Source organism: Lactuca sativa, chromosome 3 (assembly GCF_002870075.4).
Source record: "Lactuca sativa cultivar Salinas chromosome 3, Lsat_Salinas_v11, whole genome shotgun sequence".
Lineage (NCBI taxonomy): Eukaryota > Viridiplantae > Streptophyta > Magnoliopsida > Asterales > Asteraceae > Lactuca > Lactuca sativa.
Genome location: NC_056625.2, coordinates 26,546,804 through 26,618,892, shown reverse-complemented (window position 1 = coordinate 26,618,892; position 72,089 = coordinate 26,546,804). Strand labels below are relative to the sequence as shown.

Here is a 72,089-nt window from a genome sequence, read left to right as displayed (position 1 = left end):
GAAGTGGGTGACACATAACTAGCTAAAGGACAAGTTCCTGACAGCATTCTCATGATGGGTTTTAGCCATAAGAACTTTCCTATGTGCGCATGCAAAACCCTAATGCTTGGATCTAGGTTTCTCTAATTAAACATGCTTTGAATCCAAGACTTCTAATGACTAATTAGGTATAAGAACAATACAAAATCAGATCTAGAAGTTTACCTTTGAATCTCTTGTTTTGATCTTGTTGTCTTGGAGCTCTAGAGTCACAATTGTCACTCCTCTAATGGCTTACAAACACCAAATAGCAAGGATGATGATTTGAGAGAGAGGAGAGGGATTAGAAATCGGCCAGGGGTTCTTTGCTTTTGAAGATGTACCGATTTCCCTTGCCCTAGGGGTCTATTTATACTTGTAAGGCTCCTAGGGTTTCACCCTTAAACCCTAGTTGGATAATCTTTCCTTAAAGCAATCCAAATCCTTTCCAAAGATAAGCCTTGGACGAATTTGAGGTTGTCCCAAGCCCTAGAATTCGTCCATCCTCTATCCAAGAAGGATTTACAGCCCAAAGTGTAACTATCAAACAATTGACAGTTTATACCCTCTTATTTAATTAATCTCTTTAAGTCACCAAATTAATACTAACTAATTCATGACTTATATTAATCAAATAAAAATATTATTATTCATATTATTCTCATAATATATCAATAATATTTATTCTCTCATAATAAAACATCTTGTCAAGTTGCTATGGTGAAGGCAACCCAAAAGGACCATACACAATCGGGTCAAATACTTGCCTAATATAGTTGCTGCCTTAGACACTATTCCAACATCTCACTGGTTCGGAAATCATCAGAGCAACGAATGAAAAGATTGTTCAGTTCGTGAACGCTTAAAGCCTCTAGAGACAAACAGAAGAGCTACGCAAACAAAAGACGAAAACCCTTGGAATTTCAGGTTGGTGACCTCGTTCTATTGAAGGTCTCACCCTTGAAGGGCATGATACGCTTCAGAAAGCGTGGTAAACTAAATCCAAGGTACATTGGGACTTTTGAGATTCTTGCTAGAATCGGCCCGATAGCTTACAAACTCTGACTACCTTAAGAACTTAGCAACGTACACCCTACCTTCCACGTATCTAACCTAAAGAAGTGTCTGTCTGATGAGACTCTTGTTATCCCACTGGATGAAATCAAGATCAATGAGAGCCACAACTTCATGGAAGAACCAGTAGAATCATGGATAGGGAGGTCAAGCAAACCAAACAAATTCGTATACCCATAGTGAAGGTTCGCTGGAATGCCAAGTAGGGACCTGAATTCACTTGGGAGTAGGAATGTCAAATGAAAAAAAAGTACCCACATCTTTTCCCTTAGTCCATGGGCCTTCACTTTAGATTTAATTTCGTGACGAAATTCCCTCTAACGAGGGAATGTTGTGACAACCCATTATTTTCATTATTGTAAAAGTCAACCAAATTCAAACTTGGGTCAACTAATTTCAACTTATTGTTTTGATCTAACTTATTAAGTTTAGATTTAAAATCTCTATGTGTTTAAGCCTTTTATTAGAAGTATTACAAAAATTGGAAGTGAAATGCTTAAATCCGATAACCCTTGCATAGGCTTCAAGTTTCGGACCGACACTCTTCGGACCGTAAATGCCTAGCAGTCGGAAACCATCTTCGGCCGTAAACCCTTAGGAGCGTAAACCTCGCTTCATTCGCATTCTCGGCCAAAAACACCCAAGTTCTATCCACTTCACACTTCCCAACCAAGGTGTCCCATCTTCGGCCATATACATATGGGGGGACTGAAATCATCACCTCACTTCTACACCTTCTAACCGAAAACACACTCTTTGCTCTCAAGATCTTCAACCGAAAACCCACCATTCTCTCTCAACTATCATCCAAAAATCCTTTGGATCTTCTTAGGATCTTGCCAAGAACATCAAGTGTTTTTCATTTCATCAAGCTATCATCTTCCATTTCGGTGATCTTCAACTAAAAATGCTTGGATCATCTTGGTTTCACCAAGAACACCAAGAACACACCACTTGAATCTTCATGTGGACAAAAACTCATGGTGGCCGGAAACGCATTGCAACCTTCCAAATAGCTTCTAACACTCTTATTTTGTAAGTAAAACTTACAAATTAGGCTATTTCCTTAACATACTTGTCATTATATTCACTAATTGTATACATATATATTACGTGAAATGCTTGTAGGACTCGTTAATTCACGAGATTTAACTTGTGGAAAAACATCCTATATCGAACCTCCAATCGAATCACTCATATGAGGTGAGTTCATACCCCTACAATTTACCTTTTTAATGTTTTTAGGAGGGAATACAAGCAAAACCCAATATAATTGTGTTAAGACTTACATGTGAAATCAAACAAACAAAAGAATTCTTATGCTTATAAATATTGTTAAAATCATTTTCAAACTCTTTTTAAACTATTTAGATTTTTGTTTATATCAAAATCATATTCATTTGTATATTTATGTATAATTAGGCTTTAACGGACTTCGGACTATTGCTATTACCTTAACTCATGTTCCTTATTTGGTTGTGGGCTTAGGGTAGGATCACTAGTCCGACTGTCGGCTAAATCATAATTATACATGCTAAATATATACATGAGTATTAAAACTCATTTCAAAGATATACTTAACTCATTTGTATATGATGAGCAAATGGGTATTTTCTCCGAATCATTTACAATTCAAACAAACATACTAGTAAACTATAATAGGTATGGTTTAGAGAATCAATTCATACTAATTTCTAGATCAGAGAAACATTACATGAATCAATACATGCATAGTATAACTTTTCATTGCAAAGTACACTACTCATTTACAAGAACAAGAAACATATACATACTATAGGTAAACAAGTTAACTAGAATGTGAAATACTACTTCATGGTACTTAGAAACATTCTTGCTAAGCCATGTTTTATAACTAGAGTCTCTTGGAGGGAGATCATGAATTTGTGTATAGATCTATACGGGACTGACAATCCCGCGCCTTGGCTGTTAGCTACAGTTGGGACCGGCAGGTCTACGGGTGACAAATGTCATATCTTTTTTTATGCCTGAATAACGTCGTGTTTTATACTAGTCAATTAAGTATGGTTATAACCTCATTCACATTAAGCATTAACTAAACAATTTGGTTTACAAGAAAAACATTTCTGCAGTGGTTTTATTTTAAACAAAACTACTAAAATATATTATCTTCCATTACATACATATAGTGATGTCCACACATGAACAAGACATACTATTTTTCTAATAAAGATAGTTTACAAATATGGAACACATATATTTATACTATTTAAAGTACAAACATACATTTTACACTATTTCAAGAGAACAAAACATACAAGCAGTTGGGTCTTGGGTAAAATACTACTTTTCATTTTAAGTAGAAAATATAGGAGTTTCTGGGAAGTATACGAACATTTTCATGAAACAAATGCAAACATTAGACACTAAATACTTATGAACTCACCAACTTAAATGTTGATACTATCTTTAAAAAATAACTTGTATTCTCAAGGAACCAGTAGACAGGTACACTAGCACTGGTTTTGAGAAGACTGAGCATGTTCAAGACTCGTATTTTATTTTGTTATACTTTTTGGTGTCATACAACTATACAAAGAACACACATGTATTAACTATATTAGTAATGTAATTGATGTTGTTGCTTGTTTTACTATTGTGCATTGTTATGATATTGTACATGACGTCCTCCACCCATGAATGTTTCTGCCATCTCGATTTGAGGGTGTGACAGTGACTCCATTAGAGGTGCAATAATTGGGGAACTAAGCTTTCAAGAGTTAAGGAATTTGTGGATTGTTCTTGTTGTTGCTACGTAACAAGTAAAGGTAAGGTTTCTAACCCTAATCATATGTCAATTTCGAAATATGTATACTAGACATTTGGGTTTATAGCTTTAGATGATTATTGGATGTACAATTAGAGAAAACCTAGATCCAAAGCTTTAGGGTTGTATATACACCATAGGGTTGATGTAATGCTCAAAACCCATCAAGGACCTACCCTACAATGGTTAGACTCAAACAAGAGTTGTGCAATAGAGCTAGACCCAACCTTCTAAAATTATTTAGTCCTCACATTATGTAACTTAACATATTTGTTTAGTAGTTAGTAAAAGATAACAAGAGCTCCTAAAAGCACAAAACAAACAGCATTCGAGCATCGAGTAAACATAATCAAGCACATTTCAATCAGGCTATCCCTGACTAATCTGTACTAGCATGCAATTCACAAAGCTTATACACATGTAACAAGCACATAAGGCATCCTTCCTAGATCCTTAGCCCTAATATAGCATGCAATTCTCATAAGCATATCATAACATAAACTTCTATGGGTAATTTGGGAGTACTTACTTGATCTCGGCTAATTGCATGCACCGCACCCTTTTCTTTTTTCAAAGTTCTTTTTCTCTTTTCAAATTTCTTTTTATAAAAATGATTTTCTTTTGAAAGTTTTCATACCAAGTCCTCAGTTTGAGTACAGACACACCCGTGAGTGTGTCCGAATCCCTCAAACCAAGGCTCTAGTACCAACTTGAAACATCCGAAAAATACGGTCCCAAAAATTCAGTTTTAAAAAAATTTAATAAACCACAGTTATCAAAACATTTCATCAAAATATAAGTCAAAGTATTTCAAAAAATTATCAGAGTATCATATCAAAACATCAGAGTAAACATCCCAGGCTAAATCATCATGGTGTGAGCAATGCAGTCATCCTGAGCTCTTCCATCTGCTACTAGAAATACCTAAATCCAAAACTAAAAACTATAAGCACGAAGCTTAGAGAGTCTCCCCAAACTACCACATACCATACACATAATCACATAACCACATACATTGGGCCGAGCCCGCTACAATGGCATCGAAAGGATCCTACATCAAGCCCCACCTGGCATCGAGCCCCGCTTGGTATACAAATCTGTTTCTACCTAGCCCGTCTGTCTCTAGGCCCCACACACTATACACATATAAACATATAATCATAATCATAATCATGCTAGTACATAACAAACAAATGCAACACTATAACTGCTAGTCTCAAGGCCCCACCTATCTCGCTACTAGCTGACAGATCCCCGAACTGTTGATCTCTCGACTCCTTAAGCGACCATTACCAAAATAACAATTAGTACAAACCAACAATACTCCTTAGGGTTAAATGACCATTTTATTCCTTATCTAAATTGGTCCAAAACTAAGGCCCAAAAACCATAATATGAAAGGCCCAATACTAGGTAGACTTCCCAAGCCCACTAGTGGCCCACTAATGGCCTAATTTGCTAAATTGAGCCCAATCCCTATAGTGGGCCTTACCCTAAGCCCAAACATATTTTTGGCCCAAATTATATGACTTCTGATGGCCCAATTAAGGCCCAAAGAAACAAAGTCCAAAGCATGGCCCAACCCGAGGCCCAAAACACGCCAAGCCCATATCTATTAAGTACGTGGGGCTTACTCCTCTGTACGTTAAGCGTACTAGCTGAATGGTGCGTACGTTGCGCGTACATGCATTTACGCCCAACATACTTCTCTGTTAAGTCACTCTTCCCATTAAACACTTATTACTCTATTCCAAAGGCTATAATCACATATCTAGGTCCTCTTCAATGTCTTAATCCATAAAGTCACTGACTTGGTGACTTCACATGACCCAACTAAGCCCAAACTCTAAAAATGGTATTCTATTTCCATGAAAGTGATCTTAACCCATGCATGAACCCATTAAGACATCCAAGATGGCAACTTTTTTGCCTTAAGGACTCATTTGGCACTGAGAGTGGCAACTCTAAGCCTAGGAATTAGATTTGAACCATAAAGATCAATTCTTGGGACCAAAATGGTCCAAAACATCACTACCCTAGATCTAAGCATACTCGAGGAAAGTTCAAGGCTTTATACCTCAAATTGATCTGAAATGGAACAACAATCACGGATCTACAGCTTCTCCTTTGAACCACCACCTTGCCTTGCTCTTCAATTGCTTGGAAAATGGCTTCACAACACCAAAATGCTCTATAATGGCCTTCTAAGCTCCAAGAACACTCAAGGAAGGATTAGGGTTTCGTGGTGACAATAAGTTCAATCTTACATAACTATTGTCATTAACACACATTGTCACTAATTAAATCGTCTATAAGGTTATTATACACTTATTATTATTATTCTCATTTCTGTCATAATGTTTTATTGGGTTGTATTCTGTCATAATGAAAATGAGTGAAAACTGATGTGTGAGAACAAAAAAAAATTTAACAAGAATGCATGAAAATGCCAATACTCTTGTAAGGTTGAACGTATTCACATTGCTAAACAACTTATTCTCTTAGTAATTCTCATAACATACGATAGATATACAATAATTAGTTTGAATAGAATAACTTAAGCCTATATATATATATATATATATATATATATATATATATATATATATATATATATATATATATATATAAGATAACATGTTTAGATACTCATAAGCATATATTATACATCCAAACACAAATATATGAACCAATGGTATGATAAAATCAATTTTCTGGTTTTTGCCCTTTTTAAGTCGTAAATGGTAAATATTGAGTTAACACTTTGTAAAGTTTATTTTTACCTTTTTATGGAGGTTAAGTCAAACTAACCTTATATGTTTAAAATAGTATATTTTGGGTCAAATCTCACAAAAATGGTGTCATAACCTAGTTATGACAATTTTTGCTAGAAATCTCATGTAGTGTTCATAAAAACCATAGTTTTTGTAGTTTTGTTTTTATGACTCTTTTTATGTGGCACATTTATACTCATTTTTCATAGTTTTGCATTTTAAACAAACACACCACATATAAATGTTCTTGTAACTAGTTAATAACATTATTTCATGCAAATAATACTTTTACCCAACCTAAAGAAAAAGCATGCATAACAACTTGGGTTATTATATAAGTTTACTTGTATTCTTCCTCCTAAAACTTGGATAAAACGAAAATGATGGGGTATGAACTCACCTTGAGTGGATATATTAGTGGATTAGGATATGAAGATGAAGGTTTTCAAGCTTAGAACACTTGAAGTTGCTTGAAGAAGACTTGAACGTCGAATTACCCTATAGATAATAACACATATAAATGTGTGTAATTATAAAAAAACTAGTATTTTTATGTGCATAATCACTAGATTTATGGAGAAAAGATTACCAAAAATTGAAGAATCAACTTGTGGAGGATTATCCTTGAAGGAAAACATAGTGTTCTTGAGAGGATTATGGAAGAAAGAAGAGGTTGAAGATGATGAATGGGAGATGAGGTGGGTGGCCGTAAATAAGGAGGGAGGGGGAGGGAGGGTAGGGGTATGGGGACAAGGATTTGACTAAGTGTGTTTTGCCTTCGTTAGTGTAATTGTACATAAGATATTATGTTATAAAAAAGTCAAACCTTTATAAAAAAAACTTGGCATTTATAAAAAAAATGGTATTTCTATAAAGGAATGTGGTATAAATGATGCATAAAGATTAAAATTTGAATTAGAAAAATCAAATTATTATAAAAATCATTATTATCAAAAATAATAATACATTATACAACATATAGGTTGATTCCTAAATTCTTTTTGTTAAAAGTTTGGCATTTAGGTCGAGTATAAAATTTGTTGCGTTTGATGACGAATTCACCTAAAATTTTGTATATGTAACATTTGTTATGAATTTGCCATGTAGTGTAAGGTTTGCGAAGTCCTCTACATTGTGTTATGAATATTATTTATACTCAAATAATATATACTTGAATTATCGAGTTCTTACGTTACTAACCCTAATTAGGGTTTATATTCGATAATTGACAGCCATAGAAGTACTTTGTATTATAATTTGTTAATAGTACATTAGAAACATTAGGAAAATTACGTTTCTCCTAAAATTCTAATACAAGTTAAGTTGACCTGGTTGACTTTTGTTGACCTAGTTTGACCCAAAATTGACTGTTGTCACACAACCACACGATAACCTTCTGATTTCCGAACAAAACTAGAACCAGGCATAGCCATGATTCCCCCAAAAAACGTTTTCCTACTTCAATCAAAACCTAACAAAAGAATCCAAGCCAAGAGAAACTTACAATTTGCCATTTGATATAGGAACACATAAGCATAGGCTTCATTCTTCGACATTAATAGGTTGAAATACAATAAGTGACAGATTAACGTCTTCCTTCACTATAAAAGCAGCCGCATCAGTAATTTCAACATGCCCTTGTGAAAATCCGATTATTACAAAATTAAAAACTACCAATCATTTTTACCTTGGAACACAAAGACATATTTGAGCAACAAAATAGTCTTTCACCCCTGTCGCTATCGATCTTCCCTCTGGAACCCTCCAATCCTTTGTTTATAAGAGAATTATCTGGAACAAAGATGGATTTGCTCCATCACATTGTAATCAGTGGTGTAGAAGCGAGGCGCCAGCAAGGTTTCATTTATTCCCTTCTCCATCCGTTCCTTTTTTCATGGTGGGGTTGTGGCGGTGGCTTTTAACATGTAATTTTTTTTGGAAGAAACGACTGTTCCTTAGAATAGATGCGGTAGAGCAGGTGACAAATGGCTATTGGATTGTGATGAACATCAACGGCAATGGTGATGTTGAAGCCTTGTTATTGTTACGGGTAAGAAGCATAATCCTTAAATTAAACCCTAACACCCATCGATACTCAACGTCAACAATAGGACCAGAAGCCAGTGCAAGGTTTTTTCAGTCAAGACAAAATCATTGAGTCAAAACATGGGAAGAGTAGACACGAAAATGGAAGACTAAATGGGCAAAGGGATCAATTTGGTGGAGAATGGGTATTCCAAGCGACTGACGGTGTGCCTTATTCTGATTGGAGTAAGACCTGACGGCGGAAAATAGGTGTCGAGCAGTAGAGGACAGCATATGGCGGAAGGTGAATGGAACAGGCATTGTTCCTAAGCATGTTAGGATTTTAATATGTATATTAACTATATATTAAGAGATATAACCGAACAAACCATAATCAACGAAAATAACTTTTTTTCTTATTTTGCAAAATAACCCTTTTTGGAACACGAAGAATCCGGAACTAAAGTAGGGATAATGACCTAAAAGGCAAATATATTTTTCGATTTGTACACATTTAGTTATTGAGTTTTTTTTGTCCACATTTACCCTTCAACTTGTTAAATTGTACACATTCGGTCCTTATGACCGGTTACTTTAGGTTAATTGGAAAAATGACTTAATAGGGTAATAAATTTCTCATTTTGTACACATTTAGTCCTTAATATTTTTTTACACATTTAGTCCTTAATATTTTTTGTTTTAAAATAAGTCATTTTTGTTTTTGTACTTATTCGGTATTAATGAATGATTTTTTTAGGTTTTCTCACGACGTCTTACATGGGATCATCATTGATGAGGTGTTTGGGTTTGTTGATGCTTATGTCCATCGCGACCTCGACTGCTTAGTTGCGTAGGTCTTGTGTTTCGAACGTCGTAATTTTTTCATACGATATCAAATTTTAACGATCTTTATATCCACGTGTTTGTTTTTTGAGTCTACTACAACTTTCGTTAAGATTACTCCCGTTAAAATGTAATATATTTTTACTTGCGATTTTATATAAAAAAAATCCATACATACATTCATAAAAAACATATGGATATAAAGATCATAAGTAAAATATATTAATTTTTAACGGGAATAATCTAAACGAAAGTTGTAGTAGACTAAAATACGAACGCATGGACATGAAGATCGTTAAAATTCGAGATCGTATGAAAAAGTTATAGCGTTCAGAACACATGACTTAAGCAACCAAGTAGTCGAGATAGCGATGGACATAAACATTAAAAGCCCCAAACAGCTCATTAATGATTGTCCGACGTAAGATGTCGTGAAAAAAACATAAAAAAATCATTAATAAGTACTAAATGAGTACAAAAACAAAAATGACTTATTTTGCAACAAAAAAATATTAAGGACTAAATGTGTATAAAAATATTAAGGACTAAATGTATACAAAGGGATAATATATTACCTTATTAAATCATTTTTACCGGCTAACCTGGATTAGTCGGTCATAAGGACGAAAATGTGTATAGTTTAACAAGTTGAAGGAGTAATTGTGGACGAAAAAAAAACTCAATGACCAAATGTGTATAAATCGAAAAATATATTACCCTTTTAAGTCATTATCCCACCAAAGTAAATAAAATATAATTTTTTATTGTTGTTGGGGGTCAAAAATGGCATCGACCAAGTCCTCGCATGATGACCGTTGTGCCGCAATCGAATGTCTGGTCCTGGAGGGCTGAATGCGATATATGGGTTAGGTTGTGCCCTTTTTCTAACACCAATTGGTTTTAGATCAACCGATAGCGTTGATGTCTAACAAGTGCTATCAGAGCCAGTGGCGAGGGTTCAATTCTCTCAGGGTGCAATTTCTCAGGGGGGATTGTTAGGTGTCAGAAATGGCATCGACCAAGTCCTCGCATGATGACCGTTGTGCCGCAATCGAATGCCTGGTCCTGGACGATTGAATGCATTATATGGGTTAGGTTTCGTTCTTTCTAACACCAATTGGTTTTAGATCAACCGGTAACGTTGATTTCCAACAATCGTTGCTGATTAATTATTGTAAATCCAATTCTACTAGTAAAAAAAAAAGTTTATCTGCTAACATTCACCTATCTGATTGTTGGAGAAAAATATTTTGGAATGATATAGATAGCTAGCTTAAAATATATTTTTAAGTGAAATGCATTGCACTAAATACAAACGATATACAATACGTCTAACAATTTAATAAAATTTTGGGTTCTCTAATATTAAATAAAAAGGGAATAACTATTTGGGTACGTAGGGTCTAGGGAGTCCACATTCTGGTATGACATGGATTGGAGATCATCCGCTTTTTATTTTTTCATAGGTTTTTTTTGTCTGGATCAGCATAATGAGTTTTCGGTAAGGAGTCGTATGAAGTCGGGGTGGGATCCACATCTTCCTAAACGATTTTTGATATTTTATTGTATACGGAAACTAAGGAATTAGGATCAATTAGTATAATCTATTTGAGGATGCATATATTCTCTTTCTTTATATTTAGTTAGCCTCCATTTATATATTGTTGTGTTCGTATGGAATAAAAGATATACACAAATTCTTTGAATTCTTTGTTTCTACATGATATTAGAGCTAGGTTCAAACTTGGATCTGTTTTGATTCTATCGAAATCCCTCATTAAAAACCAGAAATCGACTGCACACCCTAACCCTAAATCAAACCTCTTATATCTGTTGAAACATATAATCAAAAGCGAAGATGATTGGACCTGTAACCAAAGAAAATCATTCAAACCCCCTTGGGTCTGTTATTCACCGCCACTATATTCAACAAGACAACTCTACATTCCTAACTTACTATCTTTTGTGGGATATATAACAACCGTATATTATCAACTCCTAAGATATCTAACGATCCTATCTTACTATCTTTTAGGATATTTATCTAATCCTAACATATTTTATCTAACATTTCAAGGCATCTCTAATGGTAGTCTGAACGTTAATGTGATCTAATGTATTACCAAGAGCCCCAAAATCGACGTTGTTTAACTAATAATTTTTCCCCGCCACGACACTTCATCAAACGTCGAAGAGTGAACAATAAGAAAGTTATCGTGTCGGGATTGTAGCTAACAATCGCAGGTGGGGTTGTCAATCCCCATATAGATCTATACATATATTTCTAGCTCTCGCAAGATTAACGATTATATGTATTTGGGGAATGGTGAATTTAATCAAGGCTTTTGGATGAATTAACAGTTCACTAACACATTGACCTTACGTTTTTATCTTTTATCTTTTATCTTTTATCTTAATGTTTCTTGGGGATTACCTATAATTATCACAATATAAATATTTTATGTTATATTTGATAATTATAATCTTTGATCTCATAATTATTTTGTAGATAAAACTACAAAAATGGTCCCTGTGGCATGCAATTTTTCTGAGGTTTAGTCCAAACCTCGACTTTGTTGGATTCATGGTCCTTTTGGGCTAATTTCATTGTAGAATTGGTCATCGATAAACTTGTAAAGACTACTTTGCCCTTTTAATTTGTTTTTTCCATTTACTTAATTTTTTTTCTTTTATTTAAATATAAATTTTAAATCAAATCAAGAAGGGAAACCACATTCTCTCTCTCTCTCTCTCTCTCTCTCTCTCTCTCTCTCTTTAAGCCCATACTTCCATATCTACTCTTCCATAATGAACTAATGGATAAAGTTTCCAACTTTATCCATTGGGGCTCCATTACAAGGCTAGATCTAACATTTAATGTCTATTAGGTCCTTAATGAGGTTATAACTTGAACATGAGAACAAAACACACTAAGCATGGTCCTTTTTCTTAATCAACAGAAGTCCAAGGACATAGGAAAACATCACACGTTCTGGAGTTCTTCAAACTCCAAGAACATCCAATAAAGGGACAAAAACCACCCAAATATGACCTAGAACTTGAATCCAAAAGGAAAGATGTCAAAGTATGAACTTTATGCCTCCAACAACTCAGAAAACTGAAAAGAATGTTGCATCCAACTTGCTTCTTGTTTCCATTGCTTCCTTGTGAACATCCCTTTTCCATAACTCTACCAAACACCAAAGAACAAGGCTCAAAATTGATGAAATGGACTATCAAGCATGCATGGAGGCTAGGGTTTCGATATGGGGAGGTGGAGGCTAAAGAAGATCACTTAGAATGGGAGTTAAGGTATTTATATATGAGGGAAACCCTAAAAATCTCGGATATGAGTTGCAGCGCCATGTCGTGGCATCTCCAAAAACACGCATTATATTAAACTGCACGCCACGTCGTGGCATAGAATTTTCTCCAAAAACCTTATTTGATTTCTTAAGTCTTGTCCAATCTTCTTTAGAAAACGGGTGTTACACGAGCCACCACCACCGAATATAAATATCGGCCAATTTCCCGGTCGACAAACTCTCACGATTAGCAAAGAAATGAGCGCTCTAAGTCAGCCGATCTACAATATCGCAGATAGCATCAAGTCCATTGGTCATCCTTGGTAACTTGGTGATAAATTCCATGGTGATCTAATCTCATTTCTACACATGAACCTCTAATGGTTACAACTTACCGTGTTGTCTATGATACTCGGCCTTGACCTTTTGACATGTAAGGAACCTCTCGACGAACCATGCTATATTCATCTTCATGCATGGCCACCAAATAAGTGAGTCTCAACTCTCGATACATCTTTGTGGATCCAGGATGAATCGAGAAGTTGAACTTATACACCTCCTCTAACAATGTCTGACAGACTCCATCCAAAAGTGGAACTCAAACTTGCCCATACTGGGTCAATAGCCGCCGACTGGTAGTAACAAATCTATGAATCTGACTCCTGATCTTTTCCTTCTTCCAATTCTCCCTCTTGAATCCCTCAGCCCGAGCCTCTCTAATCCTATCCAAAAGTGGTGAAATGATGACCATCCTCAAACATAGGTCTCGAATATGAGTACCAACCGTCTTATGGCTCAAGGCATCGACCACCACATTGGCCTTCCCCGGGTGGTATAAGATCTTATATTCGTAATCCTTAACTACATCAAGCCACCTACGCTGCCTCATATTTAGATTTGGATGATCTAGGAAGTAACTTAAACTCTTGTGATCTGTGCAGGAAAATCTTCAAGGCGAAAACCACTGCCCCCAACTCAAGATTGTGAGTAAATTATTATTCGCCTCATGAGGCTTCAATGGCCTCGAAGCATATGCTATCATATGTCACATCTGCATCAAAACGACAGTTATGCCTAAAATAGATGCATCACGATATACCACAAAGTCATCAACTCCCCCAGGGAGTGCTATAATCGGCACCTCACATAAACTCTATCGTAGGGTCTTAAAAGCCACCTTCTCTTGTAATACCCATCCAACCTAAGGAAACTCTGTATCTTGGAACATCCCATTGAATTACCACCTCAATTTTGGCCGGATCGACCAAAATACCGTCCTAGTTGACGAGATGCCATAGAAAATAAACATCGCTTAACCAGAACTCATGCTTGGAGAACTTGGAGTACAACCTCTCCACTTGCAGAACCCCAAGAATCTCATGAAGGTGCTCCTCATGTTGCTCCTTGGTCTTATAATAGACCAATATATCATCAATAAAAACGATCACTGATAAATCCTACATTGGTCTGCACACCCGGTTCATGAGATCCATGAATAACGCCGGTGCGTTGGTGAGCCTAAGAGGCATCACCACAAACTCGTAACGACCATAATGCGTAAGGAAATCGTCTTCTGAGTGTCATCCTCCCCCCTCATCTGATGGTAGCCTAACCTCAAATCGATCTTGCAGAACTAAAACGCTCCCTTCAAGTGGTCAAAAATGTCATTAATCCTCGACAATGGGTAACGGTTTTTCACCATCAATTTGTTCAACTCCTAGTAATCAATGTACATCTGATGCGAACCAACTTTCTTTTTGACAAATATGATTGGTTCTTGTTAGGTTCAGTTTTATGCATCATTTTATCATATTTTATTAATCATTTTCGTAACATATTGTGTATATATTTAGCATCCATTTCATATGTTTTATTACATTATTTGTTTGGGACGATTTTACTCGTTTAAGCTTAATTTGTGCAGATCTATGTAAGCGGATAATGAAATTTTTTAGCACCAATAAAAGTCACATGGAAGGCCTTGCAACTGCGATCGAATTCTGGGAACAACATCCACGATAAAGCAATAAAACGAAGCGATTTAAAGATTTTTGGAAATTTGGCAGCAATGTGCATTCTTTGTAAAATGATTGAATCGATGGGTAAACGTGGTCCAATCGAGCTAAAATTTTACCAATGTATAGCTAACTCATAGATCTTTAATATGAACGGTGGAGATCGGATTTGGACTAAGTTTTTTTTACCTTTGGGCCACGTCATCAGCAGCAAAAATTCTGCCCAGCACCCTAAAATGACATCCCATTTTGATTTTAGTTTAGCCCAAAGATCTGATTTGTTTTATGTCCATTTGGGTTCCCAATGTTGGAACTAACACACAATTAAATGGAAGCCCAATATTATAAGTTTAGCCCACCATTAATTAATTGAATTAAAAGAATGTAATGTGAGTACAATGAAAAAAAAGGAATCGTTATATAGAAAGCTGAGATATATTTTTTTGGGGGATTATTCTCACGTACGACGATAAAGAGAGACGAACGGAACGACTGCTTGAAGGTTTATTTTGGTTTTTGGCATCAAAACAAAAATAAGTTTTATTTTTGTTGATTATTTTGTAGTTTCCGGTAGTTTAGCCATATGACCGGCATCGACATACGCTTTATAATCATGTGAATGACTTTGGATTTTCAAGTGAAGTTATTGATTATGTTACTTTGTTTTCTTTTTATCCATATGATTTCTGTTAGAAAAATAAATTTCATTGTCTTAATTCTTTTTGAACTTGATCACCTCAATTAGGGTTTAGATGATTGAATTGCTATGTTGATTGTTTGGTTACTTAATTGACCATTTAATTAACTAAAGTAACAAATAATATTATTGACTTCGTAAAATGTTGAATGACGTTATGAAATCAGTTGGTATAATTGTTGGTTTTTCGAGCTTATGAGAAAATCACTTGTGGTTGGTATATTTGTTTGAACATTAATGCAATTTTCACATAATTATAGAGAGCTTGTTCGGTAATTATGTAGTGAATTAGTTTCAATTAAAGAATTTGTTTTAATTGGATGATTTTGTAACTTGGTTGAAAAGCTTGTAATCAAGTGCTAGACAAATAGGATTTATTATTTAATAATCTCATTAATGAGTCCAATCAACCTAAAAAACATTTAAGAAACTATTGCACAATCACAACTTATGATCATGCTTTTCCAACAATTACATGATTATAATACGAATGTTGATTATGTTATTTTTAGTTTATTATTTTTTAAGTTGAATTAACAAATCCGGTTTTATCCCTTTTTTATCAATTTAATTATATGATTTGATGTTATGTTGTTATTCTTTCTAGCCATTTTAGTTTTGTTATAATCGAATGTTTGATTCTTACCCCGATTCATGTTGGTCGTTTGAATTAGGGTTATTTCATTCTCGTTATTCGATTTGTAAAATCCATAATTGTTTTATGAATTGATGCTAAGTACACCCATCAAATTGGTTCTATGATGGGATTAACTTTGGTGTAAACCAAAATTGCACGTTTTTACGCTTCCGAGCTTGTGAGAAGTATTGAACATTGTTGAGAACATTCACACAAAACTTAATGCGATCTTTCAATCTATTTCTAAGAGCTTGTTTAGAGTATGTTAGTAAGGTTAGGTTTAATTCAAAGAGCATGTTTTGATTAAACAATTTGGTGAATGGAAGATGCTAGAGCTTGTTAGTGTCTTCAAGTACCAACTTACATTAGAATTTAATATGACATCAATTTATCATTAACTTGTATCATTAGGTGAATAGAACTTGAAATCAGGTTGTTTTTACTTTTGTTTCTAGTATTTCTTTAACCGTATTTCATTTTAGTTTTACTCGTTCTCAAAACCCTCCCCGCATATTTACTTTTTATGTAGTTGAATAAAAACATGATTATCTTGGTTTATTTATTGATTAAAATCAAGTCCATGATGATCGACCCTGTTTTCCACTATTATTATTATTCGTAAATCATATAAGTGCAAGTATGACTTATTGTTTGATGGTTTCAACATCCATCAGTGCTCCCTATGGTGAGCTGCTACGTCAAATAAATCCCTTACACAACAACTCTTGTATCTCAGGTGGTGCAAGGTGATATGGCACCTTGGCAATCAGGACAACACTAGGGATCATGTCGATCCTAAACTCCACTTGCTACTCAGGAGGCATACATGGTAGATCACCTGGAAAAAAATCAGGAAAATCTCGCACCATCGGTACATCGGAAACTGACTTCTTTTCCTCTACTAGAGTGTCCATCACATATCCCAGGTAACTTGAACATCTATGTTGGAGATACTTACTAGCCCTGGCGGCCGAACAAAAGGCTGAACCAACTCTAGTGCCCTCCCTATAGATGGTTAGCTCTCCCACACTTGGGGTACAAACTACCACTAACTAAAGCTTACAGTCGATCAACACTCAATTTTTAGTTATTAGGTTTTGATTAATATATGACTTCTCAACGGATCCTATCCCTATATATATATATATATATATATATATATATATACACACATACACACACACATACATATACACATACATATACATATAGGGGCAAATCAATAGAAAATGCATAAAGGTTTGGAAACACTAAAACCTAGAAAATCAATAGAAATACATAGAAAAAAAATACTTTAAGATATCTTTTTTTTTTCTGACTTTATGTAGCACCCGGTTCCTGGTACGTAAATGATATTTGAGTATTTCCATCCTTTTAGCCTTGGACTCGGCGAGTCATAGGTCCGAATCGCCGAGTGGATGCAGGACCCGGGACACGTTTAAGTTGGCGACTCGGCGAGTCCATATCCTGAACTCGGCGAGTCACAGCTGTTGGATGAAACCCTAAGTTTCTGGGGTTTGCACCCTATTTAAAGGACTTATCTGCCCCAGGCCAGCCCCCATTCTCTCCCCAGAGCTCCCCAACCCTTGTTTGTGCTTTTTCTTTGAAGATTGAAGTTTTGTTGTGTGATTTTGAAGGCTTTGAAAGAGGAAGGAAGTAGATCCAGAAGAAAGGAAGCCATCCAGGCCATTATTGTGTTCTTCCAGCAGTTCCTTTGAGGTATAACCCGTTTTCCCCTTGATTCTATGCTTAAAACTTCATTTGGGTCCTTCTTGGTCAAATCCCCAAGCTTGTATGTGCATTGTATGTCGTAATAAGATGTTTGGCCTCTGGATCTAGGCAAGATTGAGCTCCAGGAGCTCAGATCTGTTAGCTTTATGGCCCCATGTTGCTTGTTAGCCCTAGATCTACCCTTTTGAGACATTTTGAGCCCTAAAATCCATATCGGTGAATATCCACACGTAAAGTTGGAAACTTTACGTGTGATTCGTGTCCTAGAAGTCCAGATCTGTGAATGGCATGGACTGGAATCGAGCAAATCTGTGTATTTAGTGGATGCATGGCAACGACTCGGCGAGTCGTTCATATGACTCGACGAGTCTGTTCGCGAGTCTCCGAGTTTGTCCCCTTTTCGTTATGTCGAGTGAGCAGTGAGTCACGGGGTGTGGCTCAGTGAGTCGGAAGCTTAACTCATCTATGGAGGTACTCGGCGAGTCAATGCCCTGACTCGGCGAGTTCAAGGCAATCTCCTTAGATCAAGAACAGACTCAGCGAGTTGTTCATACAACTCGGCGAGTCTCAGCATAAGTGTTCTTTGGATGAAGATGGACTCGACGAGTTGTTCATACAACTCGGCGAGTCTTAGCATTAGTGTTCATCGGATGAAGATGAACTCGACGAGTTGTTCATACAACTCGGCGAGTAGGATGAAGGACTTGAATATTGGTTAAGAAGGTAAACCCGTCGAGTCGTCGCCTAACTCGACGGGAAGGATCGGGGTTCAGGGCAGTCGTTAGGATAAGGACTCGGCGAGTTGGGAAGCCAACTCGGCGAGTCGGGTCAACTGAAAGTTGACTCTGACTTTGACTTAGGACACGGTCAGGGGTAAAATGGTCTTTTTACCCAAAGGTCAGTGCGCAGTGTTTGATTGGGTATATTGTGGGAGTTGCAGCCGGAGGATTTCCGGAGCAGCAGCTGCAGCAGTAGGCAGTCAGTTCCCGATCAGATCAGCAGCTACTTCGAGGTGAGTTACCTTCCAGTAGCGGTGGGTCTAAGGCCTCAACGCCGGCCCACCAGTAGGAGACGTATAGTAGATGATTGTCTTTGTGATATCATCTAGGGTTACTACTACCTGATATGTTATATGCTAGCATGATATGTTGTATGTGTTAGTAGTCGAGTTCGGTTGTTAGGACCGAAGGGTAGTCAGACACCCCAGATACGTCTGACAGTATATGATGATATGTTTGCATGCTGGCTTGTCATGTATATGCGATAGAGGTAGTATGAGGGGACCAGTCCCTGTGGTCGGTTGTTAGGACCGACGGGTAGTCAGCGCCCCAGAATGGCTTGACATGGGTAGTCAGCACCCCAGAATGGCTTGACACGGGTAGGACGGCACCCCAGAACGGCCGTACCGGGTAGTCAGGCACCCCAGAATAGCCTGGCAGTATGTATGTTACGTGTTTGTATGGTATGTGGTACGATGGGGGAACTCACTAAGCTTTGTGCTTACAGTTTTCAGTTTTGGTTTCAGGTACCTCCTCAGTTAGGGGAAAGGAGCCGGCGCGGTAGCAGCATGACACACACACACTCTCCGTTTTCCGCATTTACGAGCTTCACTGGGATTTGTACTCTGATATTTTGATTAAATGTATGAATTGGCTTTTAGACATGGTTCACTTGTGTTATAAATTGATCAGACAATGTTTTTAGCTTTTAATATTTTCTAAAGTAATGTTTTTAAAACGAAATTTTTGGTCATGAAAATTGGGTCGTTACACTTTATAGGCAAAAAAAATCGCAGGTTTTGGAACAAATTTGCTGAAAAATAAAATGAAATTTATTTCTTATAAAAAATTATTTATTCTTAATTTTTTTTCAGCGAAATTATATAAAATGTAGCGACTTTTAGTTTTGTAAAGTAAAAAAAAAGATTGGATATCTCAAAGTATTTTTTATACATTTTTAGGGTTTTTGTTAGGTTTATGTATTTTCTCTTGATCTTTCTTATATATATATATATATATATATATATATATATATATATATACATTTTTAGGGTTTTTGTTAGGTTTATGTATTTTCTATTGATATTTCTTATATGTATATATATATATATATATATATATATATATATATATATATATATATATATATATATATATATATATATATATAGAGAGAGAGAGAGAGAGAGAGAGAGCTAAGTTCAAATGTGGATTGACATCTATTGTGTGACCGTGTGGATAATGTTATTCTGTGAGAATTACAAAGAAAATATGTTGTTTGATAATATGAATACGTTCAATCTTATATAATTATTTTAATTATTAAGCATTTTCACTAATTAAATCGTTTATAAGGTTATTATATATATATATATATATATATATATATATATATATATATATATATATATTTTAATTATTCTCATTCTGTCATAATGTTATCAGGATGTTCATTGAGTCGTATTCTGTAAGAATTAAAATAAATAAAAAACGATGAATGAGAACAAAAAATGAATTATAATTGGTGAGAATCCATTAAAATAACAATAGTTCTATGAGATTAAACGTATTCACATTACTAAACAACATATTCTCTTAGTAATTTTCATAAAATATCATTATCTACACATCCATACAATAGTTGTCCATCCACATTATAACCTAGCCCTATATATATATATATATATATATATATATATATATATATATATATATATATATATATATATATATATATATATATATATATATATATATAAAGGTTCAGATGAGAACCAAAAAAGATTAAGACCCCTAAGAACCATTTCATTAAGGGTATTTTTTTTTAAATACATTCATAACATTACACCCATTAAACATCAGATCTGATAGACTCAAACTTCAAAAAAACTTTCAAACTCCCTCAAAATTTTTTCAAAACTCTCATGAATCTTCAAGAACTCATAAACTTCAACACCACCGACTGCCATAACCTACCTCCACCACACACCACCGCAACCATCTATAATCGTCGCCTCCCTCAAATTTTAGAGCTCTACCACCACCTCAGATCGCTGACCAAACTCACCAACACCATCTCCAAGCTCTCATATCTGAAGCTTGATATCATCCGCTACCTATCACCGCCGTATGACTTCTCCGACTGAATAGTAGCGCCGCTACAAACAACCTCCGATCGTTGCCTCCAGAACCTTACACAATCGGCGCTGCTCATCGTCAACCACCAGATCCAACATTCTGTCGTCCAGATCTGACATTCCGTCCTCCAGATCTGTAATCTTCGGTTCAGATCTATTATTTCTGCTACCACCAACGTTCAGATCTGAGAGCTCTGGTACAGATCTATGATCTATATTGCATTAGATATTCTAGATATGTGATATTCCGACCATCGTTGCATTAGATCTTCTAGATCTGTGATTTTCGCGACCTCATTTTACTCCTCTCGCATCTGCACTGCCACAAACACCACCAGAAACACCTCCAGGTATCAGATTTTTTCCACCAGCTGTCAACTCCTCATCCTTCCGCTTATGCTTCACCACAACCGTCATTTTCTCCTCTAAACACCGCCTTCACATTTGCTTCAGATCTGCTTTCATTATGATCAATACTATTACAAGTTCATACCCGACAACCGACTACACCAGAGCAAATATGAAGCCAAAAAAGTTTTTTTGTGGTCAGATTTATCAAGAAATAACAAAAACTCGTCTTCTTTGGTGGCTAGTGGTGGTTCCACCATCTTATGATGTTTTATGGTAAAATCTGTTTTTTTTAATAAGAACTCATCTTTTGTTGTCGCCTCCTTTCATTTCTCTCTTTCTTTTTGATTTCTGAAAACTAATTTATAAAAACAACATGCACACAAGCTGTTTGATGAAACGTCTCAATGAAAAAGATCTATGTTTTAAGCTGTGAATACTATGAATGAATATTTGAACTAGTCTGTTAAGTTGTGAATGCATATCTGAAATAATCTTTTAAGTTGTGATTGAGTGTGAACTAATTTTTTTAATTGTGAAATATAAACAAAATAGTATACTAAACTATGATTTTTTTTAATCCATATATGATTATTGTAGCATGGTAAGAGCTTCATATTTGATGAAATATGTATTAAATTGTGAATATATTGAATTAGATGTGAATATACTACATTAAGTTGTGAATTTTATAAATTAAACTATAAATAGACTGAATTAAACTATGAATTTGATATATTAAATTGTGATTTGTATATAATTTTTATGTTAAATTGCGTACGAATGAATTAAATGTTGAAATAATATTGTAAGTTTTTACTTCTCTCCTCTATGATGTTGTTGGTCGTAAAAAAATTGTAAATAGACTACATTAAATTGTGAATAGACAGAATTAAACTGTGAATTTACTATATTAATTTGTGTATAATACACAACTTAAATTGTGAAATTATTATATTGAACGGTGAATTTTGTATATTAAATTGTGAATTCACTGTATTAAGTTGTGAATCAACTGTATTAAATTATGAATTCAGTGTATTAAGTTGGAAACTAACTGTATTAAGTTTTAAAATAACCGTGTGAAACTATGAATTATATTAAGCTGTGAATTTTTTTATAAATTTTATGTTAAAATATAAATTATTTATGTTTGAATTTTGTATTGGTTTTCTTGTAAATATATTAATTTTCTATATTGTATAAATATGTAAGAATGTAGTAGTTTTATAATTTTTTTACATTAACTCTAAATAAATGAATTAATATTTTATTAAACTGTGAATTAAGTATTTAATCGGTGAATATATATATATATATATATATATATATATATATATATATATATATATATATATATATATATATATATATAAAATTTTGAAGGAAGGATGGTTACAATGGTGACTCATGGGGTTGGTGGCAGCGTATTGTATTGGGTGGTGATGATAAACTTTTTTTTAATTCTTTTGAAATTTTGAATTATTGTAAAATGGATTGTATTAAATTGTGAATTTTGTGAATTCAACTGTAAATAAACTATATTAAATTATATAATTTATATTATATATAGTAATAAATTATGAATGAAAATACTAAATTGTAACAATTCTGAATTTTTCATTTTTTTTAAGAAAAAACACTAAAAAATTAGGATTTTTATATGTTTATTAAGCATTCACGTGTTTAATAACTATAAAATGAGGTTCTTAGACTTCTTAATCATTTTGGGTTCTCATTTGAACCATTTTATATATATATATATATATATATATATATATATATATATATATATATATATATATATATATATATATATATATATATATATATATATATATATATATATATATATATATATATTCTCGCTACCTTTAGTGTAATGTTCTCAAAATTTTATAGAAGATGAACAAATATTTGTCTTGTGTATATATAACAAGAAAAAGGAATACATGCATACATTTTTATTTCTGTTTTGGAAAATAAAATAGAGCCTTAAAATACATTTTTTCTCTATAACTTCATTTTCAGAGGCCCTAATAATTCAATATCAATTATTTGAATGAAATTCTAATGTTTTGACTTCATGTCTGTTAGTTAATTTTTCAATATAAACAAATTTCTATTTGCCTTATATTAGCAACAGACAAAAAAAAATGCGAACTATAATAACTTTCTGTATTTATATTTTCACGATTTTGAAAGCCATGAAATTTATTTTACAATATATAGTTTAATTTAACATTTTTCAAGTAAACGATCATTAATTTGCTATGAAAAATAAAATGTATTTTTTCTCCTTTAAAAAATCCGACTTTTGATGATACTCAAATTATGTTTTAACTATGAATCGTTTTAAAGTAAGAAAAAAAAACATTGTTTGCCTAAAAGAGTGGGAAAAACAAGACCTACAATCCTACATAAGACAGGTTTTCAAATAAAGGCTTCCTCCTACTCCTATAGCTAGTAACTAGTTATTAACCAAACATATAGTAATATGTAATATGTTATTATTATATTGAGCATCTACTTTGTTATCGTTTATCATACGCAACATATTATATAAAGCTCAAATAAAAAAACATAGACAAGTGTATCACATCACTTGCCTTTCTAGATGCATATATGCCCAACACGTAGTAGATGTTGACATAGTGTAAGTAGGTATTTAATTGTTAGTTTTATTAATACACATCGGTGCAAATGATTTTGTACTTATTATAAAACAAGCAATGTAAGTTTTTTCTTTATTTTTTTAACAGACGAATGTTATAAAGAAACAAAAACAAGCGAATAACTAAGAACCAATTACAAGAAGATAGTAATAATAGAATTTTGCATCCACACAAACAAACTAATGTTCAACTTACAATAAAAACATAAAAGAAGTCACAACTATGCTATCAATAACATATCCTTTCGACTTTTCTTCATTCCAGACACAACCGCATATCGATAATTCCATATAGTCCGTCATGGTCCATAAGATTGCTTCAACTGCATTATTTTTGTCTTGTGATAATTATAACAAGTTTACATTATTGCAAAACTTCAATTGCTGAATTTGAATATTTTTTCTTAATATACAACAATTTGTGCTAAAAAATGTTGTATCTATACAATTTTATAAAACATAAATTGTTGTGTACGAATCAATTTAAATTAATTAAATTTATATAAAAGATTATTAAAAAAATTGGCTGCTGAATATATTATTTAATTAAAAGTTAAACAAAACGATGATATTTTTAAGTCACAATATAAAAATTACACAAAACATGAAACTGATGTAATAGAATTCCTAACGAAGATCAGCAGATCTAGTTTTAAAGAGATTCTCAAAATCAATGATATTGATATTCTGAGTTTTTCAATAGTTATATGATGTATTAAAATTTTAAATGCATATTTACTCCAATTTTAAATGGTTTAATGTTGAAAAGGACATCAATAATGTGCATTTTCATCTCTCACAGTCTTTTTCTAGTGTTAAAGGAATCTTTTAAATATTTTATACGATGACGTCTATATGGCACACGTACACTTTCTACTTGCTAACTCGAGGCTATGTGTAAATTATTGGTTATGTAGATTAAATAAATTAATTAATTATACTGAAATATGTCAAAATTTTGCAACCGTGGAACTTGTTATCATCAATTTTCAATATAAATGGGACTGAAATCGTAGACTTAGATTTTAACTGTATTTTTTTATTAAAAAAGTTAAAAATGGATATTCCGGTTATTGTTTTTTTTCTCCAACATATCAAACACACACATACATACATATATATATATATATATATATATATATATATATATATATATATATATATATATATATATATATATATATATATATATTTGACTGGTTATTATATTTTAATATATTTAAATATTTTCATTGACAATGAAAACCAATGGGATTAATGGTTATTGGGTACAGTGTAGAGCATAGGAAGAGAGAGGGGATTGAGTGGAGCTCCCTATTCTTGTTTTAATATGCAAAGAGAACAAAAACATAAGCAAAGTATTGTCAAAATGATTTAGGCATCCCACTATAACTGAAATTTGTATATTTTGGTGCAACAATCTTATAGGCTCAGCATTCATATCATCATATTAACTATAAATTTTAATGGACTACTTTCTATTTAAGTCATAATAATTCCTAACAATTCGTTTTCTTAATTCAGGCATTTATTAGAATTTCGGGTAATAACAAAAAGAAAAGTTTTTATTTTATTTTATTTTTAATTTTTTTTATTTTTTATGGAAAATAGATAGTTGATCTAACCTTTTTGCATTTTCCAAAATGTCCAACATATCAGAAATATGTCCATTTTGGATCACAGACCATATATAATATGTAGCGTTTTTCATTTGCAAGTTACGTTTGAAAGGAAAAAAAATAGACCTTTTAAGTTTTAACTCGAAATGCTTAGTGTCGTCAAGTTTTCAATGAAATAAACTCTATTATATAAAATACGTCCGAAACATATATATTTAAAAAAAAAATGACAAACGCCATTACGCCAAAACATTTTAATTTTGATCTTTTTAATACGCCGCCTAATATTTAATATTTTTAATTTGAAATAAGTCGTTTCGAAGAATATGGTTATTTGCTAATCATCCAAAAATTAAGTTATTTACCCATATTCAACAAACACATTGGTAATTTTGTGATTGTCGGTTGAATGTCGTATTCTGTAAAATTAACTTGCCCTCTTTTTTTAAATCAAGTGTTTATTGAAGAAATAATATAATATTAATTTAGATTTCTTAAATTAATTAAAAAATTAAAAAAGTGTTTCGAGTGCTCAGCTCTCGCTCTCAGCATCAGCATCATAAAGGTATCTTAAGCTTTCTATACAACAAAATGGAATAACATAACTAAGTTGTACTTTATGCAGTAAAACATGTATGTCAGTCTGAAAATGAGTCTTTTAGCCCTGAAAAAAAAGACCCTGAAATTTTATAGTGTAATTACTTCAGGCATCGGTGGATATATAGTGAAAGAAAGTACTGTGTTAATGTGAGGAATCTTTGCGATTTGTTTATATTAAACGGAGGAATCTTTGATATTTTTCATCAAATTGTTCTCATTTCTACTTTTAATCAAAGGTAATCTTTCTCTTCTTTCATCACTACCACTGATCTAATCAACTTTTCCTTTTGATTTTCTAATATTATTTTGTGGGTTCTGTTTCATTATCAAGCTTCCCACTTTTTCTTGCAGCAAATTTGGAATCTTTACTTCGTTCTCTGAAAATGGCAGGACTTTGAGCAACTTTCCAGGTTTGTTCTATCTTTTCGTGAAGTTGATTTCATTTCTCGCTGAGGATTGACAAGTATATTTCAACTTTTTATCAGTTTTTTTTTTTTTTTTCTCTAAGCAAATAACCTGTTTGTTCATATGCTTGATGTTCTAGGGTTCTTCATTCAAATGGGTTCTCAGTTTTACTTCAAAAAAATTCATGTTTTCAATTCATAGTTCTTTAAAAAAAAATAATAACCTTCCGCAGTTCTGCTCCTACACTTGAATCTTGATGTTCTAGGGTTTGAGTTCACCGTCTCAAATTATAACCTCGTTTTTTGGGGTTTCATAAACGGATCTTAAAATTTCATTCAATGTTCATTTAATTATTTACTTATACATCCAAGATTCATGGCCTATACTAAATTTGGTAATGTCAGATTCTCGATACGAAGCTTTTTTTGAGGTTTATTTGTACATCTACTTAATAAAATTCAAACGTATGATACATCTATTCTCAATTCTTTTGCAGATCGAAAAAGGAACCTTTCCAGAATTTATCATCGATCTTAATTCAACTTCTTAAATTATGATGTCAAGATCTTACACCAATCTCTTCGAACTCGCATCCGGTGAAGCCCCATTACCATCATCCGGATTTGGTCGCCACATGGGAAAAAAACTTTCCCGTGTGGCGACCGTCCCAGGGGTATTATCGGAACTAGACGACGAAGGTTTTAGTTCCGATGCCCCATCATCCGTTTCCCAGGATCGTATGATCCTGGTCGGAAACCAACTCCCGCTGCGGGTCCACAAGGCCCACAACGGGAGTTGGACATTCAGTTGGGACGAAGACTCCCTTTTGTTACAACTCAAAGACGGGCTCAACGAAGACGTAGAAATAATCTACATCGGTTGTCTCCGCGAAGAAATCGACCCGAAAGATCAAGATGACGTGGCGCAACATCTACTCGAAAATTTCAAATGTGTCCCCGCGTTTATACCCCCGGAGCTTTTTAGCAAATTTTACCATGGGTTTTGTAAGCAACATTTATGGCCATTGTTTCACTACATGCTCCCGTTATCACCGGACCTCGGGGGCCGGTTTGACCGGTCTCTTTGGCAAGCGTATGTTTCGGTCAACAAGATTTTCGCAGATAAAGTTATGGAAGTAATTAGCCCTGATGACGATTTCGTTTGGGTACATGACTACCATTTAATGGTTTTACCTACTTTTTTGAGAAAAAGATTCAATCGGGTCAAACTCGGGTTTTTTCTCCATAGCCCATTTCCGTCTTCTGAAATTTACCGGACCCTACCGGTACGCGACGAGCTTTTGCGGGCCCTACTCAATTCCGATCTTATCGGATTCCATACTTTTGATTACGCCCGTCATTTCCTTTCATGTTGTAGTAGAATGCTCGGGCTATCTTATCAATCCAAACGAGGCTACATCGGGCTCGAATACTACGGTCGAACCGTAAGCATCAAGATTTTACCCGTTGGAATTCACTTAAAACAACTCCGGAATGTTCTTGATCTCTCTGAAACCGAGTCGAAAGTAGCCGAGTTACGCGACCGGTTTCACGGTCGAACCGTGTTACTCGGGGTTGATGACATGGACATATTTAAAGGCATAAGTTTGAAGCTTTTAGCTTACGAGAATTTGCTGACTCACCATCCCGATAAGAGGGGTAAGGTGGTTTTGGTTCAAATCGCGAACCCGGCCCGCGGGCGTGGACGTGATGTTCTCGAGGTGCAATCGGAAACGCATACGACCCGCGAACGGATCAACCGGAAATTCGGGCGACCCGGATACGAACCCGTAATTCTAATCGATAGCCCGCTTCAATTTTACGAACGGATCGCGTATTATGTCATTTCCGAATGTTGCCTAGTGACAGCTGTACGAGACGGAATGAATTTAATCCCGTATGAGTACATCATCTCTCGACAAGGGAACGATAAGCTCGATGAAACCCTAGGGGCAAATCCGTCAATTCCGAAAAAAAGCATGCTCGTTGTATCCGAATTCATCGGGTGTTCACCGTCTCTTAGCGGCGCGATACGGGTCAACCCGTGGAACATCGATGCGGTTGCGGAGGCTATGGATATGGCTTTGATCATTGCCGAACCCGAAAAACAAATGAGGCATGAAAAACATTATAGATATGTCAGCACACATGATGTGGCGTATTGGGCCCGCAGTTTTTGGCAAGATCTAGAAAGATCTTGTAGAGATCATGTGAGGAGAAGGTGTTGGGGGATTGGGTTCGGGTTGGGTTTCCGGGTCGTCGCGTTGGATCCAAACTTCCGGAAGCTTTCGGTTGAACATATCGTTTCGGCTTACAAACGGACTAAAAAACGCGCTATTTTGTTGGATTATGACGGGACTATAACGGTTCAAAATTCAATCAGCACCACCCCGAGTCCGGAAGTTTCCGGAATGTTGAATAGTTTATGTAAAGACCCGAAAAACATTGTTTTTATTGTTAGTGGGAAAGATCGGGCTACTTTGACCGAATGGTTTTCTTCATGTGATAATTTGGGTGTTGCAGCTGAACATGGTTACTTCCTGAGGTACAGATTCAAGAAATAGCAACATATATATATATATATATATATATATATATATATATATATATATATATATATATTTTTATTTGTGATTTTATTTATTTAATATTTGTGTAGGGAGAATAAAGAAGCGGAATGGGAAACTTGTATTGCGGTTCCGGATTTTTATTGGAAACAGATAGCGGACCCGGTTATGAAATTGTACACGGAAACAACAGACGGGTCGACAATTGAGACGAAAGAAAGCGGGTTGGTTTGGAACTATCAATACGCGGATCCGGATTTTGGGTCGTGTCAAGCAAAGGAGCTTTTGGATCATTTGGAAAGTGTTCTTGCTAATGAACCCGTCACAGTCAAAAGTGGTCAAAATATTGTGGAAGTTAAACCACAAGTTAGTACTCTTTTTCCTTTATATATTTTTTTTAAACAATAATAGCTATGTATTTACGTATTTTTTTTTTTTTTTTTTGAATAGGGGATTAACAAAGGGCTTGTTGTGGATAGACTGTTGACAACAATGAAAGAAAAAGGAATGTTGCCTGATTTTGTGCTTTGCATAGGGGATGACAGGTCAGATGAGGATATGTTTGAGGCGATCACACGGGCAGTTGCGGGCCCGGCTCTGTCCCCGGTGGCGGAGATCTTTGCTTGCACAGTGGGCCGAAAGCCCAGCAAGGCCCGATATTTTCTTGAGGACACAACCGAGATTTTGAGAATGTTGCAGGGCCTTGCTGCTGCTTCGGAGAATTGTATGCTAAAGAATGTAACAAAAGGTCTTCAGAAAGTGGTCATGGAGTAAGGGGAATTTACGGAAATGCCATTGTTAGTGTTTGTGGGTGTCGGGTTGCTTGTGAATAATTATTATCTTCTCCGAGGTCACCATTGATGGAGAGGTTTCGGTTTTATGTTTTAGAAGGTTTCTGTGAAATTGGTATTGTTATAGAGAGAGAGAGAGTATGTAGTTGAGTAGTTTGTAGTTTGGACTTTTGATGTAAATAAGTTGGCTTTTGGTGATTTAAGTCAAACTTATGGATATGTATGGTCAACGCGCTTTATGTATTGTTTTAGTCGTTTGATATTTTCATTCTAGAATAATAACCATTGACAGTATATTGGCAAAGACTATACAAAAAATTTCTCAAATCTTTTGGATAATTAGTAATTACCCCCAAATCAGAAAAGGGTTTTTAATGAATTTATTTTTGTCTTTTCTCACTTTTCTTTTTCTTTATTAAATAATCTGATGTACATACGTATTTAATTGATTTTATAAAAGCTTCCTTGCCATTATGATGAACCTGTACCACATGCCCCATCGCCATTCAATGTACAAGTTGTGGCCTCCCTCTTATAAATGGAAATGTGGACCATTACTTTCTTCTTCTATGACTTACCCTTTTTTAAACAAAAAATTTGATATGCAATTATGCATCCTCTGTCACAACATGGGATGAAACAAGGTATGTTTTGATAATCAAAATGGTTCCTCCATCTTTTTATTGATTGTGTAAAAATTCACTTTCCATATTTCAATATTATGTATGGCCGCACCAAATTTAATATAGGATAATCAACAAAAGACATTTTCAAATTTACTCACTAAGAAAAGTAACATAAAGGAGTTGTGAAGAAACTTCACATATTAGGGTATTAGGGTAGAGGATGTCCATCTTTTCTTTCCTTTCAATCCATTTGTCGTATCACTCTCACATTAGTTTTTTTTCTCTATTCTTTCTTATATCTTTTCCATTAAATGTACACATAGAAACTCATCTTTCCCTTCATTCTAACCCATTCCACTTCTAATTTTAAAATAAATAAGTAGTTAAAATCATAAAACAAAATTATTAAAAACCTACATAACCAATTCACAAAGTAATTAAAAACATACAAAACTATTTTGGTGTATATATATATATATATATATATATATATATATATATATATATATATATATATATATATATATATATATATATATATATATATATATATATTCTAATTACATTAAATGAATAGTTGACAGTAAAAGACTTTAATTGAAAATTAATTTCATTCAAAAGTTAGGGCATTAGAGGCTTTAGTTTCAAGATTAGTTTTACTATACTTTCAAGATTAATTCCATGAAAAGTTAGTGTGTTTAGAGGCTAATTAGTTTCAAAATTAATTTCACACTATATAATTTAGAGTTTATTAGCATATTTTAGTATAATTATAATTATTATCAAGACATGTTGAGTTCGATTTAGTATTTGAGATCGGAGGTGCGAGGTGCACATTCAGATTGATAAACGTGCAATCAAGAATACATGGTCCGGGAAAGCGCCCCTTACGGGGTCCAAGGGGCAGAGCCCCTAGACCCTGCAAGAGGCACTGTCTCTAGTCTATGACATCATTATGATGTAACAACTGGTTATGTCTTATAACCACCATTGTAACTACCCTTTTTGGCACCATTTTGTGTACAACCAACTTCCAACGGCCATCTTCCTTCTATATAGGAAGATGAATGTTCCACGGAAAGGGTGAACACTTTTGATAACCGCATCATATCTATGTGTTTCTCAAAAACTTAAAATATAAATATATTTTTTTGTGTTTCAAATTTGGAAGTGGCATGAATTCTAAATTGTCATTATTTAATTATTCCAAATCAGATTTCGTGATAAACCAAACAATAAAAAAATAGGGTTGAAATCACATATTTTGGAATGTGACTGGAATCACGATTCTTATATTAACCTAGGTTATATTGATATTCTTATACTAAAAATCTAACATATCATTGACATTATGTGATTTTGAATATTTCTGTTAGAAATTTTAATTTCATGTTTGTAGGTTTAAATTTATGTTAACCGTCGTTTAAAACCCGATACGGCTTGCTATTGAAGCCGTTTTTCCAAAACACATTCAAAAAAGTTATCTAAATGTGACACGACAATAAAATTTCTTAGATTCGAAACAATACAAAGTAGACATTTATCCAAATACATATTTTACAAGAGTGGTTCTGACTTAGTTTGAGGACTAATCTGTTCTTAGTATTTTATCTACTTGTTAACGAATCAAATCAATCAATCTATTGAATTCATTCAAAAGAATGACATATCCAAATACACTATCAATGTACCTGTGATTTCCTAGAATAAACAACCCTATGGTTCACTCGTGTTGCTTATCATTGTTGGGATCACAGATGCCAGCCCTATAAAAAATAATATGCTGATTGATTGCATATCGTATAGATCTCCAAGCGATTGTAGTTCACCAAGTGCCATTCCTGCCTGCACATTGGATAAAATGGTCAAAATCTTTACTATGACAAAGTATTTGGAACCCATATGGACAAGACATGACACAACATGATAAATAGTCTTGTACTGCTTTTGGTACGCATCACACAAATACTAACACCCATTTAACAAAATATGTAACCTTTTTATCCCATCCATACTCTAGATCGATCTCTCGTATATGTAAAAGACATAAATGTTTTTTCATTTTAATCATTAAAAATAACCTAAAAGAGACTTTATCTTCTAAAAAAAGAGAGATTATACCCTAACGGTGATAAAAGCAACTGGAAGGAGGCCAAGAGAAGTTGCCAACAGAAACGTGTGAAAAGGCACATTTACAAGTGGAGATGCAATGTTAATAAAGGCGTTTGGCAAGGTGGGTGTCACCCTTAGAAAAAGCATGTAGTTTAGTAACCGGGTTTCCCTTTTCGCCACCTGAGAAAGACAAACACAAAGTCATGCATTGCATCATATATATATATATATATATATATATATATATATATATATATATATATATATATATATATATATATATATATATATATATATATATATTAAAGCCATGAACTTAAAGAGGAACTGACCTGGTTTTGGAAGAAAACCAGTTTATCAGGCCAGAGAGACAAGATTAGAGGGCGGCCGATCAAATTAGATAGAAAGTAACAGGAAGATGCTCCGGCGGTGGCAGCAAAGACAACGAGGGCTAATCCTTTAAAGACCCCGAAAAGGGATCCGGCGAGTAGAGACATGAAAACAGTTCCTGGAATCATGAATGTTTGCATGAAAATGTAGACTGTGCAATACCCAACAAGCACCTGGATTGTGTAGTCACATGTGTATCTCTCCAGATTATCCCTGAAAAAGAATCAGAGAAATCTAAATCCATTAATATGAAAATGTATTCACAATTAATCCAGATGCATGGAGACATTTATTTGGAGGAAATGAAAAGGGGGAGAACGAATACCGGAGGACATGAAGATCTTCAAGCGTTCGTGGAAGCTTAAGGAAGGAGTAGTCAGAAACCGGCAAGGAGAGATAAACTCCGATGAGACTAACAGCGAAACCCAAAACGACGGCGGATGCACCCGCCATCTCCCCATACGTCAATACAAATTTGGATGGCATTGCCGATGATTTCACTGTATTTTCCCTGTAATCATCATTTGATGTCGTTGAAGAAGAACAAGAAGAAGAATTATCCGATGTTTCAACCCGCCGTTGCTGTTCCATCGAATTGAATTCTTCTTCTTAGTTTCTACTTCAAAATCTGAGAATCTCCAGGGAAATTGAAGATTTGATCATTAAAGTAATGAGGATTTTGTTTTGAAAATTAAATAAGCACCCAATATTGAAGGCAACGAATTATGATATAAGAATGAACCTAACACGTTTCTTCTCCAAAAACCTGTTATGGTAACCTCTTCTTTTTTTTTTTTTTCTTTTTTTTTTTTTAAAATTTTTTTTACCGAATTTAATTTCAAAAAAATATGCGCGCAGAATATAAATTAAAAAACAAATTGTACAAACTTTTTCAGATAAGTGGAAAATGACTTTGTAATGCAAGTAACTATCATCTTTGTAGGTAATTAGTTATTTTTTTTTAATACTATTTTATCATTAAAAATATTAAAAATATCAATTTGACCGGTTATTTAGTTTAACCGATTAAAAAAATATCACTAAACTTTTATAATAGCTAATTCCTTGTTGCAAAATTAGTAATTTACCAACTTCATGTTTCTTTTTTTCTTTTTGAAATATCAAAATTTAACCCAAAATTGTACGAAAGAACAAAAACATAAAGTTCTTAACTGAGGCTTGAGTTTAACACAATCTCCTTAAAACAAATTCGCCCTATATGAGTGTTTGTTTCCTAGGATACAACAGTGGTAAACAATTCTTCTAGATTGTCCGAACCCACACGTGACCTGGATTATACCTTGGTTGCAGCAAGAGAGAAAAGATCAAAGCAGAAACGTAAGAAATGAAGAGATTTATTTCTTATATATATATATATATATATATATATATATATATATATATATATATATATATATATATATATATATATTGTTAGGAAAATATAACCCAAAATTGTATGAAAGAACAAAAATATAAATTTCTTGATTGAGGCTTGTGTTTAACACAATCTCCTTAAAACAAATTCGCCCTATATGAGTGTTTGTTTCCCAGGATACAACAGTGGTAAGCAATTCTTCTAGATTGTCCGAACCCACACTTGGCCCGGATTATACCTTGGTTGCAGCAAGAGAGAAAAGATGAAGCAAAAACGTAAGAAAGGAAGAGATTTATTTCGTTTCATTCGGTATCTTTAACCAGTCACATAGGGATTGTATATACACAACCTAATATAACCGATTAATTCGTTTTTGTAACAGTTAACCAAAAAGAAAAAAAATGCAAAAAAGGGTCCTTGAACTTTTCTAGTCGACCGGTGGTGCATTCGTATCCGCGGGACGCGCGCTCGCACACAAGTTCAGTGGCACGAAGTCAATTTGGCTCACATTTGCACCCCTCCCCCCTATGTGGGCGCGCAAGAGAGAGCCTTAATTCTAATTGGTCTTACAAAGGTAGCTAGTCTTAGTAGTTATAAACCAATTTTTTTTCCTTCTTCCACCAATGTGGGATGAGCTTTAAAAACTCACTTAACTCCTTTATCTTCTCTTCAATTGCCTTACTTTGACAAGTAATTTCTCATTCACTTTTAATTCGTTTTGGACGTGTGATATATCAAAACGTAGATATCACGGAGGAGAACACAAATATATAATCAATAACTTGTTTTGATTATATTTAGAGTATTAAATACGTGCTCAAAAATGGAGAAAATCCAAATTTGGAAATTAATAAAATTAATTTTCCAACATATATATATATATATATATATATATATATATATATATATATATATATATATATATATATATAACAATTGGTTTTTTATATATCGAAATACATTTATGATGAATAAATATTTAATAAAATAAATCACAAATTACAAAAGAAATGATAAAAAAAAAATTAGATTCATATAGAACATAATTGTTTTTATATAGGGTTTTAAGGAGTAAAAAGTTTGTAGGGTTTTTTTTGTGGTTTTTTATGTTTAAAAGCCAAATTTTGACGTAACAAAAATTTTAACTATATGTTATATGTGTTTCTATTTATATAAAAACATATAAATTGAAAGAAATAAAAGAACTTACATACTCTTATCTATTTCCACGTTCGTTTTCATTTTCATTTTCATTTATTTTAGACAACTAAAACAAAAAGAGAAGAAAAACATGTGTTAATAATCAAACGAATAAAGAAAACTATTCTAAATATATAATTTTTTTGGTTCTAATTTGTTAAATAATAAATTATTTTTTAATGATCACAATACAAAGAGTGAGAAGATAAACGGACAACAAGCTGCGCCGCTAAACCTTTATCATCTTGCATATTTTTTTTTCTTTCTTTTTTTCATACATTATATATACCTAAAATTATATATACCTAAAACGAACAAAAAGATGCGAAATGAATGTGACTAACTAAACAAATCAAGAGACACTTTTATAAATAAATAAACTGAAAGAGAGGAAAAAAAAAAACTCAAATATTTTTACCTATTAGCACATTTTTTACTTTTCTTATTTTCATCCATTCTAAATAACTTTTTATATATGCAAAATAAAAATCAATTAATCAATAATTAAATAATATAAGTTGAAGAGGTAAGAATATTTCAAACGAATATAACTGAAGATAAATAATCTATCTTAAACTAAATTAATTTAAATGGCTTGCTTTATAAGATTTATAAGATTTATAGAGACCTTTTAAGAGTTTATGTTATCATTTGTTTCAAATGTCAGATCGTGTATCACAACACATAACTCATTAAATGTTCGTATCTGAAAATGCTCGGTTGGTATTCATATATGACATATTCTCTTTTTATGTTAAGTCAAAATGTATAATGTAGGCTCCACACCAAAATCTTTTAGTGTTTAAAGTATAACCTATACACTTTTATTAGAACGTCAACGCTAGGAGGAATATGAAATTATTGCTCATTAGTTAGTTTAAGTATATTTTACTAGTTTTTTAAAAATATATCTTACTTTTTTTCCTCAAATAAAACATCATAGTATAGAAAGATGAAATATAAATAAAGCGAAGTGATTTGTACACAACAGTTTTTTGTCATACATAAGAATTCATGAATTATATAGTTGTACAATATAACATTTTAAAATATCAATTGTTGTGTATGGAGAAAAATTATTAGGTACCAATTCCTATAAATAAACCTTATACTGTTTTTTTGAAGTGAAAATAAAGTCAAATTGAAGTAAAAAAACAAGTACTAGTTTTCATTTTTTAAAGACGCGACAGTTCATTGCGAAGAATCTATTATTTATTTGTAATATGTTTTTATATTAGTTAATAAGCCAAAAAGTTATCCAATTAAGGGCCTGAAGTTAAAAGTTCTTTCTTTTTTTGCAATGAATATAATGAACAGATGATTACTTTAGCGTGCTTTTCTGAAAGCATATTTATTCTTTCTATTTCAACATAAAGAATATTAATACATGTTCATCAAAAGAGAATGTCTTTTAGGTTCAAATACATTTCAAAATGCCAACTTATCTCTTCAAAATATAAACAAATTTTTTTTAGAAAAAAAAGTGGTAGAATAAGAGTCATATCTTTTGAAAACTAATTTGTAGGAATTATCTTTTTTAATCATTTTTTATATATAATTTACCATTAAACTTATATTTGCTATTAAAAAATATAATTTTGATCGTCCATCGTTAGTCTAACCAGTTTATATGTTCAAAAAACACGTGAAACTCACATATGTTTAAGAATCACCATTAAACTTATTTTCACACACTAACCACATCCATTTAAGGATACACATTTTATTGTTTGAATATGAGTTTGAATTGATTGGATATATGAATCAATGTTTACATTTGAATGTAAACTTGAATAGATTTTGTTTTATATTGAAGTTGGTTTTTGATTAATTACTTGGTGGTGGTGAATTGTGGATGTAGGAGATTGTAATGGCGACTAGTGATGATGGAAGGTGGTGTATGTTGTTGAAGGTAGACGATGGTGGTGGGAGTGAATGGTGTTGGTCGGAGAAGATGGTTGAGACTTAGTTTAGTGGTAAATTAAATTAAAAAAAGTTTAATGGTAAATTGTATACACAAAAAGGCATTTAACATGTAATACCCGGTCAAAATGGTAGGTTTTGAATATCCCGGACGAGGTTAATAGTAATCGTGTATAAAAAAGAAAGTGGCTAGATATGTAGAAAATTGATAATTAATTGTCATATAAAATCATTCTCTCAATTAAAAATATGGTAAATTGCATTATTTGTGCGACTCACCTTAACTCATCCATGCCCCACATTGGAGGTCAATTATGGAACATGTTAGGATCAAGAATCGATAAACATACAACACATGATAAAAATGCTAAAAAAAACAAGGAATTGATGTGTTTCACACAATCAGAGTGATTGGCTAATCTACAGATGAACTAAAAATAGATGTTATTGGATTGTAGAAAATAAACAACCATCATACACATGCTTTCTAGTTAGGGTTACAAAAGTATAATGAGATCTATTTATAATATCAAGCTTACTTAAAACCCACTAGTAGTACAAGGAAAAAACATCATCATTTGAAAATAGACTTTCTACCCGAGCACCGTAGACTATCTGATTGGGAACTGGAGTCCTTGTGCATGAGTTTACCAACTTACTTTTGGGTTTTCTATGCATCTTTACGCTAGAATAAAGCAACGAAATCATTCAAATATAACCTAAGTGTACATGCACCATAGGTCTAGGTTTTACTATTATAGCAACATATTTTCAAAACATGAATATAAACTAATCAGAAATATATAAGAATAACTAACCTTTCAAGTATAATTGTATATATTTTTGATTCCCTTGTAGATCTCAAATTCTTTGCAATCACTTGGAAGGGCTAGCACCCAAAGTAGAATGTCTCTAATGACTCACACCCAAAAATCTAAAACCCAAGAATATTTAGTACAGAGGAGAAAGGACCATGAGAACGAAATTCTCACTCTTGGAAAGGTTAGGAACAGAATTTTGAAGGCTATAAGGGTCTATTTATAGCTAATGTAACATGCAAGCAAAGCAAATTTGAATAAATTAAATAATCAAATTTAATTCAGATTCAAATCTTTTCCTTATCTATTACCTGGTTTGATTCTAGATGCCTCCAAGACTCCCCAAAATTGTCCACACCCTTTAGGGGTTCCAGAATGTTCCTCTTGTTCAACTTTTAAACAATTAACATTCATTCTTTGTAACTTTCATAAATTCCTTAGTAATTCTAATTGATTTCAATTAATCCAAATTAATTCTAAATTAATTTTAACAAGTTTCTAATTAATTCACCAAGCTATGATAAATTAATAAACTATTTATCTCACTCTCTTAAATCCTTTCTAGCTATTTTAGCTCTTGAGGGAAACTCAAAAATGGCTTTGTTATTATTTCCAAAGTTATACCAATTTAGTTATGACATTGGACACCCATTTCCAACAGTTTCCCACTTAGACAATACATCAACTACTATTGGTCGAATAATCTTCGAATAACCAACAAAGTGTGCCTTCCACAACAATTGGTTACAACTTGTAACGACCCAATTTTCACGTCCAAAAATTTCTTTTTAAAACATTACTTTAGAAAACATTAATAATTAAAAACATTGTTTAATCAACCATAACACAACGTAAACCATGTCTAAAAGCCAAATCATACAACCAATCAAATTCAGAGTATAAATCCCAGAGAATCTCGTAAATGCGGAAACCAGAGAGTGTGTGTGTGTGACATGCTGCTACCTCGCCGACTCTTTTCCCCTAGCTGAGGAGGTACCTGAAACCAAAACTGAAAACCGTAAGCACGAAGCTTAGTGAGTTCCCCCACTGTACCACATACCATATAATCTCATAACATACATATATTGTCAGGCATATCTGGGTGCCCGACCTACCCATTCGGCCCTCTCGACCGGATATTGCCTAGCATATCTGGGTGCTGGCCTCCCCTTCGGTCCTCTCGACCGGATACTGGGGAACTATTCCTCCCCTCCACTACTACCACATAACATGTATCACAATATCAGATCTATCTAACATGGCTGGGTATAACTACCCCTTAGGCCCTACCGACCGGTTACCTCGGGGACTATCTCCCCTCTACTGTCACTTGCACATAGCATCATAACATACTAGCACATAAACATAACACAGGTAGTAGTAATCCCTAGACGAATATCACGGAGACAATCATCTACATACAACTCCTACTGGTGGGACGACATTGTGGCCGTAGACCCACCGCTACTGGAAGGTAACTCACCTCGAAGTAGCTGCTGATCTGATCGGGAACTGACTGTCTACTACTGTCGCTGCTGCTCCGGAAATCCTCTGGCTGCAATTCCCACAACATACACAATCAAACACTGCTAACTATCCTTTGGGTAAAATGACCATTTTACCCCTGATCATGCCCTAAGTCAAGTCAGAGTCAACTTTCAGTTGACCCGACTCGCCGAGTTGACTTTCCAACTTGCCGAGTCCCTCCCCAAGCGACTGTCCTGAATCCCGTTTCTACTCGTCGAGTTAGGCGACGACTCGACGAGTTCTCCTTCTAAACTGATATTCAAGTCCTTCATCCTACTCGTCGAGTTGTATGAACAACTCGTCGAGTTCATCTTCATCCGATGAACACTTATGCTAAGACTCGCCGAGTTGTATGAACAGCTCGCCGAGTTCATCTTCACCCGAAGAATACTTATGCTGAGACTCGCCGAGTTGTATGAGCAACTCGCCGAGTCTGTTCTTGATCTAAGGAGATTGCCTTGAACTCGCCGAGTCAGGGCATTGACTCGCCGAGTTCCTCCATAGATGAGTTCAGCTTCCGACTCACTGAGTCACACCCCGTGACTCACTGCTCACTCGACACTACGAAAAGGGGACAAACTCGGAGACTCGCGAACATACTCGCCGAGTCACATGAACGACTCGCCGAGTCATTGCCATGCACCCACTAAATACACAGATTTGCTCGATTCCAGTCCATGCCATTCACAGATCTGGACTCCTAGAACACGAATCACATGTAAAGTTTCCAACTTTACGTGTAGATATTCACCAATACGGATTTTAGGGTTCAAAATGTACTTAAAATGGTAGATCCAAGGTCTTTAAGCAATGAGGGTCCATAAAGGCTACAGATCCGAGCCCTTAGAGCCCAAACATGCCTAGATCTGAAGTCCCTCCACACTATAAGCTCATTACACAAAGGTCAAGACTAGAAGAAGCCTTGAAATGGCTATCACAAGCTCTCAACAAGATAATAATGAAGGGACAGAGAGGGTTTCGAGTCCAATACCTCTAGAAGTTCTGAAATGGCACAAAGATTCTGGATCTTCTTCCTCTCCTCTTGATCTACCTTCTTCTTCTCTCCAAAACTTCAAAGAAATGCACAAAAATCACCCAAATTACTAAAAGAGGGGTTAGAGCTTCGAGAGGGAGTGTTCTTGACGCAATGGGGGCTGATATGAGGCACAAAACATCGTTTAAATAGGGTGCAACCCCTGAAAAATAGGGTTTCATCCAACAACGGTGACTCGCCGAGTCCGGAATATGGACTCGCCGAGTCGCCAACTTAAACATGTCCCGGGTCCCGTCCTTACTCGGCGAGTTGGACCTATGACTCGCCGAGTCCAAGGCTAAAAAGAAGGAAAATTCTCAATAAGATTTACATACCAGGAACCAGGTGCTACAACAACTGATTAAGTGAGAAAAAAGTCTTAGTTGAGTGTTCTTGGTCCCATACACAGGTTTTGGCCTTGATAGAGCACATAGTGTACTTAGGATTGTAGATCTTGCTTTGGGGTGAGGTCCTAATGGATAAAGTTGGAAAATTTATTCATTAAGTTAATGAGATGGACTAGACCTGAAGTGTGGAACCTTGATATGGAGGGATTAAGCTCTTAATGAAGAATTGAGTGATTTTCTAGTATCCACAATGTGGCCAAGGAGGACCCACGACATGGTACATATCTGATTCGCGATTATTTGTTGTGACATGCCACAACATGACCAAGGAAGGCCCACGACATGGTAATTTCATGTATGTCAACTGTTCTGCTTTGACATGCCCATGACGTGACCAAGAGGTCTCCATGTCGTGGTGGTTGTTGACCGTGGTTGACCGTTGGCTTTTGACTAGTTTGAACTGGAGTTAAGCTTGATGGATTTGGGTTGTTAATTGAGAATTGATCTTTATTTTGTGTTATTTGATTCGTGGGATTGATCAGTGCAAGGAGTGAGAGTGTTGTTGTGCTTCTCCAATTCTTCGGTTCAGGTGAGCTTCTCACTATGCTACGTATCCCATTATCCTTTATATGTTAGGATAGTGGTATTGTTAGAGTACGAGATGCTAGTTGACTAGGATGGCTCCTCGTTATGTATGTGTAGTATAAGACACTTAGTGTCATGGAATGCTAGACAGATAGAGTCTTTCCTAAAGATCTAAACTCTCAAAATGTCAACATACACGCTCCTCTCAAATCCATCATCTCTACGCGAAAGGCTCTAAGCCTTTCATCCAAAATCTCTACTATACCCTCCTTGACTGTGCCAAAGATCACATGAGTCTGGTCTAAGATACTGTACGTGATCTCAGTTGATACAAACTCTCTCATTCGCTCCTCGAGCTACTCGGTCCCTAAACTCGAGCCTGATCCCTCTCCGGCGCATGATCCGCCCACTGGCCTTCCACGCAACGTCACCATGCTGAAAGCATATCACAATAACTATCAAAATACACTTCACTGCTGAGGGATTACACATACACGCTAAAAGTTCCCTGGCTTTGTCTTGGTCCCACTTGAATCGAGTACGGATCATCTGCTTTCAGTAGTACGGGCCCATATTACCTTCCACATCTATCTGTACTTTCCTCTAGAACTGCCTTGACTCTACCAAGTCCCTTCTACTGCTACTGATCTCTGCTACTCTCATCCTAGGCTTGCCCTAAGGAAAATCTCTGACTCCACCCAAACCAGTCCTCAGCTGCTGAAGTCCTCCTTGTAATGCCAATTAGCCATCACCTGAATACCATCACATGCGACGAGGCTAAGATAATCCTTTGAGTAAAATACTCGTCCCTACAACGGTTAGACTCAGACGAGAGCTGCACAATAGGGCCAAATCCAACACTTTGATATTATTCAACCCTAATCACATGTGACGTGACGTATTCACCTAATGGCTAACTCCCATCACTCAAAGTCCCACCAAGCACAAAGTAAGCAGCATTCAGACACAGGAAACTACTCAGGCAAATCTATCCTCATAACAAGAAACTGTACTAGCATACAATGCTAAGCTCATACTAAGAGGCATAACCTAAACATGCTATCCTACTACTGTCTACTCAATACTAGCATGCAATTCTCATAAAGTTGGAACACATATAGCATGCACATAAGGCATCCTCCTAGATCTTTAGTCCTATTCTAGCATGTTGTCCTACTGAAACTGAAACTGATAATCATAACATAAACTGGTATGGGTAATTTGGGAGTACTTACTTGAGCTCGGGTGATTGCATGCACCACACCCTTTTCTATTTTCAAAGTTCTTTTCTTTTAAAATTTCTTTTCGCTTTTTCTAAAAGTCTTTTCTTTCCTCAAAATCATTCTTACAAAAATTGGTTTTCTTTTTGAAAATTTCTATACCAATCCTTAGTTTGAGTTCATACATACCCGAAAGCGTGCCTGAATCTCTCAAACCAAGGCTCTGATACCAACTTGTAACATCCCAAAAACACAGTCTGAAAATTTCGTTTAATTTAATAATAAATACCATAGTCAATAAACCTCATATAAAAATCATAAGCAATGTATCTCAAAATATTATAAGAACTGTCAAGTATATGGGAGTATAAACATCCCAGGCTGAACAAATGGTGTGAGCGCTGCAATCTTCCCGGGCTCCTCTTTTGAAAACTGAGTGCCTGAAACCAAAACTGAAACTGTAAGCACGAAGCTTATTGAGCTCCCCCAAACTACCACATACCAAACAATAACATATAAAACACATACTAGGCCTTGCCTACTGCATCATACCGAAGTCCGAACTAATTGGGGCCTTGCCCCTACATCGGACCGAAATACGGACAAACTTGGGCCTTGCCCACTGCATCGGACCGAGGTCCGGACTAACTGGGACCTTGCCCCCTGCATCGGACCGAAGTCCGGACTAACTGGGGCCTTGCCCCCTGCATCGGACCGAAGTCCGGACTATTTGGGGCCTTGCCCCTTGCATCGGACCGAAGTCCAGACTAACTGAACATAGCATTACATGATCATAGCATATAACATAAGCACATATACTGCATACTACAATGGTCCGAGGTCCGGACGAACTAACACATAAACATGCCTGAATCACAAAGACATCAAGCATACTGAACTACTGCATCGGACCAAAGTCCAGAACTACTACTATCTAAACGAGCTAGCATTGTGGCCGTAGACCCGTTCCTACTGGAAGGAAAACTCACATGTACTGTTGAACTCTGCTGACAATCCTCTGGTTGTTGATCAACTATTCTCTGAAGCGCTGCTCTCCTAGCTCTACAAGCTGTCAACACCAAGTAATAGAACTTAGCCTAAACTGTCCTCTAGAGGTCAACTAAGTCAACTCTGGTCAAGTTTCTGGTCAAAGTCGACTTTCCAGTTGACATGACTCGCCGAGTGCATGCCCCTCTATCTCAAAAAAACCCCGATTCCACTCATCGAGTCTGGCAATAACTCGATGGGTTCTCCCTCAACTAACACTTTGGGACCATCTTCAACCGACTCGTCGAGTTCATCATCATCGCATGAAAGTCTAGGCTTTGACTCGCCGAGTTGTATAAACAAATCGTCGAGCCCATCTTTATAACTAAGAAGATTGCCTTGGACTCGCCGAGTTCCTCATTGAACTCGTCGAGTGTTATGATCTTCATCACCATTATGGGTCCTAACTGACTGAATCCTCCTTAACCCCACTCACTGAGTCGACTTATAAACATAAGGATTTGGGTTTGCGACCCGACTCGCCGAGTCCATGAGCTGACTCGTCGAGTCCTCCTTGTTACATATCTACTCTGTTGATTTCAATCCATTCCAACACTTCCAACTTATAGATCTGGACTCCTTATGCTAGCATTGCACGTAAAGTTGCTAACTTTACGTGCATGCAAGGTGTTATGAAGCCAAAACACTTAATCCAAGCTAGAAAGAAGGTCTAGGTCATGGAATGGGATCTTAGCTGGATAAAGCCAACAAATTTGAGATTCTAAAGCTCAAGAGTGTCCAGATCTGTGTCCAATCCATCCTCAAAGGCTTAATACTCAGATTGACCTTGGAAATGGTCCAAATGTGACCAAATCTATGCTAGAAAGGGGATCTAGATGATTAACAATCAAGGCATAAGCTTTTTACATCTAAATGGTCTGAAATGCTACCCCAACTCTGGATCTATAGCTTCTTCTTGCACCGCCAAGGTCCTTCTTCCTTCTCCAAGCTTCAATTCACTCTCAAGGAAAGAACTAGCTCACAAATGGAGTTGGGTGGCTAGGATTTTGGGTTCTGGACGAGAGAGGCTGTAAATGAACCCTAGGGAAGAGAATAAGACGCTTAAATAGGGTACAAGGTCCCAGAATTAGGGTTTCCCAACCCAGACCAGACTCCCCGAGTCCACTTGCCAACTCGTCGAGTCGGTCACTTACTTTTCCACACGGAGCCCGCTCCGACTCATTGAGTTATTCCTTGAACTCGACAAGTTGACTCCTTTGACTAAGGGCTTTTCTTTCCTTTCTTGGTCTTTCGGATTCTGGGTGTTACACAATACATATAATCAAGGTTTAAAAAGGCGGAAACGGGCCTCGAGGCTAAGCCCTTAGCCTCAAGAGGCGTAAGCCTCGAGGCTAACCGAGGCGTAAGCCTCATAGGATTATCAATAAATAATTATATATAATAAAAAAACATAATTTTATATCTAAATGAGAAATATGATAAGTCACTAAGTTAATAACATAAAAGTGAAGCAGAAAATCCTTAAATGTCAATAACACAAAAGTCTAGCATAGAAGTCTTGAATGCATGGAACCTAAATCCTTAAATGTCAACAACACAAAAGTGAAAAGTCTAGCACAAAAGTAAAGTCTAGCACAAAAGTCTTAGAGGCACAGAGCCCAAATTCAAACATTATTAAAGCAATCATTTTCTGGCGCATCGTTCTCACGATAGATGTCATCTTCATCAACCGAATTTAGTCCATCATCATCTTCATCCACCAAATTCACTTCAACATTTTTCCGCTTCCTAGATGAACTTTCACCTCTCTCCCCAATGGCCCTACAAACTACATCAATTTCATCCTCCTCACATGCTTCATCATATTCATCACTTGGGTTGGCTATCCACTCGTTATCAGATAACACCTCATCAACAACTAATGGGTCATCAGACTCTTTTAGCTTAGTCTTCCTGATAAACTTTTGCTTCAGTTTCTTATTGTACATGATGTACACCAAGCTATTCATCCTATTAGTGCTCAATCGGTTTCTTCTTTTTGTATGAACTTGATTAAACGTACTCCAGTTTCGTTCACACGCCGAAGCCGAACAAGTAAGACCCAATATCTTCATCGCAAAGGCCTGTAGTTCTGGAACTTCATCTCCATAATGGCCCCACCATGTGACTATATAAGTTAAATGAATAAATAAATTAGTAAATAATATAATTATGTAAAATAATAAAATAGAATAATTATAACTTGTAAGTTATAACTATTTATTAGTTACCAGGAATACGCTTCATATATGAATTCAAAGAAGCTCTACATCCAAACATTCCATTTTTGTATTTGTAGTCATCAAGTTGAGCTTCGATCTTCATATAAATATCATTACTCTTGATTAATCTGTCCATGCAATTGTACAATCCTCTCTTAATTTCCGGATGCTGGGAAACATTAGGACTCCATCTAAATTGAGGATTCAAGTAGTAGGCAGCTGCATGCAAATCCCTATGCATTTGATGTTCCCATTTTTCATCAATGATATCCCAAATCTCTTTATAAGAAGAGACTTCATTATCAAAGTTCTTAGCAATTTTTTCTTTGCACTCATCCATCGCACCGTAAATAAAAGCCATAGCTGGTGATTGCTCACCATCAACAATCCTCAACACTTCGACAAGTGGCTTTGTAGTTTTGAGAGAATAAACCACACTAGGCCAAAAACTTCTCTCGTCCATGATTATTTTCTTTATCTCTTTTCCATCAGCTTTCTTTGCCCAATTACACCTCCCCCATTCTGTTGAAACAAACATCTGCTGCAATGGTTCTTTCAATTCATACATGCTTTGTATAGTCAAAAATGTTGTGGCAAATCTCGTGGCTGCTGGTCTAAGAAGATCTTTTTTTAAATACTTTCTAGCTAAACTCAAAACCCACTGATGATTGTAAATGAAGTTGCTAACCTTTTTTTGCTTTGATCAAGGCATTTTTTTGCTGTGTCAAGTCCCCAATTTTCTCAAGCATCGGGTCGATGCAATGAGTAGCACATGGGGTCCAATACAAACTCTTTCTTTTCTCCATCAACAATGTTCCAGCGGCTTTGTAAGCACTCGCATTATCAGTCACCACTTGAATAACAACATCTTCACCGATTTCTTCAATTACCCCATCAAGTAACTCAAATAATTTTTGGGCATTCTTGATACAATCTGATGCATCAACTGTTTTTAAGAAAACTGTACCATGTTGATTGTTCACTAAGAAGTTGATCAAGCTTTTATTTCTCATATCCGACCATCCATCCGATAACAATGAAACTCTAGTGGTCTTCCATGTTGCTTTTATCTCGTCCACAGTTGCGTTTGTTGTTTTGACTTCTTCTTGTAGGATCCAATTTCTCAACTCGTACATGGTAGGAGGTTTCAATCCTCGACCATAGTTACCAACGGAACGTAGCATACTAACGAATGAAGGACTATTTGCTACATTAAACGGGATCCCATTCTCATAAAAGAATCTCCCGATGTCTAAGCAAACCTTGTTTCGTTGCTCTCTAACTGTGGTTGGTGTCATTTTTCCACCTGAAGTTGGTCCTTCTTCATCGTCTCCTGGTGTATTCACAAATCGATCCATTGGCCCTCTAACACCCCTTTGGACACTTGGACAGCAGTTTCCATGCTCTGGTGCGTTGGCACCCACACTCCCATTTACACCTCCACTACCTACAAAGTATGCTCCACCATTAATAGCCTCTTCAAAATTCCGTTGGTATCTGAATTTTGAACTTTCAAAGTCTTTCAAGAATTGCTTCATCTCTTCTTTCACTACTGGAGGCACTAGAGGACAAGGTGATGTATTTTTGTGCGTACCAGCAAGATGGGCTTTCAACCTATGTACTCCTCTGGTGATAATTTTCTCACAAAACTTGCACATTAGATATTTATACCCTTTCATTGCACCCTCTGCCGGCACCTGCTTTTCTACACCATACTGCCAAGCGGGATCTGTTCGTGATCCCTTACCAGCCATCGTAAATCTTGAAGCCTTCGGTTTTCTAGAGAGAATTTAAGGGGGTGCGATGGCGAGAGAGAAAAGAAACGATGGCGAGAGGGAAAAGAAACGATGGCGGCTGACTAGGTTAGAAAGGGTTTATGAAGTTTATAAATATGTATAGAAAAATAAGTTAGAGTTGAAGAGTCGGGAATAAAAGACAAAAAAAGTCAATAAAAAGTCATAAAAAAAGTCAAAATGTCAATAGAAACATGTGTCTGATGAATCTTAAGCCTCGACGCCTCAAGTCGCCTCAAGCCGCCTCACTCCGGTGAGGCTTATGCCTCATTTTGGCCATCTGAGGCTTGGGATTTGAGGCTTTTTTCTCACGCCTCAGCCGAGGCTAGCCTCGAGGCTTACGCCTCAAACCGCCTTTTTAAACCTTGCATATAATGTGCAAAACTGTTTTCATTTAAAATCAAAGATTTCAAACCGTTGAATACACCACTCATATTACTTGCTCCATTATGACCTTGCCCCCTCACCTATATATTTGAAAAAATTAATAAAAAATATAAGAAATAAAATTAAAACTAATATTGTATGAAAATTTAAAAGAATAAATATTTTATGATTTCTCACCTGAGCCATACTGAAGTTGTTGTTGGAAAATATGGTATCGATGACGGTTTTAAGAGTCAAAGACAATGTATGCAACACACGAACAACTCCAATAAATCTTTCCTTTATAATCTCAAGTCCATCAACATATCTCAAAACTATATCCATTTGTTCTTTTTTGGAAACATCACTAGACTCATCAACTAATATGGCGAACACATCTTTACCAATTTCATCACAAATAAACTTGATTATCTCTTTTGAAAAGCAATTGACAATATCTTTTTGAATTGTCGGAAAAGTCAACTTTTCATTTTTTAGAGCATTTTCTAAAGTAACTTTAAAAATCTTCTCATTATCTTCTTTAATCAAATATAAGACTTCAATGAAAAATCTTTTATTATTAGACTTTTCCGTCTCATCATGTCCAAGAAATGGTAATGCATTTTTCAATAAAAATTTACAACTACTGATTGTAGAACGTAACCGAATTTCATAATTACTTTTCTCAAGTTCATTTTGTTTATGCAAGACTTCACCAATATGTTGGTTTTTTCTTAATAACAAATCACACTTTTCTTGGGCCTTATGGAGATAACTTTGAATATTACCCATATGTTTCCGAAACGAGCATTTTTTTACTCCAATTGTCAAAGCCTTCGGTTATAAATGCGTATCTTCCACATTGTTTCCATACCATGTCTCCAAACAAGTAGCAACAAAAACAATATGACTTCTTATTTTTTATGCTATACTCTAACCATGGAAAATCAATAAATCATTGTACAGCAAAATGTCTTGGCTTATTACTAAATAAGGTAAATTCAAAACTATGCCTATTTGGTTGATAAGGTCATTCAATCAAATATGTCCTCCTTATTTCATCCATTTGATTAGGAATATAAGATGTAATCTTTGGCCTCTCCCCTGGGTTCGAAGGAAGATCATTCAAATCAAAAGATTGTGTCACTTTTGGTTTTTGAGTAAGTTCATTAGATTGTGGTTCTTGTGGTTTTGGAATAGATTGATTAGTTTCTGGAACTTGGTTACTTTCATTAGCCTTACTTTTTGGAAGTTCCTTCACCATTGTTGTCGCCAACATCTAATTGTCTTTTGAAATTTTTTTAATAGCAACCTACAATCAAAATATATGAACTATAAACTTGTTTTCAAGTTTCAACAACAAATAACAACCTACAATCAAATTATCATTTATCAAGATATATCAACTATAAACTTGATTTCAAGTTTCAACAACAAATGAACAAATATGAACCTACAATCAAAATATATCAACTATAACTTGATTTCATGTTTCAACAACAAATAATCATTAATTATTAACCCTAAGTCCCTAATTTCACAAAGTTAATTGTTGATTTCTAATTTTTCAAATATAATGACAAACAATTGGAATTTGAATTAACATAAATACATAAAAGGATTGAGTATTTTTTATACTAACTTGTTGCATTGTGCAGGTGGAGCTGAGGAGGAGGTCGCCAGAGCTCTCCCTCTGGTAGCAGACGACATGTAGTGTCTCTGTGGGTGAGGGTTGCGATGACAAGTCGACGATGAGTCGATCACAACAGAAGACAAGTTGACAGATTGACAGAACACAGAAGTCGACGATCACAAGACAAACAGACATCCGATTTTTTTCATTCAACCAATTGTGCTTATACGTCTTTGTTTTAATAAACTAGTTGGTGTGGGCTTAAATTTTTTGGACCATTTTGGCTTGTTTGTATTTTGGACTATTTAGAAATAACCTGAATTTTTTTAGGATAGCCCAATTTTTTTCGATATAAAACTCCAACATAAAACGATTTTTCCGAAAAAAATTGACATTGCTAAATTTTTTTCGAGAGATATCAAGGGATACCCCTCGGATCTATTCTGGATTCACCAATGGTTGGATGGAGCCTTAGCCACGGGATGTCACACGTTCAACATTCAAAAAAATTGTTCATTTATTGTATTTTACGATTTCTTTTCAAATATAACCTTATAAATACTCTTTTTTTTAATAACATTTTCATATAAATATTTTACTCTTTTACTCTCATGAACATCTTACAAAACAATTGCAAGACTGAGTTTTTTACGACTTTATAATAATTTTTTAATGTTTATAATGCATTTTAAAGAAAATTTATCATAATTCTTTTATTGTTATTTTTTTTTATTTTAGATTAATATTACTTTTATTAAAGAATTCAAAATTGTGAGTGACATGGTAATGTAGAGAATGATGAGTAACTTTTTAAGTAAAGATTTTTTTGGTAGTTACCGATAAAGTTAGATCTAACTATTTGAGTTAGATACAACCTCTTATCCAAGTTAATAAGAGATGTATTAAAGATTATATGTTTGAATTATATTATTTTTATTGTAGTATCAAATAGTGTGATGATTGTTTGATATGTTTCTTACTAGGTTTGATAAAAAAAAAATTATGTTTGACCGAGACATATTCAGACTATTTGATAACATAATTAGAAGCAATTGACTTGATCATAGAACATCTAATATATAACTTAATCAACAACTATAAACAAATATTAAATCTGACAGAATGAGATCCATCCTCTTACTAGACAAAGTACGATGAATATCAAATAACCATAAATGATAAAAATATGATATGATATCAGAGTAAGGGTGTTGATCGGGTAAACTTTTCGGGTTTCGGATAATTCAGGTTTTTCATGTTAAAAAAATACTCATTACCCGACCCAAATTAAATTTGGGTAATTCGGGTAGTAAGTCAGGTTTGGATAATTCAGGTATTACTCGAAAATAAATGTAATGAATTAAATTTATCATGTTCTATTAGGCTTATTTATATAAACAAACGAGACATAAACGAAGTTATTCTGTAACGACCCAAAAATCACGACTAAAAATTTCTTTAAAAACATTACTAAAACCATATTTACAAAACTGTATCATAAGTCATAACATAATTTTTAGAGTATTAATTCAAATCATAATCTCATTATCAGAGTCAAACATCCCCAGGCTAACTGACTATGGTGTGTGCACTGCAATCTTTCTGAGCTCCTCTTTTGAAAACCGAGTACCTGAAACCAAAACTGAAAACCGTAAGCACGAAGCTTAGTGAGCTCTCCCAATCTACAACATACCATACAATACATATAAAGCACATACTGGGCCTTGCCCACTGCATCAGACTGAAGTCTGGAACTAGCTGCATCGGACCGAAGTCCTGAACTGACTGGGACCTTGTCCCCTACATCGGACCGGAGTCCGGAACTAACTGCATCGGACCGAAGTCCGAAACTGGCTGATCATGGCATAGCATAACACATATCAACTAATATAAACACATATACTGCATACTGCATCGGAACAGAGTCCGGAACACATAACACAAACATGCTTGAATCATAAAGACATCAAGCACTCTAACTACTGCATCGGACTAAAGTCCGGGACTACTGCTAACTAAACGGGTTGGTATTGTGGCCGTAGACCCGTTCCTACTGAAAGGAAACTCACCTGAGACTGCTGAACTGATGCTGCTAATCCTTTGACTGCTACTTGACCTCTGACTCCGAACTGCTGCTCCACTAGCTCCTCGAGCTACCAATGCCAAAATAACACTTAGTCCAACTGACCTCCAAAGGTCAACTAGGTCAACTCTAGTCAAGGTCAAAATCCTGGTCAAAGTCAACCTTCCAGGTCAACCCTACTCGCCGAGTCCACCTAATGACTCGCCGAGTTCATATGCTCAGGGTCCTTCTATTCGCGACTCGACTCGCCGAGTCAGTCCATGACTCGCCGAGTCAACTATTCCCGAGTCCTGACCTGTCCAACTCGCTGAGTCTCCACCCGACTCACTGATTCGAGTTTCAACTCGAAGGGTTTGGGACTACGCGACCTGACTCGCCGAGTCTAAGAACAGACTCGCCGAGCACAAGACAATCTTCAACCAACTCGCTGAGTTGTTCATCCAACTCGTCGAGTTCATGCCCGTCTTCAACCGACTCGACGAGCTGTTCATCCCACTCGTCGAGTTCCTCCTCATCTTCAAGCTACTCGCCGAGTCCACTCGAAGGACTCGCCGAGTCCATTCAGATCTACATACATGCAAAGGATTTTTGAGTCATGCATGGACTCCAAACTATAGATCCACTCTTCTAAAGCCTATTCCTTACGTAAAGTGGCAAACTTTACGTGTAGCTAACGAGATCTAGGCTCAAATCACTATAAACTAGGGTTTGAGACAAAGGGGCTCAACAATCAACCCATAGACTGATGCTTTATGATTCTCTAGGCCAAGATACACATAGATCTGAAGTAGCAACTTCAGATCTGGTCTTCTAACTCGGAATAGGTCATAAACTTGTCCTAAAAGTCCCAAATCCCAAGATAAAGGTTGATCTATATGCAAAAGAGGGAAGGTAGCGACTCATTACCTTCAAAAGCTCTGGAAGACCTCACAAACTCTGGATCTACTGCCAATTCTTGAATCCCCAATGTGTGCCTTCCTCCTTCTTCCTTCAATTCACCCAAATTGGCAAGAAAGCTTGATTGAGCAACAATGGCGGCTTAGGGTTTCTGGTTCTGGACTATAGGGCCGCAAATGAGCCCTAGGGAAGAGATTAAGATGCTTAAATAGGGTACCAAGTCCCGAAATTAGGGTTTCCCAACCCAGACCTGACTCGCCGAGTCCACTTGCCGACTCGCCGAGTCGGTCACTTGCTTTACACCCGGATCCCGCTCCGACTCGCCGAGTTCCTCCCTGGACTCGACGAGTCAACCCTCTTTAACTTAGGGTTTGTCCTTTCCTTTCTTGACCTTTCTGATTTCGGGTGTTACATATTCAAACTTTGAACACTGAAATTTTTTAGTCAATAATACTTGAGATATCAGGTAATCTTTAAACAACTTAATTTAATCAATAACAAAAGGTTAAAAAAACAAATACTTAAAGGTCTTAGTTTAAAAGTTGAATCTCATGATAGAATTAAAAAAAAGTTTAATATATAAACTAAATATATTACTCATTATTTTTGATGGAAGATTTGCAAATTAAAATACTAGAAGTAAGCAAAAAATATCAGGAATAAGGATAAAGTCATAAACAACATTTGGATAAGTGTGAATATTACCCAATGGGTCCTTTATTTTTTAAATAATTCGGGTATTTCGGGTATACCCGAAACCCTATACATATATCTTATACCCGGTCTGAAAAAAAATCAGCTAACCCGAATACCCAAAAATATATACTCGATACCCGAGTTATTCGACCCGATTTAATATGAGATGTGAAACGTATATGCCATAACCTAAGTTTGGGGGAGTGTGTATGGGTGTTCGTTTGTATGGATCGGTTCGATCCGATCCAATTAAGTAAATCCAAATTGATTTTGGTTTTCAAAATATGAATCCGAATAATTCAAACTAAATTCAAATCTGATCCGATCCGATCTAATTACAATTCAGTTGGATCGGTTTTTATAATCCGGTTTTCAAAAACTAAAACATTTTAAAATGACATATAATTATAATATTATCCAATTTTTATAGAAGAAGCAAAAAAATATTTAGTTGTGATTTAAAATTTATAAACTACTAAGAATGTATATTATTGTTTAATATTTAATAGATAAGGACATTTTTAGAGAAAATGCATATTAATGTTTTTTATTAGATGAAACTTTTTAAACTTATTTGAAAAAATAAATAATAAAATTAATAAATAGTTATAGTTATATTAAAAATAAATAAATAATAAATTGTTATTCGGTTTTTTTGGATTATTCGGTACATATTTTATAAACCAAAACCAATCCAATATCCAAAATAGTAATTCAGTTTTGTTGAAAACCAATCCAAAAATTCGAATATCCGAACCAAATAGTTCAATCCAATTTGTCCAATTGAAAAATTCGGTTTTATCCAAATAATGAGCACTCCTAGGAGTGGGTGCGGTAGAGTGTGCACCCTCTTGCCACATCAACTTGGAATACCACCCCCTCAATGCAGTTTTGGTGCGGCAGAAACCGCATTGTGGCACTCCAAGGGAGCACTCCTCTCTTCCTATTGTCAGTCCAATTGACCGTTAAATGGTCATATTTAAAAAGTGTTTTTTTTAAAACCTTTTAAATTGAGTGTGACACCACTCTTTGAGTGTGCCATGAAACCACTTTTGTGGTAATTGCTGACGTGTCGCCTACGTAGTAATACGGTTTCATGAAGGATAGGGGTGTAAGTGAGCTGAGCTAGTCAGCTACTTGGGATCGACTCATTAAAAGCTCAACTCGAGATCGAATTAAACGAGCCTGAGCCGAACTCGAGCCTAAATACGAGGCTCGTTTATTAAATGAGCTCAGGTCGAGCTTCAATTCATTAGCTCGTGAGCCTAAACGAGCCTATATATATATATATATATATATATATATATATATATATATATATATATATACACACACACACACACACACACATAGAGAGACTTGTTTAGGCTCGATTAGGCTTGTGAACCCACTAAATTGTTAACGAGCCGAACTCGAGCTTCATTTTAAGGCTCGAATCGAGCTCGAACTCGAGTTTCCTCAAAATTAAACGAGCCGAGCTCGAGCTTGGTCAGGCTCGGGCTCGGTTCGAGTCGTTTACACCCCTAATGAAGGAGTATGGTACCACTCTCCGACCTCATATAATTAAAATTATGTCATCAAATCCATGTGGAATAACTGATGATTTAAAGAGACCCTAATTTAAAGATACAATGGTAGTATAAGGTGGGCCCTGGCTCTCGTAAAGAGGTGAGATTTGTAACAACTCCTAATTCAAGGTAAAAAACATTTTAGTAACCTCAATTGATCCAAAAAAAAGTTATGGCAGTCCAACTAATTTTGTATATCAACAACATTTGTACACAAGTACACGTGTCCAACTATCAATTTACAAAGTTGAAATGTGGCAAGAGGCTTTTGTATATTTCAACGTGATTTGGTAAGCATTAAAAAATTAGAAGCATCCTCATATCAAACCATGTTCCCTCACAATCTTGAAATGGTATTCAACAATATTCTTCGTTTAATAATCACAAGTTGAGAAGAGAATACATATGATGTTAGGCGAATTAAACACATTTTGATAGTGATAAGAAGGGGGAGATGAATCATAAATGTGACTCTAAATTGAGTTTAGTATGACAGTGAGAAAAAGATGAACTCATAAATAAATAGATCAAAAAAATATGTTTGTTTAAAAATATGAAGTTATTCTATTGATATCTACTCTAATAAATGAAGGTTTTTTGTCACATGACATCTTCTCATTCATTTGAACACATGGTATTTTGTAGAATTTTTAAATTTTCTATTTTTTAATTGTCATTTTATTGTATTTTTTATTTTATTAAATTAAAATTTCATATTTAATATGTAAGCTAATATATATGTAAAGTATTTATTAAAAATGATGTATATATGTAATGTATTCAATATATTAAAGCATTATTAATTTTAATAATTCAAAAAATTTCTCATTTTTCTTATAAATTCAAACTTTTCAAATTGTTAAAATTTCATATTTTTTTTAAATAAACCCGTGTAATACATGAGTCTCACACCTAGTATTTGTTAAATAGTTTAAACACATAAATGAATAATAGACAATATATATTAAAAAAAAAGTATTAATTTCTGAAAATAGGAAGTACTAGTTTTAAATGTTAAAAATAAGCATCAAAAAATAGAACACGATATTCAGATGGAAGACCGTAGTCAAGTGTAACAAGCGACTTGTGGGTCCGCATCAGTCATTATGGTTGACTTACGTCAGAGAATAGTTAGATCTCATCCGTTGATTTGGCACTGTATATAAATCCAACGGTTGGAGATATACGTAGCTTAATTTCAATGAATATGCCACGTGTACTATCCATTCTTTAACTATAGTTGAATCCTGTAACTCGATACACGAGTTAATTCACCGTCTGAAACCCTATATATACCCTCCGTTTCACCTAACTGCACCATCATTCTCAATACACAAACATCACTTATATATATCTAGCATACTAGAACAATTACAGTATTTGCTCTTCGATTCTGATTTCTATTTGTTTTTTTATCACTGCTAATTCAAAACTAAGAATCCTAATTCTGTATTGAAGTTTTTGTTATGAGCGTTGTGATTGCATTGGTGAAATTTGCAGAAAATACAGTTGTTCTAGAATTGATAAAATGGCGGAAGTGACGGAGAAGCGATTCAGTGTGGGTTACGCACTGTTACAGAAGAAACAGCGCAGCTTCGTTCAGTGTTCTTTGTTGAATTCGGCAAAAGAGCGTGGTATTGATCTCATTAGGATCGACACCGACAAGCCGCTAATTGATCAAGGCCCTTTTGATTGTGTGCTTCACAAGTTGAACACTGAAGACTGGCGGAAACAGCTAAAGGAGTACTCCATTCGGAACCCTAGCGCTTACATAATCGATTCTCCTGACGCAATCCAGCGGTTACACAACCGGATTTCCATGCTCGAAGTGGTTTCGGAGATTGAGGCGGCGGAGGTGAAAGACGGTGAGTCGGCTTCCTTTGGGACACCGAAGCAGACGGTGATATACGAATCGGAGAAGCTGAAAGACACGACGTGTTGGAGCGAGGGATTGAAGTTCCCGGTGATTGCGAAACCCTTGGTGGCGGACGGAAGTATGAAATCGCATAAAATGTCTTTGGTTTTCAGTAGGGAGGGTTTGGATAAACTGAAACCCCCTACTGTATTGCAGGAGTTTGTGAACCACGGCGGAGTGATCTTCAAAGTGTATGTGGTCGGCGAATATGTCCAATGCGTGAAGCGGAAGTCCTTGGCGGACATTACTGAAGAAAAATTGGGGAGTTTACATGGTTCTTTACCATTTTGTCAGGTTTCTAACATGACTTCGCATCCAAAGAATGACGATATATACTACAAGATTTTGGAAGACGCAGAGATGCCTCCGATGAGTCTGATAACTAATATCGCTCGTGGGCTGCGTAAGGCAATGAAATTGCATCTTTTCAACTTTGATGTGATCAGGGATACCAGAATTGGGAACAGGTACCTTGTTGTAGACATCAATTATTTCCCTGGCTATGCCAAAATGCCTGGTTATGAATCCGTCTTGACTGATTTCTTGTGGGATGTTTTGACCAAAGAAGAGGCTAGGTCTTTCAATAACAAGAAAGAAACAACCAAATTGGTTGAAAAAATCGATGTTTATGGTGACCAAAAAGGGTCTCTTCCTGTTCTTTCTATTGAAAAGGATGAACAGGACCCTTTTCAGGTCTGATAATGAATCAACACTCATCCCTGATCTTGAGTTTAGGTTTCTTCACAGTTTACATGGTGTTCCTTGTTGATGATGTACATATCATCCTTTACTTTGGAAAGATAGGTACTTTTTTTTTTTTTTCTTTTTCTTCCAATACTTGGAAATTGTAGGGAGGTTAGGTTGCTTTGCTTTATAAGGCGTATTGTACTCCATATCTCAGAAAACATTACAGTGTCTGTGCCTTGTAAAGCTTTGGTGGATGAATCTTTTGTTTTTTGATGATGATATTTGTTCTTTTCCAGTTGCTGCAGTATATATATATATATATATATATATATATATATATATATATATATATATATATATATATATATATATATATATCGTGTCTTTTCAATTTATTTAGTGAAAATGGTAATGCACTAGCACATGATTTGTTACTAAAGCTACATATTTCATCTTTAAGACGATGATCCTAAAGTCTCATTTAATGAATCTTTAAGACGATGACTCTAACTCATGACTTCAAAATGAACTGTTTGTAGAACTTAACACTTTGAACAAGGTTTGCATTTGGTTATGTGCTTTATGTGTGTTCTTAAGTTGATACAAATTGGTCAACGTTGACCTATTCAAAGCATCTGCTAAAACATAAACGGACATGGATTCTGCTACTAATTCAGGATTGCAAGTCTTCATATTGATGTGGAAATATATGATTATTTTTTTCCTTTAATAAATAAAGTTATTGTTTGATAATCTATTTTTCCATATTATAACATGACACATTCAATGCAGTAAATCGTATTCCTTTTCTGCTTATTTTTAGCCCTGCTTTTGTTTACTACAGATTTTGTGTTTGGCTGGTAGCAAAACGCGTGCCAAGTTGTCGCCTTTCGCCTCAAAGTGAAAGATGTGTTTGGGTGATAGGATCAGTTTTGACCCGATACAACATTCAGCAAGAAGCATCAAATGCTCATGCTGTAGAACACAAATATTCAGATGCTACAACCATTACTCTATGGTATGACATGTTTCTTTTTTGGGATACTTTCTAAATGTAAAGTTAATACAAGCTATATGTAAGAATCCTTTTAGTTTGCAAACATAATTAGGTGAGGACAATGAGGAAGTTTCATATAAACTTATTTAAATTCACCATGTAAAAAGGCAATCTTGATGTCCATTTGTAGTAAAGGCCATCATGAGTTAGAGTCAACAAGGGCTAATAACACAAATGAAGGTACAAAGATTAGAATAAGTTGATTGCGACCAAATAATCGAGCAAAAGGAGATATCTTGTTTAATGATGGAGAAGGGGAGTCTTTTAATGAGGTGCATTGATATAAAAAGAGCTTTAAACCAAACCCTAGCATGGATAAACGGAATCAATCTAATAGAAGCGTATAGACATCAAGGTGATAGTTTTTATTCTTTCAACCACCCGTTTTTTAAGGTGTTGAAGGACACAATCGTTGAGAAATTATGCCATTTTCTTGTAGGAATTTTTGAAAAATATGAGATATGTATTCTCCACTAGTGTTTGATCGAAGAATCAAGTAGTAAATTTGGTTTAAACATACGGAACAACTTGAAAATTGAAAATACTTTATGTTTACTACGTCTGAACAAAGTATTTGTAAATTAAATATGACGAAAGCGAGATTCAAGGAGAAGAAGACGACAAACTTTAGGCCTCCTTGCAAATCATCTTTAGAAAATTCCACTTAGCAATCAACTTTATGGAGTTGCAGTGTTGTAAAACTCATCCAGATAATCAGTCAATGACTAAGATGAGTTATGAAAATCGAACTAAACGCTGAAAATTGATCAAACTTGGACAACTTGAACAAAAGTATGAGCTTCTAGAGGTAAAGTGACAAAAAATTCTTATATTAAGCCCAAGATTCATGAAGCAATAGTAAAAGTTGGAGGTAGATAAACGATGCAATGTAGAAAAATAATAATGTAAATTAGTATAAAATAAACATAATAATAGAATAAAGACACATTCAACCAGTGGCGGATTCTGATCAAAAGTAAACTGAAATCCATTTTATAATTTAGAGTTGATAACATCTTTATTTATAACCTTAGAAATTTTCTCTTTTAACCATGCAAATTACCCAATCTGTTTTCATTTCAAAATTAACAAAACTAATAAATTTGTTGGCAGTTTTCATTATCAAACATCTAACATGTTGGTTTTTCCACTCCAATAGCTCATAAAACCATGCAAAAAAATTTAATTAAACTCAGAAGTTAAAATTACTAAGTAACTAGGTGTTTTTAGAGGGTTATTAACTTAAAAAAATATATTTATATATGTATAAATATGTTGGGAGCTACAACAAAATGGGGTGCATGGACCCCACTCCATACATACTAGCTCCGCCACTCATGCAACCAATGACTATTATTTTTGTTGCTTGTTTTGTCTTGTAATTTGTCTCGATGCTTATATATTAGACCTCGTTATGTTTAACAAACGAGAAATCAACTAAATTGGGAAGAAGCACAAGCGTTAAATTATGTAGATTTTACTACATTCATAATCATTTGACTATAAGTCATTAAATGCACCTCTTATGTTATTAGGTTCATCATAACCTTGTACTCAAACCCTAGTGTAGATATATACAATTTGTTAACGGTGAATAAATGGTCGTCTTAAATGACAGTTTTGGAGGGTCATCGACATGTTTTATAACATTAAACATCTCCACAGCAACCCCTCGACTGTTGACAAACCACAAAACCAATGTCATTTTCTCTTTAAAAGACACGTTACATAACTCGTGTATAAGAATTGCAAATAACTCATCTCTAATATCTTTCATAGTAACTTTAATAGTTTCCTTTGTTGTAGCATATCCATTGTCATTTTGAATATAACTAGATTTCATTTGTGAATTCTTTGACATATTATTTAAAACTAAATTATAATTTGTGGGTTCCATGGTTCACAAAGTAAAATAATTGAATAAAGAGCAATTAAAATAGTTAAATACAAATATTAATAAATACAAAATGATTTTGTAGATAAAATATTATTTAAAGACTAATGTATACAGTGAATAAATTTATTACCCTTAAAATATAATAGTTATATTTTGTTTCATATGTAAATTCTTTTCTCTTATGCAATTATTTTGAGATTTTTATTTTTTTATTTTGTAAATTTTAATTGGTTATATTTAATGTACAAACTATTTGTTATAAATTAAAAAGAAAATTATGTAACAAATTTATCAAATCGACACAATTTGTAAAAAAAAAAAATCATACTTTTTTTTTTGTAAATTAGTTTATCTCTTAGTTACCAATGAATAATTTGTGAAGAAGTTCAAAATTTAAAAATAAATCCAAAACTAATTAGTAGATGGTTTCAAACATTAAAAAAAGGAATGTAAGGTCCTTACTTAAGAAAGTGATTTATTCACATAAAATATATATTTTATTTACTTGTATAATAATGTAATTGTGTTGTGTTGTAACTTATGCGCATGAATCAATATTCAAAAGTTTAAAAACCTCATCGTAATTCCACTAAACAACCTTTAATGCCAAATATCTAAATCATAAACTTTGAATTGTGCTAGATGTATAATGATATATTTCTATGTTTCACGGATATTAAAATTTCCCATAAGAATAAAAGGAAAATCATGTCCTTTAACGTAACTCCTAGAAATAAAACATATAAATTTAATTCCATTGAACAACTTTAATAAATAAAGTAAGTTTATGTCATCCTAAAATTCTTTTGTGTCACCTCTAGTTATCAATACTCCTTGCTGTTCTCCGATGTGAATATCCCCAAAACAACAATAACCGTTTAACATGTGTGGTACAAGACAATTGATCGTAAGATCTGTTTCAATTAGAAGGAGAGTTTAAAGATGCCTAAGCTGAAGCTCTTTGATTATTCCACCAATTCCTAATTCTCCTGATTTATATATAATATAAAATTAGCAATGACACTTGGAAGAACAAAAACTTGAACACAAACCTAAATAAGGACAAACTCTCTACCTGAAGATGCATTCATTCATTTGGTTAACTACAATAGTTATGAAATATAGAGTTACATGCAATAAAAATAGTGACGTATTTTTATTAATTTGTACATAATGGCATCCAGCTTCAATTACATCATTCAACTATAAAATGTCAAAGAAAGGAAAGTACAATTGATACTTCTCGCTATAATGGAAAAAATGAAAGAATGATTCTGTAACTAATGAATTAAGAAAAGTATATAACTATTTCTTGCACCGACAACGTTGAAGGAGCATAGTGTCTTTGTGTATCTGGTTGTGTGTGTTTAATATTCTAATAAGAGAATTAATTGAAAGTGTGTTGCCGAAAATTAAACTTCCAAATTCCCTTCGAACCCCAAATCAAGATCCAAAACTCTAGGATCTGAGTGAAATGAGAAATAAATAGATACTTAAAAGAAATATTAAATAGGAATGAATAGGAATGTGCTTGAAGCCTAAAGTGCTAAAAAATTATTCAATATTATAGGAATGTGTTCACCAAAATTTGTACCTATGTGAGAACCTCGATTAGATGAGATATGGTCTGGAACAAATAAACGCCACAAGCCAAATACACAACCACTTACAAAACTTTAGTACTTTAATTTTCACCCATTATAGCAACATACCTACATTTTTTACCAATCACACAAACACGATGAATATCCACAACCACTCATATCACACTGTTGGACACACACAAAGCCACAGACATAGGGTCGTTCCAAACCGATAATAGTCCCAAGGCAAACAGTTTGCACTTCAAATGTCAAATTATCAAAATGCATATACAAAAGAAAAAGAGAAAAAAAAAACTTACAATTCGTGATCATTAATGTTCATGAGAGAAAAAAAGACTTTTTTCCTGACTTGGAATTTTTATAATGATTAATAATGTCCACTAAGTTTGATATAAACAACAATTTATCTTAATTCATTTTACAAATTTTTGAAAATGCAAAGTGAGAATTCAAGAATAATATTAGACAAAAAGAGTAATAATGGACGTTTCGAAAATTATCATTGATTAATGGAGCGTGTGTGGTTAACCGACACATTAATATGAGATGATAAATAACATCGAGAGTGTCAAACATATTTGTATGGTTATTCACATCTTGTTTGTGATCCTCGGTATCCCATCCATATGTGGTAGAGCATAATCTAAGATTAAACATGTTATTGATAGATTCAATGAATCTCAAAAGATCTACGAATTTCCTGGTTTGAAATTGGTAAATTGCTTTTACCTACCTTCATAAATTCATAATAAGAGTACGACATCCCTCTTTTTAGTTGTGAATTGTTATTTTGGATCCTAGCCTTAATCGTGTATTATGGTTTAAAACATTAAGGATAATTGCCATCTAACTAAAACTATTCTTTTTCTCTATAGATGTCTACTCCTGTTGATGCTTTTGCTCCATCGTCGTCTACCCACTGCTCAGAATTCTCCATATTCTCCATCGTTTCCAAAGTGACCTTTGATGGCTCCAAATACAATGATTGGATGCACAACATAAGGATGGCTCTTCGATTCGAGGGCAAAGAATATGTACTTGAAGAAAAACTCGTTGAAGTTGATGAAGCCATTGCTACTCCTGAACAACTAGCATCCTACAAAAAACACTACGATGATGCAACAAAAGTTTCTTGCATCATGGTCGCCACAATGACTCCTGAATTATATAGGTTCTATGAGGACTATTACCATTTGAGATGAACAATTGCCTTGTTGAAAAGTACCACAAAAGAGCTCGTCAAGAGAATTTTAAAGTGGTCAAGTCCCTCATGGCTTGCAAAATGAAAGAGGGAGAGTCTGTCTGCAACCCCGTGCAGAGAATGCAAAGATACGTGGAGTGGCTCGTAAAGCTCAATGTGCACTTTGGAGAGGAGTTGGCCATAGAAATGGTCTTAAACTCTTTGCCAAGTTGTTATGATCAGTTTATATTAGCTTATCATTTGAACAACACATAAACCACATTGGCTCAACTCTACAACTTGCTACAGACTTCTGAGTCGGGAATGAAGGGTAAGAGTCAAGCCCATACCACTACTGCTAGTGCTCCCGTTCTTACCATTTGTAAAGGAAAAGGGAAGAAAAGAAAGGTTGCTTCTAAAGATAACTGAAAGAACAAGGCCCAAGCTGGGTCATCAAGCAATGGGCCAAAGGCGAAGCCCAACTTAGACATTCTAGCCGTTAGTGACCCTAAAGAGGCCACTTGTTATTCTTGCAATGACAAGGGCCATTGGAAGAGGAGCTTCCCCAAATACTTGAAAGACATCAAGGATGGCAAGGTGAAGCCATCGTCAACAAGTATATACAATATTTAAACTAATAACTCACCATTTATGTAACATCCCCCTCTGACACATATCACAATATTATCCGTTTTTGGCTCTCCGCACGAAAACTTCCTAGGGGGTCACCCATCCCTGGATTGCTCTCGCCCGGACACGCTTAACTGCAGAGTTCTTATGGGATCTACCGTCTTCATGGCTTTAAAACGCGTTGTGACAAGGAAGGTATCCACACCCCTTATAAGGAGTGTTTAGTTCTCCTTCCAGGCCGATATGGGATCAGGTGCAACCCACCTTCACCTGATCCCACATCGGCCTGGAAGGATAACTAAACACTCCTTATAAGGGGTGTGGATACCTTCCTTGTCACAACGCGTTCTAAATCCATGAGGGCAGCAGATCCCATAAGAACTCTGCAGTTAAGCGTGCCCGGGCGAGAACAATCCAGGGATGGGTGACCCCTGTGGAAGTTTTCGCTTCGGGATCCCAAAGAGGACAATATTGTGATATATATCAGAGGGGGATGTTACAAATGGTATCAGATTTGGGGCACGGGTTGATGTTTTCAATGGGGAGGTCGAACCTTATAATGGGGGGGGGGGGGTGAAGGTGGGTTGCACCTAATCCCACATCGGCTTGGAAGGAGAACGAAACATTTTCTTATAAAAGTTTTGTGGATACCTTCCTTGTCACAACGTGTTTTAAAGCCTTGAGGGCAACAAATCTCATAAGAACTCTATAGTTAAGCATGCTCGGGGGAGAGCAATCCAGGGATAGGTGACCCCCTAGGAAGTTTTCGCGTCGGGAGCCCAAAGCAGACAATATTGTGATACGTGTCAGAGTGGGATGTTACAGTCTACTCGTTCTTGGGTCCTTGATAGGAGGATGTTACAATCTACTCGTTCTTGGGTCCTTGATACAAGATGTGGTTTTCACATTTGTTCTGAATTGTAGGGGCTAAGAGAAAGTGAAGAGGTGGGGCATGGGAAGATAAATCTGATCATGGGCAATAAGTGATCTTCTCCTATGACCAAGATTGGGACTTATCAACTTATGCTTAGTAGATTTGATTAATTGTTGCTATTTGTCAGAAATAACACGACACATTATTTAATTTCATGAATTGTTTAGACAAGGTTTTCTCTACTCTTTTAATGATTTGATTAGTTCAATTTTTGTTTATAAAAATGGTGTTTTTATATTTGAAGCTTTACCTTGTAATTGTGTGTATGAAACTGTGACTTATGTTGATAGCTTAGGCAATAGTGTGTTTCACATTGATTAGTCTAATGGTTTAGACAAGGCATGCTTGTGGCATTATCGTCTTGGGCACATTAACAAGAAACACATCGCCCAAATCCAAAAGGATGGAGTCTTGGAGTCATTTGACCTTAGGCCAAATGATGAATGTGAATCTTGTCTTTTGGGAAAGATGACAAAATAATCTTTCACTGGATCTTGTGAAATAGGTGAATGTTTGTTGGATCTCATACACATAGATGTGTATGGGCCCTTCAGATCCACCACATGAGATGCTAATGGGTTTTTTGTATATTTACGAATGATTACAGTAGATATGGTTATATTTACTTAATTAAACATAAATTAGAAGCCTTAGAAAAGTTCAAGGAGTTTAAACATGAAGTCGAGAATCAATTAGGCAGGAGGATAAAGGTGCTCTGATCTGATAGAGGAGGAGATTATCTTAGTGTCGAGTTCCATGACTAACTCAAGGAATTTGGAATATTTTCACAATTAACTCCTCCTAGGACACCACAACTTAATGGTGTGGCTGAGAGGTGTAATCGAATCTTGTTGGACATGGGTCATTCCATGATAAGTTGAGCCACTCTTCCCATTTCCTTCTGTGGGTATGCCTTAGAGACAGCCACCCATATTATAAATCTTGTCCCTACTAAAAAGGTTGCTAAAACACCTTACGAGATGTGGACAAGGAAGGTTACCTCGTAGCACATATTAAAGTCTAGGGTTGTGAAGCTTTCGTTAGATGAAAGACTCATGACAAGCTAGAATCCATAAGTAAGAGATGTATTTTCATTGGCTACCCACATAAGTCTTTGGATATTTGTTCTACAAGACAAGTGAAAATGTGGTCTTTTTAGCATGAAGAGGAGTCTTTTGCGAGAGAGATCATATGCAAAGAGGATAGTGGGAGCACAATTGACCTTGAAGAGATTCAAGAGTCAATAGATGAAGGAACCTTAGAAGACATTAGCACTCAACCAGAGGAAAAAATTCCAGTTGAGCCAGTTGACAATTCATTACCTCTTCGTTGTTCCAGTAGAGTTAGCATGCCACCTGAGTTCTATGGTTTCCATATAACTACAGATAGTGATACGTTTATCAGTGATCGTATACTGGTGAATTTGGAAGTACCAACTAACTACAAGGAAGCAATGGTAGGACCTGAGGCTGCTAAATGGAAAGAGACAATGGACAGCAAGATCAAGTCCATGTATGACAACTAAGTTTGGAATTTGGTTGATCAACAACCTGGTCGAAAGAAGACCGGTATGAATGGAAATGTACACACTTTCAAGGCACAACTAGTTGCAAAGGGCTTTACTCAAACCTCGGGGATTGACTATGATAAGACCTTCTCACCAGTGGCTAATATAAAATCTATTAGGATAATGCTCGCCATAACTGCCTTTCATGACTATGAAATCTAGCAGATGGATGTCAAAACCGCTTTCCTTAATGGAAAGTTGGCTGATGATGTTTACATGAGTCATCCAGAGGGTTTTGTTGATGCAAGGTTTCCAAATAGAGTGTTTAAGCTTGAGAAATCCATATATGGATTAAAACAAGCATATTGGAGCTAGAATCTTTGCTTTCATGAAAAAGTAAACAAAAAAAATGGTTTTTCTAGAAGTGAGGATGAGTCCTGTATGTATGTCAAAGCTAGTGGGAGTATAGTAACTTTTCTAGTGTTGTATGTTGCTGACATACTAATCATGGGAAACAACATTCCAACCTTGCTAGAAGTAAAATCTTGTCTTGGAAAGTGTTTTGCTACGAAGGATCTAGGAGAGGTTGTCTATATTCTCGGGATAAGAATTTTGAGAGATAGAAAGAGAAGACTAATTGGATTTAGTTAAAGTACATACTTGGATAAGGTACAAAAACGGTTTAGTATGGAAATTCCAAGAAAAGAGAGCTACCTATTGAGAGCAATGCCAAATTGAGTAAGACTCAAAGCCCAAGTACAAATGAGGAAATAGGTGATATGAGTGGAGTCCCTTATGCTTCGGTTATATGTCACACCCCCAAATCGAGATGGCGGAAACATTCGGGGGCGGAGGACGTCATGCACAATATCATAACAATGCACAATAGTAAAACAAGCAACAACATCCATTGCATTAATAATATAGTTTATACATGTGTGTTCTAAATGTAGTTGTAAGACACCAAATATATATCAAAATAAAAGACGAGTCTCGAGCAAGCTTCGTCTTCTCAGAACCTGGTCTAGTGTACCTGTTTACTGGTGACCTGAGAGTACAAGTTTTTTTTGAAAAGAGAGTATCAACATAAAACTTGAGTGAGTGCATAAGTATTTTGTGTCAAAAGTTTGCATCCGTTTCATGAAAATGTTTGTAAGTGTTTTGATGTAAATGTTTGTATACTTCCTAGAAAATCCTATATTTTCTACTAAAATGAAAAGTATTCTTCTACCAATACTCAATTGTTTTGTATGCTTGTTCTCTCATAAAAATGTATGTTTTTCCAAGTTTATGACTATCTATACTAGAAAAATAGTTTGCATTTTTCAATGTGAGAATATCACCGTATGAATGTAATGAAAAATGAAGATTTGTTGTAGTGTTGTATAAAACACACTACTGAATGTATTAACCACCTTATAAACCGAACTAGTTAAATTAGGTTAAAATGTGATAAGGTTATAACCATACTTGATAGACTAGTATAAAACACAACGTTCTTCAGGCGTCAAAAATGGTATGATATTTGTCACCCGTAGACCTGCAGGTCCCACTGTAGCTCGCAGTAAGGTGTAGGATGGTCAATCCTGTATAGATCTATACACAAACTCATGCTCCCCTTCAAGGAGACTCTGGTTATAAAGTGTGTCATAGCAAGGATATTGCTATGCTATGAAGTAGTATCTCACATTTTTGTTATCTTGTTCTTGTTATAGTATGTATGTTCTTTCTTGTTCTTGTGATAGTATGTATGTAATGTATAGCAATAGTATGTATTAACTGACTCATGTATGTTTCACTGTTCTAGAAATAGTAAGTAGTGATTCTCTAAACTATACCTATTATAATTTACTAGTACGTTTGTTTGAAATGTTATTGATTTGCAGAAAAGACTCAATTATTCACCATAAGAAACTAAGTTAAGTATATTCCTTAAAAATGGGTTTAATATTCATATATGTATTTAATGAGCATAACTATGATTTAACCGACAGTCGAACTAGTGATCCTACCCTAAGCCCACAACCAAACAAGGAACAGGAGTCAAGGTATTTAGCAATAGTCCTAAGTCCGTTAAAGCATACTTATACGTAAATAAATAGATGAATATGATTTTGATATAAAAGAAGTTTAAAATAGTTTAAAAGAGTTTTAACAAGTTTTTGAGTATAAGAAATCCTTTTGTTTGTTGTTTTCACATGTAAATGGTAAAAACATTTGTATTGTATTCTACTTGTATTCTCCCCTTAAAAGCATTTAAAAGTGTAATTGAAGGGGTATGAACTCACCTGGTGTGAGTGAATTGGATGAAAGATCGATATAGGATGTTTGGTATCACTAGTGAAGTCCCGAGCACAAATGGATCCTATTTAGCATATATATATATATATATATATATATATATATATATATATATATATATATATATAAAGTTAGTGCATTTAACAACTAAAATGTAAAGGAAACAACCTTAGGAAGTAGGGAACACTTACAAAGAAGTGTTAGAATCGAAAATGAAAGGCTGAAACTTGATCACGACCCAAGAAGATGGGTTCACGGCTCAAAACACTTGAAGTGTTCACGACCCAAGATGAAGTGTTCACGGCCCAAAAATGGATCACAACCCAAGAACACTTGAAGATCTTGATGAAATATGATGAATCAAGGATGAAATCAAAGGATTTCACAAGAACAACAAGTAAGGGAAGTGTTTCTAACATTTTAGAGGAGAAAGGAGAGTTTTTGGGTGGTTGTTACTTGAGAGAAAACTTGGGTTCACAGATAGAAGTGGAGAAGTGAAGTGAAAATCACTCTAAACTCGTATATATAGGGAGGGAAGTGTTCACGGCCTAAGCCGAGGTTCACGGTCCGAATGGTGTTCTCGGCCCGAGGCTTTGGCCCAAATGGTTTTAAAGGCTATCCTTCCAAAACACATAACACTTAAGAATGCTAGATCCAAACACTTTTAGATCTTTCATCTAACTATATTAAGATAATAAAAGAAATAAGTTTGACCCTTGATTGAATGTTTGATTTTCGTTGACCAAGTTTAACTTTTACAACAAAAGAATTTACGGGTTGCCACATCATCCCCTTGTTAAAGGGAATGTCATCCCAAAATTAGAATTTAAGCAAATACACGTAGACTAAGGGAAAAGATGAGGATATTTATGTTTCATTTGCTCTTCCCACTCCCAAGTGAATTCGGGTCCCCGTTTTGCATTCCAGTGAATCTTCACTATCGGGATACGGCTTTGTTTTGTTTGCTTGACCTCCCTGTCCATGATTTCTATTGGTTCTTCCACGAAGTTAAGGCTCTCTTTTATCTCGATTTCATCGAGTGGGATAACAAGAGTCTCATCGGATAGGCACTTTTTCAGGTTCGAAACGTGGAAGATAGGGTGTACGTTACTAAGTTCTTGAGCTAGTTTGAGTTTGTAAGCTACATCGCCGATCCTAGAGAGAATCTCAAAAGGCCCTATGTACCTTGGATTTAGCTTACCACGCTTTCTGAAGCGTATCAAGCCCTTCCAGGGTGAGACCTTCAATTGAACAAGGTCACCAACCTGAAATTTCAAAGGTTTCCATCTCTTGTCAGCGTAGCTTTTCTGTCGGTCTTTAGAGGCTTTCAATCGTTAACGAATTTGAACAATCTTCTCTGTCATTTCTCGAATGATTTCTGGACCCGTGAGAGTGCTGTCAGGAACTCGTTCTTTAGCTAGTTGTGTGTCACCCACCTCGGCCCATCACAGAGGGGATCTGCACTTCCGGCCATAAAGGGCTTCAAATGGAGCAACTTTGATACTAGTATGGTAGTTGTTGTTGTATGAAAACGTGACTAACGGAAAATGGGTATCCCACATTTTACCAAAGTCAATCACACAAGCTCACAACATGTCTTCCAACGTTTGTATCGTCCTCTCACTCTGTCCATCAATTTGTGGGTGGTATGATGTACTCATGTCCAGCCTAGTTCCCAAGGACTTTTGTAGCGACTGCTAGAATATTGAAATGAATCTACTATCTATATTAGAGATGTTAGATATGGGAACACCATGCAGTCGTACAACCTCCGTAATGTATGTTCTTGTCAGTTTCTCCATCTTGTCAGTTTCTTTGATTGGTGGGAAGTGTGCGGACTTAGTTAACCTGTCTATGATTATCCAAATGGTATCGAGACCACCCGTTGTATTGGGCAACTTGGTTATGAAGTCCATTATAATCCGCTACCACTTCCACTCAAGTATCTCCGGTTGTTGTAGTAAACCTGAGGGTTTTTGTTATTCGACCTTAACCTTGGCGCAAGTAAGAAACTTGCTCACGATGGTAGCAATCTATGCTTTCATATTAGGCCACCAATATAACTTTTTGAGATCCAGATACATCTTATCTGAACCTGGATGAATGGAATATCGAGTATTATGCGCTTCATTCATGACAACGTCTCTGAAACCACCTAGCTTTGGTGTCTAGATCCGATCCATAAGGTATAAGGCTCCGTCACCCTTGACTTCTAAGTTCTTATCCATCCCTCTAAGGGATTCACCTGCCATATTTTCAGGTTTCAAGGCTTCCAGCTGAGCCTCCTTAATTTGTGTGGACAGATGTGAGTGGATTGTCATAGTCAATGCCTTGACTCTACGACCCGAGTATTCTTTCCGACTTAGAGCGTCAGCTACTACATTGGCTTTACCGGGATGATAACGAATTTTGCATTCATAATCATTAAGTAGATCGACCCACCGTCATTGTCTCATGTTGAGCTCCTTCTGGTTGAATATATGTTGAAGGATTTTATGGTCTGTAAAAATAGTGTTTTTCGTACCATATAGGTAGTGTCTCCAGATCTTCAGAGCAAATACTACTGCTCCTAACTCAAGATCATGTGTTGTGTAGTTGACAATTAACAATTTTGGAAGGACCATAACAATTATACTGATACAACATTCACATAAAAGTATGTAATCTTTCTTATGAATTCAGATTTCACTAGGGTTTTGTAGTTTTATAGTTCATAGTATGTTGCCTTTATGTGAAATATATAAATCCTCCTTAGGTTGCATGTGCCCTAATACGATTAATTGTTAATTGTTTTTCCGCTTAGTGCATTGTGTTGTAACCTACGTTTTCCATAAGTTTCTCTCAATCTA

General features: G+C 35.1%; 6 protein-coding genes across 8 annotated transcripts; 2 read left to right on the top strand and 4 right to left on the bottom strand.

Moving 5' to 3' along the window:
* Window positions 1-26,389: 26,389 nt before the first annotated feature.
* LOC111884108 (alpha,alpha-trehalose-phosphate synthase [UDP-forming] 5) lies at window positions 26,390-30,326 on the top strand. Of its 2 annotated transcripts, none has more exons than XM_023880426.3 (5): window positions 26,390-26,538; window positions 26,634-26,712; window positions 27,204-29,251; window positions 29,366-29,639; window positions 29,724-30,326. In XM_023880426.3, the coding sequence occupies exons 3-5, from the start codon at window positions 27,261-27,263 to the stop codon at window positions 30,045-30,047; spliced, it is 2,589 nt and encodes an 862-aa protein (XP_023736194.1). In that variant the 5' UTR covers window positions 26,390-26,538; window positions 26,634-26,712; window positions 27,204-27,260; the 3' UTR covers window positions 30,048-30,326. The 2 variants fall into 2 exon arrangements, with proteins under 2 accessions (XP_023736194.1, XP_023736195.1); XM_023880427.3 differs by having other exon boundaries at window positions 26,392-26,538; window positions 26,654-26,712.
* Window positions 30,327-32,181: 1,855 nt separating this feature from the next.
* Window positions 32,182-33,880, bottom strand: LOC111884183 (uncharacterized membrane protein At4g09580). The gene is made up of 4 exons (XM_023880504.3): window positions 33,518-33,880; window positions 33,135-33,405; window positions 32,812-32,982; window positions 32,182-32,535 (listed from the first exon to the last, which is right to left on the bottom strand). The coding sequence occupies exons 1-4, from the start codon at window positions 33,781-33,783 to the stop codon at window positions 32,407-32,409; spliced, it is 837 nt and encodes a 278-aa protein (XP_023736272.1). The 5' UTR covers window positions 33,784-33,880; the 3' UTR covers window positions 32,182-32,406.
* Window positions 33,881-45,895: 12,015 nt separating this feature from the next.
* Window positions 45,896-47,060, bottom strand: LOC111884142 (uncharacterized). The gene is made up of 2 exons (XM_023880466.1): window positions 46,502-47,060; window positions 45,896-46,398 (listed from the first exon to the last, which is right to left on the bottom strand). The coding sequence occupies exons 1-2, from the start codon at window positions 47,058-47,060 to the stop codon at window positions 45,896-45,898; spliced, it is 1,062 nt and encodes a 353-aa protein (XP_023736234.1).
* Window positions 47,061-47,175: 115 nt separating this feature from the next.
* On the bottom strand, window positions 47,176-48,246 carry LOC111884141 (uncharacterized). The gene has a single exon (XM_023880465.1). The coding sequence runs from the start codon at window positions 48,244-48,246 to the stop codon at window positions 47,176-47,178; it is 1,071 nt and encodes a 356-aa protein (XP_023736233.1).
* Window positions 48,247-48,623: 377 nt separating this feature from the next.
* Window positions 48,624-49,443, bottom strand: LOC111884140 (uncharacterized). The gene is made up of 2 exons (XM_023880464.1): window positions 48,850-49,443; window positions 48,624-48,752 (listed from the first exon to the last, which is right to left on the bottom strand). Exons 1-2 carry the CDS (start codon window positions 49,441-49,443, stop codon window positions 48,624-48,626), a joined length of 723 nt encoding a protein of 240 aa, XP_023736232.1.
* Window positions 49,444-56,836: 7,393 nt separating this feature from the next.
* On the top strand, window positions 56,837-59,321 carry LOC111884189 (inositol-tetrakisphosphate 1-kinase 1). 2 transcript variants are annotated; one of them, XM_023880509.3, is made up of 2 exons: window positions 56,837-58,247; window positions 58,975-59,321. In XM_023880509.3, the coding sequence occupies exon 1, from the start codon at window positions 57,057-57,059 to the stop codon at window positions 58,140-58,142; it is 1,086 nt and encodes a 361-aa protein (XP_023736277.1). In that variant the 5' UTR covers window positions 56,837-57,056; the 3' UTR covers window positions 58,143-58,247; window positions 58,975-59,321. The 2 variants fall into 2 exon arrangements, with proteins under 2 accessions (XP_023736277.1, XP_042755947.1); XM_042900013.2 differs by having other exon boundaries at window positions 56,838-57,910.
* Window positions 59,322-72,089: the final 12,768 nt, after the last annotated feature.

What these genes read in the sequence shown, in the direction of transcription:
- LOC111884108 (XM_023880426.3), top strand. Translation starts at nt 27,261, where the DNA reads ATGATGTCAAGATCTTACACCAATCTCTTCGAACTCGCATCCGGTGAA. An exon ending in GAACATGGTTACTTCCTGAG is followed by an intron (nt 29,252 to 29,365) that starts GTACAGATTCAA and finishes ATATTTGTGTAG; the next exon opens with GGAGAATAAAGAAGCGGAAT. An exon ending in TTGTGGAAGTTAAACCACAA is followed by an intron (nt 29,640 to 29,723) that starts GTTAGTACTCTT and finishes TTTTTTGAATAG; the next exon opens with GGGATTAACAAAGGGCTTGT.
- LOC111884183 (XM_023880504.3), bottom strand. Translation starts at nt 33,783, where the DNA reads ATGGAACAGCAACGGCGGGTTGAAACATCGGATAATTCTTCTTCTTGT. An exon ending in GAAGATCTTCATGTCCTCCG is followed by an intron (nt 33,406 to 33,517) that starts GTATTCGTTCTC and finishes ATTCTTTTTCAG; the next exon opens with GGATAATCTGGAGAGATACA. An exon ending in TGGTTTTCTTCCAAAACCAG is followed by an intron (nt 32,983 to 33,134) that starts GTCAGTTCCTCT and finishes TGTCTTTCTCAG; the next exon opens with GTGGCGAAAAGGGAAACCCG.
- LOC111884142 (XM_023880466.1), bottom strand. Translation starts at nt 47,060, where the DNA reads ATGTATGAATTGAAAGAACCATTGCAGCAGATGTTTGTTTCAACAGAA. An exon ending in ATATATGAAGCGTATTCCTG is followed by an intron (nt 46,399 to 46,501) that starts GTAACTAATAAA and finishes TAACTTATATAG; the next exon opens with TCACATGGTGGGGCCATTAT.
- LOC111884141 (XM_023880465.1), bottom strand. Translation starts at nt 48,246, where the DNA reads ATGGCTGGTAAGGGATCACGAACAGATCCCGCTTGGCAGTATGGTGTA.
- LOC111884140 (XM_023880464.1), bottom strand. Translation starts at nt 49,443, where the DNA reads ATGGGTAATATTCAAAGTTATCTCCATAAGGCCCAAGAAAAGTGTGAT. An exon ending in ACAACTTCAGTATGGCTCAG is followed by an intron (nt 48,753 to 48,849) that starts GTGAGAAATCAT and finishes TCAAATATATAG; the next exon opens with GTGAGGGGGCAAGGTCATAA.
- LOC111884189 (XM_023880509.3), top strand. Translation starts at nt 57,057, where the DNA reads ATGGCGGAAGTGACGGAGAAGCGATTCAGTGTGGGTTACGCACTGTTA.